General features: G+C 43.8%; 2 protein-coding genes and 1 pseudogene across 2 annotated transcripts; 1 reads left to right on the plus strand and 2 right to left on the minus strand.

The window, feature by feature from the left end:
• Positions 1 to 15,661: 15,661 nt before the first annotated feature.
• Positions 15,662 to 25,071, minus strand: LOC129082403 (zinc finger protein 345-like). Its single transcript, XM_054588114.1, has 3 exons — positions 25,033 to 25,071; positions 24,064 to 24,190; positions 15,662 to 19,425 (listed from the first exon to the last, which is right to left on the minus strand). The coding sequence occupies exons 1-3, from the start codon at positions 25,069 to 25,071 to the stop codon at positions 17,279 to 17,281; spliced, it is 2,313 nt and encodes a 770-aa protein (XP_054444089.1). The 3' UTR covers positions 15,662 to 17,278.
• LOC129082400 (peptidyl-prolyl cis-trans isomerase A-like) lies at positions 21,328 to 21,839 on the plus strand (annotated as a pseudogene).
• An 11,946-nt stretch (positions 25,072 to 37,017) lies between the features above and the next one.
• Positions 37,018 to 49,766, minus strand: LOC129082404 (zinc finger protein 256-like). The gene is made up of 3 exons (XM_054588115.1): positions 49,734 to 49,766; positions 48,757 to 48,883; positions 37,018 to 39,584 (listed from the first exon to the last, which is right to left on the minus strand). The coding sequence occupies exons 1-3, from the start codon at positions 49,764 to 49,766 to the stop codon at positions 37,018 to 37,020; spliced, it is 2,727 nt and encodes a 908-aa protein (XP_054444090.1).
• Positions 49,767 to 60,632: the final 10,866 nt, after the last annotated feature.

Consider the following 60,632-nt stretch of genomic DNA (forward strand, 5'->3'; position numbering starts at 1 on the left):
ATGTCCCATTTGTCTATCTGGAGCAATCAGGACTAAGAATCTCAGTTGTAACCAGAGTGTACTGGGGTCTGTAGTGAGGGCTTCTATTCAGAACTATGTTCCTACCAAAGCTCTCTCGTGCATACATAGGGACAATGGAAAGGAGGATGTGATTGCTGAACATAGTCAGGGCTGCAGGGAATAGATGGTGAGCACCACTGTCTCCTCCAGCCAGTCCTGGACAGAGTGCTGGATCAAGTGGACACTGAGTTTCATGTATAAACAGGTGAACTCTCTACTAAGGAAGTAACAATACTATATATCTCCAGCACCACTTCTGAATATGTCCCTAGTATCACATCCAGCTGACCACAATACTGCAGAATGAACGTCAGTGACATGTACCAAAAACACTTGACAGGTCACACTGAGGCATGACAGTCACCCCAGGGGATAATATCAAGGCCTGTCACCCGAAATGTTAGTGAACGTGCACAAAGACTCAGCCATAAATAACCAGGGACTCCTTAGTGCCTAGCTGTCTGTTAAACTTAAAAAGAAGGTAGACAAAATGCAGCCAAGACTCACTTCCCTGGAGAAAGAAGATACTAGGGTAGCCACATTTCCCATAAAGGTAGTGAACTGGAATTGACAGAGAGTGTTCCCATAAAGACTGTGAGGCAGATCTTAAGCATTCGAAGACACCAGAAAAATGTAGAAATTTCATTATAATGGCAACACTGAAATCAGGAGCAACAGCTGTGTTTCCCATTTTCTTGGTCTTTACCATCATCCTGCCCGGTGATGAGGCCTTAATATGCCACAATAGAGATGCCCCCAGCTCTGGAGCTGCACTAACGACTTTGAATCTGACCTTTTGGACCTGACATCTGTCTACTGTGTGACCTTGGAAAACCCTTTTAACTTGCTAATCTTTGATTTCCCAAGATCAGGAAGGAAAAAATGATTTGGGTCACTAACATTTATTGTCCCACTGATGCGGATGAACTACAAAAATAATCATAATCAAAAAGCAAATCTTGTAATAGTAATACCAATAAGTGTTTACTGAATTCTTTTACCTCTGTTGATCCTCATGAGGGCCACGGTTAGTCCAGTTGTTAATTTCCTACCAGTCAGTGAAGTCAGTTTTGGGGAGTTTCATTGTCACCCAGAGATTCTCATGTGGGGAATCCATACAGACACAGCCTAGGAACCCTGAGGCCACCTCTTCCACGTGGTAGAGTCTGTGTGGACTGCAGTAGATACAGGAGATCTGAGAAGCTCCATTTATTTTTCCCAGGAACTCAGGGCAGGAGGTCACAGGGGTTTTGGCCTGTGAATGGTACATAAAGTTAATAACATAAGGCAACTACTTTTTGAGCAAGTACTCAGGCAAGGGGATCAAGGCTGCTCTTTACCACTATAGTTAGTACAAGGCCCATAGAGTACTGAGGCCCATAAAGAGCACTGATTTCCTACAATCATAATGAGGATCACTAATTTGAGCTTTAAACCCAAGTTGCATGGCCCAAGGTATGGGGTCTCTAATCACTTATCTCTTCTCTTGGGCTTCCAGGAGGCCTCAAGAGATACTTGTTCATTCTCATACCACCAGTTTCACTTTCAAGTCCTCTTTCAGCCCAGCACACTCCAGATGTTAGGCCATAAAAATGGGCGAACACTGAAAAGCAAGCCTTTTTATTATATTGTTTCAACTTACAAAAGTAATACAGTGTGTTAATAATGCAGATTATTCCTTAAAGTATATGACATGTGCCTACCACGTTCTGTACAGCAAAAAACCTGAATAATTAGAAAATATTTTCCACTCTTAAAAACAATTATTTTTTAAAAAACAATTTCCCATAAAGGGAAAATTACTTGTTATTTAAGGAGTGAAAGTGGGTGACATTGCAACACGTATCTTTGCTGTTTTACGTCCTATGCAGGAGCGTAGCAGAAATTAATAAAAGAATAGGTAAATTTTGTGAGCACACAATATACTGAACACGTTATCAGTAGTGCATATACAGTAAAAATTCTTAGGGAAATGTAACTAAAACAAGAGAGAGAGCATGAACATGTAAGAGCTAGAACTCATAAAAATAAGACACTCATGATTTTGTTAAGATGGGGAGAAACATGCCCGATAGACTGAGAGTAAGAATGCATAGTCATAATTAGTTTAGGTGGTGCTTTGTTAGGTACTTCAAAATTTAAACGTTAAATTCTGAGACATGTCCACAGTGTGAACACATAAAATTAAATTCAGAGGTTTCCTTACAAAGTTTTCTTCAGTGTCAATGAACTGGGAAAAAAAATACATTTCCGAAAATATAACCATTTACACACTGAGAAAACTCCAATGATAAAAGAGTACTACTTATGGCTAGAAATTCCCATGTTCACTTCACACGTGAAGGCTTTAACCAGACTGAACTGTGATTAAGGTGACTATGACTCTGAGATTAAACGTTTTTAAAATTAAATGTCCACATAAGGCCTATCTCTTGTGTAAACTCCCTGATGATAAGTAAAAAGAAAGGATAGAAAAAGAATTTCCCACATTCACTGTAATCAAAAGGCTTTTCTCAAGAGCGAAATCTCTGAATAACGGAGCTAAGTGATATAAAAAAAAATTTCTTATATTGCATGTATATATAAAACCTATTGCCTCTGTGACCTCTTAAAATATAACAAAGGGAATGGGTAGATATAAAAGTTTTTCCAAACTTATTTTACTTATAAAAACTTAGTCACTGTGAATTCTCTGATGAAAGGAAAATCATGGCTGGTAAAAGATTTCCCATATAGCTTTCAAAACACATTATTACTACAATGTAAACTCTCACAATAATGGAAATTACTGATATAAGAAAAAGACTTCACACATTCCCTGGAGAAATAAGGCCATTCTTCTGTGTGAACTAGATGATGACACTGAAGGTTAATGCTACAGATAAAACATTTCCCACATTCACTGACTTCATAAGGCCTTTCTTTTCATGTTAATGTGGGTGACTGCTATCGCTAAAGGATGACCTATATTCAGTCCTGGCTAGTATGGCTCAGTGGATTCTGAATGCCGGCCTGCATATCAAAGTGCCGCTGATCTGATTCCCAGTCAGGGCACATGCCTGGGTTGCAGGCCAGGTCCCCAGTGGAGGCACGTGAGAGGCAACCACACATTGATGTTTCTCTCCCTCCCTTTCTCCTTTCTCTCCCCTCTAAGAATAAAGAAATAAAATCTTTTTTTAATTAAAAAAAAAAGGATGTTCTACATTCAGAGCACTCATAAAGCTTATCTCCTTTATGAACTCTGATAATACCAGCAGAGTCTCTGGCAGTAGACTTCCAAACTTCACTGCACTCAAAAAACCTTTATCCAGTGTGAACACTTCAATGAGGACAAAAGGTAGAGCTGCTCATATATTTTTTCACATTAACTGCACTCATATGATTTTTCTCCAGAATGAACTCTGTAGTGTTGAAAAAGGGCAGAGATTTGACTAAAACATTTCTTACATTCACTGCACTCATAAACTCCTTCTCCAGTGTGAACTCGCTGATGACAACAAAAACCATTCCTACTGGAAAAAGATTTCCCACATTTACTGCACTCATACGGCCTTTCTCCCATGTGAACTCTGTGATGTTTATGAAGACAGAGCTACAGTTATAAGATTTTCCATATTCACCACACTCATAAGGCCTTTATCCAGTGTGAACTTCCCAATTACGGAGAATAGAGTGAGTAGAGAAGGATTTCCCACATTCACATTTATAAGGCTTTCTCCAATGTGAATTTTCTGATGTTATGAGAGACAATAGCTCTTGGTAAAGACTTCCCACATGTACCACACTTATAAGGCCCTTCTCCAGTGTGAACTCTCTGATGATGATGGAGATTAAAGTGCCTTTTTGAAAGGTTTCCCACAGTCACATTTATAAGGCCTTTCTCCAGTGTGACCTTTCTGATGATAATAGAGACCAGAGCTACTGGTGAAAGATTTCCCACATTCACCACAATTAAAAGGCCTTTCTCCAGTGTGAACTATCTGATGACGACGCAGGTCACATCTCTGGGTAAAAGATTTCCCACATTCACCACATTCATAAAGTCTTTCTCCAGTGTAAATTTTTTGATAAACATGTAGGGCAGAGCTACTGGTGAAAGGTTTTCCACATTCACCACACTTATACGGCCTTGCCTCCGTGTGAACCCTCCGGTGAGAATTAAAGTTCTCTTTTTGCTTAAACGATTTCCCACATTCAGTGTACTCATAAGGCCTTTCTCCAGTGTGACCTCTCTGATGACGAATAAAGCTATATTTTTGCTTAAATGATTCCCCACATTCAGTGCACCCATAAGGTCTTTTTCCAGTGAGAACTCTCTGGTTATACGGAGCATAAAACTACTGGAAAAAGATTTTTCACATTCACTGCACTTATGAGGCCTTTCCCCAGTGTGAACACGCTGATGTTTATGGAGGTAAGACATCGTGGTAAAAGATTTTCCACACACATTTGTATGGCTTTTCATCAGTATGAACTCCCTGATGAATGCAGAGGGCAGAAATTCTGGTAAAAGACTTCCCACATTCACAACACAAAAAACACTTTCTTCGAATAAGGAATCTCTGGTCCTCAACAATGTGTCATCACAGCCAATGGCATTCTTGCATTCTCTTGAGGTGTAATTTTATGCACATTGAAAAGTCATTTCTGACTTGGAGATTTCATTTTCCCAATGCATGGCATTAGCACCCTGCTGCTCAGGATGCCCGGTGCTGATAACGAAGCATTTTCCAACCTGACTACAGGTATAAGCATTCCACGTCAGATGGTAATCGCAGCTCTCTGCAAGTGAGACCCTGTCCACACTGCTTATGAAACTATTCTGCCTTGTGTCCTGATCCTGGTGCTGGTGACTCTGTGCACTGAAGTGAAATGGTTTTGCACATGCCCCGCACCTCAGCAGTGTTGGGCCCTGTTGGATTCCCTGCTGGTTAGTTAAGAGGAAAATGTCTCTCAAGACACGCCCACAACTCTCACAGGGGTGGCCATTGTGGGAAGGCAGCACTGACTTCAGATTCATAGCCTTTAAGATTCTTACACTGATATTCTGTTCATTGGATGCCTCCACATCTTCTGCTCCACAGCAGCAACCTGAACAACAAACACTACTGAAGTACATACTAACCTAGAGAAAGCAGTTTTTCTCATTACTAATTTCCATCTGTGATATCCAGCACGATATATGCAATGATTTCCATGACAAATGAGAGACTCATAGAAAGCCCCTCAGGACTGTAATGATAAGTAACTCATTAATCGAAGGATATCAGCACACAGTGGGACATGAGGAAGAGAGGCTGGCTACATGAATAGTTCCTCCTATAGGGGCAGCCTGCAAAACTCATCCTGCTGGTGATGTCAGCTTGTGTAGAGAATATGAATGTGCCCCAAACCATGAAAATCAACCATAGCATGGCAGACGTTGAGTTTGGTTTGTATAGCTATATGTGCACACTTCAATGTCCAGCAGGCATGGGTCCAAATTGGTAAGCACATCAAGAAGATACCTCGGAGAAAGGATTGCGGTGTAGATGTTATAGAGGCAGAGATTACCCATGGCTGGAAGTCAAGAGTGCAAAGGAAAATCATTAAAAGTAACAAACTGGCAATTGCCAACACTGGGAAACCATAAGTGTATTTTTAAAGTGTGGCCACTGGCGATGGTGACAAAAACACGATTCAAGAGAACAGGTTCCTCATTCTGTTTTAACCAAAACTTGGAATCAGATTCTCCCCCACTGCCATTCAGCAATGGCAGACCCCCTGTGAGCCCATCCTGTCATGGTTGGATGCCTGTCCCTCTTGGAATATGCGAGGGACTGTTCCGTTCCCTCCCCTTAGAGAAGTTATGTGTAATGCTTAGAATGCAACTCCAAAGAGAAAGCATGATACATGAATAACCAACACTGTTATTGAATACTCAGCACCAAAAAAAAAAAAAATGGAAAAAGTTTTAATGAGTGACCACTGCAAGATGGCAGTTTAAAAATGCAAGTATTAAACCCCTTTCAAGAATAATTAGACAATTATCCATGAAAAACAGCCTCCGTTTAGGAAAGAGGAAGAGGCTTCAGAGACCATAAGAGCTACATAAAAGAATAGCAGGAGACTGACTCAGCAAACACGGTTAGATTCAAAACACAAGGGTAAGAACTTGTAAAGAGATACTGCCAAAAATCAAAAAAGGCAACTGGAAGACCAAAGGCAATACAAACTCCTAATCTAAGAACAACACTCCCATAAGGCCAAAGCAATAGAATTCTCTGAAGAAAGCTTGGCAGCCTGGAGAATATCAAATGATATATTCCAAGCACTAAGAGAAAATATCTGCAAAGAACAATAGTTTATGCCCAAACCTCCTCCTCAGAAATAACAGGAAGAAAAACTTTCCCTGAAACGCAAACTTTGAAGAAATTAATTTCTACACACCCTCTTACTAGAAATGCCAAGAAATGTGTGTGTGTGTGTGTGTGTGTGTGTGTGTGTGTGTGTGTGTATCTTTCAGCTGAAATAAAGGCATACTACAGAGAAACGTAAAACTGTCAAACTGTCTGGTAAGGACAGGATACTTTCAGGTTCACAATACTGACAGAGTTCATTCGCAGAGTATACTTTACTTAACTCTATTGTAAAGGACAAAAATTAAGTGTACTAAGAATTACAGCCCTGGCTTGTGTGGCGCAGTGGACTGAGCGCAGGCCTCTGAGTCAAGGGTTTCCAGTCTGGTTACCAGTCAGGACACATGCTTAAGTTGTGGGCCAGGTCCCCAGTAGGGGGCACAACATAGGCAGTCACACACACATGTTTCTCTCCATTTTTCCCTTCCTCTCCCTCTGTCTAAAGATAGATAGATAAAATCTTTTTAAAAAAAGAATAACAATGGTGAGAATATTTGCAGATAGATGCACAATATAGAAAGATGTGAACTTTGCCATCAATACACGTACAGGGGTAGTGTGTCTGGGTCAAAGCGTATAATTTTTACATGCAATTAACCTTTTTTCTGGTTACAACAAACTATTAAGAGTGTGGATTTGATGTAATCTAATAAAAACAAACCACAAGCACAATCCTGAGTGCAGGCACAAAACAGAAAGGAATCAAAACACACACACACACACACACACACAGAGGAATCAACACACACACACACACACAGGAATCAACACACACACACACACACACACACACACACACACACACACACACACACACACACACCAGCCCCCCCCAACCCCCTCCCAGCCAATAGCAAGATAGAAAAACAAACAAACAAAAAAGGAACTATAAAGAGTCAGAACACATGACAAGGTGACAACAGTAGGTTCTTCAGGAATTCTCCAACCAACGATATGGAGTGGGTGAAGTGATAATAAACACAAGACACAGAAGCATTTGAGATCTTGCGTCCGGGCCATCGTCATCAGTTTTGCTCGAATAAACACTGATAAGAACTCTCGTGATGGGCGACAAAAGCAAAGAGATTAAAAAGTACAAAATGACAGTTACAGAATAGTCACGGGGATGTCAAGTACAGAGTAGGAAACAGAACAATAACATCATAGTAATAATGTATGTGCCAGATGGGTGTGAGGTCTACGGATGGGTGTTAGGAAGTTATACAATGTCTCATCATGAAACTAATATAATAATGTATGTAAATTGAATATAAAAATACAAAAGTTTACTTAAAAAAATGAAGGAATAAATAAATAAATAAATTGAGGCCCGGTTGGGCTTAACGTGTATGTCAAGAAAACCCCAATATAAGTCCCCCAGATACAATATACACTGCCCGAGAGACCCAATGAAACTTTATGGACACAAATACACTGCACATGAAAAGATGTGAAAAATATTCCATGCAGATAACACAGAGAGCAGGAGGACAACAATTGCAATTATTATGTGCCCAACCACAGAGCACCTAAGTACATAAGCAAACAGCATGAGATCCAAAAGTGGAAAGTTAACACAACACTAGTAGACAACTTGAATATTCCCCTTCCAACAACAGGTAGAACTTCCATTTTGAAAACAGTACGGAATTATTGGAGATTGAAAACACTACTTAGAAAACAGAACTAATAAATACACGCACAGTATTTTATCCAGCCCTGGCCAGGTGGCTCAGTGAATTAGAGCATTGTCGCGTGCACCAAAAGGCTATGGGCTTGAGTCCTGATCTGGGCATAAACATAGGCTGTTGGCTCAACAATGGTTTGGGTATGGACGGGAGGAAACCAAAGGATACTTCTTGCTCACACTGATACTTCCCCTTCTCCCTCCCTCCTTACTCTAACAATCTAGAAAGATGTTTTACAGTGAGGACAAAAACTATAGATAGCTGTAGAAACATTCCAGATTATAAAACATGCTTTTTCTCACTACTCAATGTGAAATCTGTTAGCCTTCTGGCAACACTCCTGAGGTCAAATCCTGCCCTAGGAGGGTTCTGTACAGCAGGTACCAGGGCAGCAGGGAGAGAAAAGCGCAGTGCAAGCAAACCAGCTCTGCCAATCCAGGATCTACCCAGAATACTAGGGAAGCAAATAGCTCCCACAATCCACACGGGACAAGAGCAACCCCAGAGGAATGAAGGGTATGGGGGAAATGCAGAGACTAGGCCAGGTCACCGGTGAGGCAGAAGGTCTTTTGTTTTGAAACTGTGAGTTAGTTTATTAACATTTGGGGCAATGAACTGGAAAATTAAAACAAAAACAAAAACAGAAAAAACACCCCTGCAGGCATGATGAGGGGTAAGACTGAGACCAGTTGCTGCGTCCCATCGTTCCCTGGGAACAAGTCTGGTCAGGACCCTGAGAGCTTAGGACAGAAGCAGCAAACTGCAACCCTGAGGAAAGGCAGTACAGGGCAAGCCAAAGAGTGTACAGGGAGAGTCGGTGTCTTACCCAGTGATGACAGAAGAGCATAGTTCTCCAGCATCACATCGAGATACAAGCGTCTCTGAGCCTCCACCAGGAGGTGCCATTCTCTCCTAGAGAAATACACGGCAACATCCTCAAAGGTCACAACCACCTGTCAGAAATAATAAAAATGAATCTGGAACAGTCTGAGACCCAGAGTTCTACTCTTCCCCACGCCCAACACCTTGCAGGCTCCCCCCCCCCCCCCCCCCCCGCCCCCCTCGTTCACAGACAACACCAATGCCTGGAGCCAGAGCTGCCTGCTGTGTTATCACAGTCCCGTTTATCACCCACATTGGAGACTGAAAGGACCCCTCTGTACGGTCTGACATTAAAACTTTGTAACCAAAATTGAGTCATGGCTAGCAGCCACTTCCTAGGCCTCTATATTCCTGAGGAGAGTCCAATTTCACCTTCACCCAGCCCATCTTTGTTAACATACCTTGGGAATGGCAGGGTAATTTCCTTGTGTCTTACCCTTCAGGACACAGACAGCGCAGGAGAGCAGAGACCAAAAAACCCCTCAGTGTTATTATTGTCCTAATTAACTAAATAGTAACGATCTTATCTTCTGTAATGTAAAAGAATTGTGTCTACTCATCTTCACCTTTTCTTTATTATCAGGGGCTTCCCGCTTTATCTTCCCTCACTTCCCTAACCCATCACCAATGGATTTCAAGTCCCAACTTACAAACCTTTCTTTTTTTTTTCCTGATGTAATAAAGAAGTGGTGACATTACCACGTCCCAAAGAATTCTCACACTCCCTTGCGAGTTTGTTTCCTGCAAATTGTCCTCAGTTTGGCTTAAAGAAACATTTTCCAGAGTCCCTACAGTCTGAATGTTACTTTCGTTGACACCACAAACGGGAGCACCTTGGTGTCACCTGTGACCTGCACTCGGGAATGGCATATCCCCAAGGTCTCATTTGGAAGTTGGAAAATTACCAGGGGAAAAGTCTTTAGACACTACAAGGTAATGTCACCGCACCATAGACACCGGGACACCCTTTCCTTCCTTGTCTACTTTCATAATGATGTTCAACGTCAGAACCTGTGGGAAGAAGCAGTCAACCACCTTCAGCTCCAGGTAAGCACGTCTCAGCTGCATCTCCGCCCGGCCCCGGAGTCTGGTGACCTCCGGACAAGCGTCTCCTCAGAGCTGCCGCTCACCGGCCCCGTGACCTTGAACAGGGGCTCCTCTTCTTGTGCCTCTCTGTCCTCAGCACCCCTCTCTTGCCGGTTTTCTGTGTCTCTCTGGCCTCACGACCATCCAGGGCTCCCAAGACCATCAGAAAGAAGGTGCCACCCCTCAGCTCCCAGTCAGGACGCGCGTCCCCCTCAGACCGTTGGGGGCTGACGGAAGGCCCAGGCAGGGCTGCGGGCCTTTCCGGGTCCACGACTCCCGCACGTGTTCAGGAGGAAGCTCAGCCGCTCACCCTCACCCTCCGCGTCACACCGTTTCCACCTCCGAGCGCCGAACCATCCCGGAGGCCGGGACCTGGGCTGCCGAAAGTGCCCGGCGCCCCGCACCCGGGCTTCGGGGCTGGACTGGTTGAGGGAGGAAGGACGGACCCTGAGACGCGCACTCACCTCAGCCGGGCGTCTCCGCGCGGCCGCCGCCATCGGACTCTGTGGGCGGAGCGGGGCGCGAGGAGCGTGTCCCTGGGCCCTGGGGCGCCTGTGCGACCCTGAGGCCGGACTCCCGGCAGCGGACTTGGCCTCACACCTCCTGTGGGGAGCAGCGCGCTGGCGCCGTCACCATTCGATTCTTCGACCCCAGCACCCCGAAGGCGTGAGACGGGAACCGGGAGCAGAGGAATTGCCCGCCAGGAGACGCACGGAAGTCCCGCCCCGCAGTAGGGCCCGAACGGAAATGCCTTTTCTGAGACTTTGTTGCCTCAGCCTCGATATTGGAAGGCTGCCTTCTGGGTAACATAGGTTGTGAACTCCAAGGCCGGGATCCTGTATTTCGCCATCTGACTCCAGGAGTGAATTTGCGGTTTTACACCCCGACAATACCCTGAGAATAGTGAATCCGCCCTGTAGCCGCCCCCCCGGGACATGATTTCTTGGACAAGGAAGTGACTGTTACGCCTGCTAGGCCTTGGATTCAGGCCATGTGGCATGTGCCTCCTTCAGGCAGAATGTGGTTGGAGGACCTTGCTCTAGTCCCTACTGCTCTCTTGCATTAGTAGGACCCACGATGCAAATAAATGCATTCCCCTCCCTACAAGACTTGCAGCAGCTGGTCATCCTGGACTAACACCCCCATCCGGAATCTGGAATCTGTCTCCAAAGGGCCCATTTCTCTCTTTTCTCTCTTCCCAGCGAGCTAACGCAGCCCAGCATAGGCTCCCCTGTTGCTTCTTTGATGCCAAGGCCTCCCGTTTCACTGTCCTCAGCTTTAACATACCCTCATAGTCACCTGGACCTGTGTTGTATTTTTTATTTTAATTTATTGCACAAAGTGCAAGAACTCAAACACTACAGGCTGTGCCTGGGCAGACCTGCTCAGGGGTAGGTCCCTGTGTGGTTACACCACAAGGCGATTCCTGGTGGCTGCTGAGAATTGCAGGCACTGTCATGATTACTGTTAACAGGGATGGGCTGTTCTTTTAAGACCCCTTTCTTAGGCTTCTGTAATATAGTATTTCCTACTTTGTGTTGTGTGCAGAGCCACAAACTGGTTATTTTGTTTGCTGGTCTTTTCCCTACAGCTTTGTGACTCTGCATTTCTGTTCCAAGAATGATCTCTGTCCCTGTCTGGTGTGGCTCAATGGATTGAGCACCATCCTGCGAACCAAAAGGTCACTCCTTCAATTCCCAGTCAGGGCACATGCCTGGTTTGCAGGCCAGGTCCCCAGGAGGGGGTTCCTGAGAGGCAACAACACATTGATGTTTCTCTCCCTCTCTTCCCCTCTAAAAATAAAAGAAATAAAATCCTTAAAAGACAAATACAAAGAAATGGTTTTAAAAAAAGGACAAGCCATCTCTTTAAAGCAGAAACATACTAAGAGCCAGGTTTTTGAAATGCAAAACAGAAAGGGAAAATCTCCTCCCTCTCTCCATTTCATGTGAGGGGAGGAGCCTAACTTCAGGGCTCAGCTAGCTGCTAGTCAAAAACAATCTTCTTATCAAAAGATGTTGTCTTCCCTCCGGATGAAGCCTAGAGTGAACAGGATGAGCTCTGCCTGACAAATGCTGTTGTCAAGTCCTGTTACTTGAGGACTAGTCCAGTCTATTTTGAATACATGCCTGTACTGGATTTTATCTGCTTTGCTATTTCTTACTGGATTGCCTGTGATGCACATCAAACTCTGACTTAATAACTATTTAATAAAAAATCTGTTGCTCTTCCTGCTACCCATGAAGACAGAAATTCTGGACGTGGAGATTTTGTTTGTATTGTGTCAGCAGTCACCATCACATACCTGAAGGCAGAGACCACACCTCGAGCACCCACCTCAGCCACAGGGGATGGGATGTAACAGGACGGCACAGAGAGGCCAGGAAGGCCTCCTTTCTAAGAACACCATTGACACGGATGGGCCCTGTGGGTATTTTCTCTTTCTGGAACCAAGAGGAGGGGGGACCCGTTCTGTCTGAAGATAAACTGAGGTACATTAAACTTTGAAGGTTTTATTTGAGGAAACATCATTTCCAATCACGCAGCCCCCACCCAGACTTGGGGAAAGGGTTTCATTCAGCAGGAAGAAAGCAAAGCAAGAAAATGACTGGATTGGGTAGAGGGGAAGGGGTTGCCTCATTTGAAAAAGCCTACTTGGGTGTCGGTGATCAGCAGTTCTAGGGTTTGCAGTTCTTACCACTGAGGCATTTACAAGAATTTACTCTGAATTAGGTTTCCAGGCTGCCCAGGCTGCCAGACTGCATGGCACTGGACCCGCCTCATCTAATGGCCTCCTTGTTTAATCACATTCCCAAGCCAAAGCAGAAGGTTCCTAGGCGGCTTCAGTGTCTGGATTCCTCACAAGTCTCCCTGACAATGGAGGTCGTGGGACAGCCCTCGTCGTCATTAGCCAGGTTGGCTCACTGCAGACACTCTGAGGGTGTCCACGAGGAGGCGCACACCTGCGGCCCCTTGGCCTGGAGCAGGAAGGAAGCAGCAGGGCCTCCCCTAGGAACATTCTCCAGGTTCCACCTCTGCACCAGTCCACCAAAAACCAGCACCTAGGGACTCATTAGAAACGCGACTTCTCAGCCCCAAACCCAAACCTATCCACTCACTGTGGGGGCAAGGCCCAAGAGTCAGTATTTTGACACCCCACCTTCAAGTGGTATCGATGCAGAAAAGGGGACGTGGTGGGGGCCGCTTTGTGTCGAATCGGGGATTGTAGCCCCGTGCGACCTAGGCCCTGCCTATAAGCCTCCACCGCAAAGCCAGGAACGCTGGGAGGCGCGTGGGTCCACCTTAACACCGAGGGTCCCCTGGGAGATCTGGCCTGAAGAATGCAATATAATTACTGAGGCTTGCTCTGCTTCCCACTGCCCGGATAAGGGAAAAAACAGGTGTTTTACTTCACAGCAAGGGCATACTTCCCAAGCCCCAGAGTCTACCTTAACAAGCATCTGGCGTCGGCGTGTCTCACAGACCCTGATTCAAGACAGGCCTCTGTGTTTCTCCAATCATTATCTATAGCCTTTTGAAAGAGATTGATAAGCTTCGCATGCCTGCCTTATACCCCTGCGTGCGTCTCCTTCTCAAGAAGAGCCACTTCGGAGAGAGGCTCAGGGCATTCTCCGCTGGAGAGGATCGCCACCCCCTCCTCCTGACAGGCAAATCATATCTGGGACAATTTATTTTTCATCCGTGGGGACTAGGGAGACTCTGCGAGACAGAGCCTCCCTCAGGCAAGTCCATCTCTTTCTCTGGTTCATGTGCACAGGGCACCCGAGGTCTTAGGCACATACAGTAAGCAACCAATGAGTGTGTATGCAAGACAGTGGTGGTTGGAGATCTAAGATTCAAACTCAGACCATCGAGAGAGTGTCATCACTGTGGTCCTCTTTCCCTCCCCATAGGCTTTCAATGCCCAGATCATCCTGACTCCATCTGGTTCCCCATTTGTTCCGATCCGCCAATGACAAACCAGGAAAATGAGCAATCACTACAAAGCAAGGCATAATTGTACTACTGAATGTCTCAACTTAAGATACAAATGGAGAATGTTAATGCAGATTAATCTTAAAAGCGTATGCTTTATTTTTCCATTATACTGTGCACAGCATAAAATTTTTGATAAGAGTTAAGATATAGTTTACTGGTATTGAAAACAATCCATTAAGCACAGAAGTCACTCATGTACTTAAAATTGAGTAAAATTCCGACATAGATCTTTGTTGCTCCACTGTCCGAGTTGTTAAGGAGAAGGAAAACGGCACTTGCCGGTGTGGCTCCGTGGACTGAACTCCAGCTCGCAAATTAAAAGGTCAGCTGTTCGATTTCCAGTCAGGGCACATTTCCCGGTTGTGGACCAGGTTCTCCATTTGGGGGCATGCAAGAGGCAACTGATTGATGTTTCTTTCCTCTTACTCCCACCCTTCCTCTCTCTTTAAAATTAAATAAAATCTTTTTATTTAAAAAGGGAAAATGGACAATGTTTGTAAAATAGGCAAAAGATATGAGCAGACATTTTATCAAGCGCACAAACAGCAAAACATACTAAAAATTACTCATCAAGAAAGTTTAGGAAAAGGCGATTAAAACAACGATAGGAGAGCATTACAAACTATTTCACAAAGCTAAACTAAAAATAACAAATTAAGTACTAATGATGATGTGGAGAAATGGAACTCCCATAAGTGATAAGAATGCAGACAAGTACCATCGTTTCACATCACAATTTGTTAGTTTACAAAAGTTAATACTCACCTTCCTGGGACTCTGACACTACACAATAAACTATTGACAAAAGATAATTAAACATATATTCATAGAAAGGGCTGTATACATAAGTTTGTACAGCCTCCATTTACCATAATTAAAAAAAGGGAAATACCACAAATGTCCACAGAAGATGAATGGATAAACCAACTATGGTATGTCCAAAGATAGCAAAATATAAAGGAAACAAAAAATAAGTAAACATTTAATGATTGTATCATATAAATTATAGAAAATAAAAGTTTATCTATATTGAGGGAAAGTTAATCAAGTTATTAGAAGGGCTGTGATGTGCTGGGAGAGATTATAAAAGAACAAGAGGCAAAACTACACAGGCAGTTTAAGTCATTACCATACCTATGATGATGCTTTCAGTTTCATATGTACCTCAAAACATCAAGTACTATGTCAGTTTCCAATGTATTTCAAAACATCAGATACTATGCTTTTAATATGCGCAGTTTATTACATGTATGTTTGTTTTCCTGCCTGTGCAACACAGCCTTGGGTGAGCATCACTACAGGAATTCACAAAACATTTTCTCTGACAACGACTTCAGCTACACAAGATAACACACCTCGCCCTGATGGTGTGGGTCAGTGGATTGAGCGCTGGTCTCAGAATCAAAGAGTCAGAAGCGCCATTCCCAGCCAGGGCACATTCCTGGGTTGCCGCCTCGTCCCAGTTGGGGGCAAGCAAGGGGCAACCTACCTAGGTATCTCTCACACATCGATGTTCCTCTCCCTCTCTTTCTCTTCTCCTTCCCCTCTCTCTAAAAATAAATAAATTACATCATAAAAAAAAAAAGAAAAAGACAGACACACACCTGGAGATCCTGAGATCTGCATGAACACCGATCCTCCACAGCCACCTTTACGGAAACACTTGTGAATTCCCTTTCAGAAGCACATTCCATCGTGTTGGCTAAAGTCTCCAATCCCTACAAATCCAGTGTCACTTCAGTAGCAGTTATGGTTTCCTCTAGTCCCGATGGTCTTAAAACCAGACACCGTCACCCATGGAATCAAAACATCAGAACGCATGGTTCACTGCAGGACCTAGGAGACAGATTCCCTTCCACATCCCCTGAGATTATCCCCTGTGAACAACGGGAAAATTCGTGCTGCTCTGAGAAGCTCTTGAGACTGTCACATCGGACCCCTCCATGGGGTGGTTTCTTTTTTTTTGTTTTGTTTTCTTTTTCACTTATTTTATTTTTTAGGGTGATTTCTCAGTCTCCTAAAACTCATAGCTTCTAGGCTTCACAGGAAGACCTCAAAGCCCTGCAGCCCTTCCTAGAAAGAACGCAAATTTGGTAAAATCCTGTGAGCTGTATTTTGCCATTATACTGTCCTTAGGAAGAACACAAAGTTGGGGATCCTCCTGAAAATGTTCACCTTTCATACTTGTGGAGCCCAAATCTGTTTGGGAGACATACCACACACTAAATAGAACTCAGAAAATAAACGAAAACTGACACAGTAAGGAATTCAACAGTACTGAACAAACCAAAGCCACGTGCAGCAACGAGTTCAGGTTGGCAACTTGCAAGCTGAAAAAATTCCTGGGAGAACATGGCCCTCCAACCAGACTCATGCGATATTCTCTGAGTCAATAAAGGGGTGGATTTCTGCCCGGTGCGACTCCAAAGAGCTCAGGTAACTCCTATTTTCCTCCAACACACGACACAACAGAAGTCAGCACAGTAGGATGGTAATGGGCACAAACTGTGGGCACCCGCCACGTGCTAGAGTGAAAAGACTTTCACAACAGAAAATGGTGAAGACCCCCGGCAGGTTAGAAAGTGCAACATAGATACACATGCTTCCCACGTAACTAAAACTCAGGGCAAATCTCCCAACTGTGGGCAACTGGATACAGGACATCAACTTGAGACACATGGCTTCTCACGGTTTCTCCCAGTGTCAGAATACCAAACAAGAAAAATGCACATTCCTTCGCACATCTCAGCTATGGTCTTGCTCTAGCGTAAATTCTACACAGGAAAATAAAGTAAACTCTTTATGGGTTTTCTACATCCTGTGCACTCATAAGGCCTTTCTCCTGGCTGAACTCTTTGGTGGTGAAAAGGCTGTGAAGCAATGGGTAAAGGATTTTTTACCTTTGCTACACCATAAGGCCTTCATCCTGTGTGAATTATCAGATAACTAACTCCAGATACAGGTAAGACATTTCCTAATTTCGTACACTTACAAAACCATTTTGCAGTAACAAGTCTCGGGTGTTAAGAAAAGTAAAACTTATGGCTAAAGGATTTTCCACACTGTTTAACTCACACACCTTTCTCCAGTGTGAACTGCCCAGTGGTAATGGGACTGGGAACTCTCCATAAAGGTTTTCCAACATTCGCTGGAATCGTAAGGCCTTTATCTTGTGTGAACTCGCTGGTGTACCAGAAGGTGGTGTCTCTGGATAAAAGATTTCCCACATTCATTGCACACATACGGCCTTTCACCTGTGTGAGTTCTTCGATGTTGAATGAGTGTTGAGCTCCTGGGAAAGGATTTCCCACATTCAGTACACTCATAAGGCCTTTCACCTGTGTGAGTTCTTCGGTGTCGAATGAGGGCCGAGCCCCTAGGAAAGGATTTCCCACATTCAGTACACTCATAAGGCCTTTCACCTGTATGAGTTCTTCGATGTCGAAGGAGTGTCGAGCTCTTGGGAAAAGATTTCCCACATTCACTACACTCATAAGGCCTTAACCCAGTGTGAATACTCTGATGATAACGGAGGCTCGACCCAGAAGAAAAAGATTTACCACATTCAGTACACTGATAAGGCTTTTCTCCAGTGTGAACTCTCCAGTGTTGAACGAGGTAAGAATTTGCTCTAAAGGACTTCCCACATTCAGTACATTCATAAGGCCTTTTGCGTCTATGAACTCTCTGATGATCACGGAGGGCATAACTAGAAGTAAAAGATTTCCCACAGTCACGGCACTCATGAGGCCTTTCTCCACTATGAATTCCTTGATGATAATGGAGTTTCCTCCTAGTGGTAAAAGCTATCCTACATACACTGCACTCATAAGGCCTTTCTCCGGTATGAACTCTCAGGTGTATAAGAAAGTAGCATTTCTGGATAAAGGATTTCCCACATTCACTGCATTCATAAGGCTTTTCTCCAGTATGAAGTCTCTGATGATTTTTCAGGTGGAAACCAGATGCAAAAGATTTCCCACATTCACTGCACACATAAGGCCTTTCTCCTGTGTGAACTCTTCGATGTTTAATGAGTGATGAGCTTGCAGGAAAAGATTTCCCACATTCACTGCACTCATATGGCCTTAACCCGGTATGAACACTCCGATGGTAACGGAGGGCGGAGCCAGAGGTAAAAGACTTCCCACATTCTGTACATCGATAAGGTTTTTCTCCAGTGTGAACTCTCTGGTGTTCAGTGAGGTGATAATTTTTTCTGAAGGACTTCCCACATTCAGTACATTCATAAGGTCTTTCACTTGTATGATTTCTCTGATGATCACGGAGGGCATAATGAGAGGTATAAGATTTCCCACATTCACTGCACACATAAGGCCTTTCTCCTGTGTGAACTCCCTCATGATAAAGAAGTTTCTTCCTGGTGGTAAAGGTCTTGCCACATACATTACATTCATAAGGTCTTTCTCCTGTGTGAACTCTCAGATGTATAAGAAAGGAACGTTTTTGGATAAAGGATTTTCCACACTCACTGCACTCATAAGGCCTTTCTCCTGTATGAACTGTCTGGTGTCCAAGAAGGTGATGTCTTTGGATAAAGGATTTACCACATTCACTGCACTGATAAGGCCTTTCTCCAGTGTGAGCTTTCTTATGATAATAAAAACCAGAGCTAGATCTAAAACATTTCCCACATTTACGACACTCATAAGGCCTTTCTCCTGTGTGAACTCTCTGGTGAACAAGTAATGAGGACTGAAACCTGAATGCCTTTCCACATTCAGGGCACAAAAGACACTGTTTTCCAGTGTGGATGTCCTGGTCCCAAGAACGTGTGTGACTGGGGCTGAAGGCTTTCTCACATTCTTTACGGTTGGAGCAAGTTTTTCCATTTTGTATAGTTGCCTGACTCTGGGTGATTTTGGTGAGCTCCTCCCTGGCCTGCGTGGTCTGCTGCTGTAGATGTTCTGAGGGAGACAGGAAGTCCTTCTCAACTCCATCACAAGTCAAGGGCTTCTCTGAAACACGGAATTTATAGCTCTTCACAAGTGAGCCCCCGTCCACACAGCTTCTCAAGGGTTTCTCTCCCAGATGCTGCTTCTGGTGTGCTCGGAGGTTTGCACTGCAATTAAATTGCTTCATACATACCTCACACCTGAACACTCTGTGGCTGTGTGGTGTTCCCTGGTGCTCAGCCAACTGGATTATGTCTCTCAAGACTGGACCACAAGTCTGACAGAAGTGGGTCTGCAGGGAAGACAGAGCTGCCCTGGAGATGCTGGCTGGTGACACTCCCACAGAAACATTCTGTTCAAAGGGGGCTTCGACGTCCTCTGGTCCACAGCAGCCACCTGAATGCAAATAAACTCTGGTGAAGTACATGTTGACTATGGGAACGGAGCAGTGTCATCAAAAAACTGTATCTGTTACATCTAGGAATGAATCTATGGGATGGTTTTCAATGAGGGGAGTTAAAATGTGGTTCGGGAAGTGGCTCTTGAGCATTAGTATACCTCTAAGACAAAAATACCCAAAATGGTAAAGTTCACACCAGGGAAAGGACACAAGAATAAGGTGTAACACAAAGAAGATAAGAATGTTCTAAAATTTGCTCCTTGGAGAAAGGATTCCTGTAGGATCTTTTTTGTCTGTGATGGGAGGCTGTGTAGAAGCACATGTCCAAACCCAGGGAAAAGCAATTGCGGCATGGTAGCTTCCATTCTAGACCAATGTAGGTGCACACCAGTCTCATGGCTTTTGTGGACAATGGTACAGACCAGCAGAAGGACAGATGAGAGAGATGTGTGAGATATGAAGTCCGAGGAGGTAGAGGTTTTCCATGGGCTAGAAGTCAGGGTAAATGTGACAAAGTAGTAAATTGGACTACTCAGCAAGGTAGCAACAGTGAGGAAGGAAAAGTATAGATGGGGTCCAGCACTGGCAATCACAACAAAACACTGCTAAAACAGAACATGTTTCTGGTACGAATGGAATGCATTCCTGACATCACTCCCCACCCAGCTTCAACATGACCAGATACCTGTGAGTTGACCTTGCAGCCTCGGCCATTGAGAATCCTTACAATATTTGCCTACCCTGACCTCAGCTGTCACAGCTGCATGGTAATTACAGAGCCAAAACTGTCACACACCAGCAGTCCAATGACCTTGCAACCAACCCAGTGGTTGCAACCAACCTATACCTTTCTACACTGCAACAAGCTTGTAAAGGCAGGAAGTGGTTGCTGATCCATCAACTGTGGTGACATTAACAAAAAAATCAAGAAAACATTGCATCTCCAAAACAGCATAGTAAGTTTCCAGCAAGAGAAGCCAACAAAATGCAGGACAAAGAATTTGATATAATAGTTTTACAAGAAGCTCAGCTAACTCCAAGACACCACAAAGAGGCAGCTCGGGGAAATCAGAAAAACTACATGGACATATAAAGTGCAGAGACAGAAACTTTTAAAAAACAAGTGAAAAAGGAATTCTGAATGAAGTATACAAAACATGAAAAGAAAAACAATATAGAACTTCAATGGCATCTTAATGAAGCAGGGGAAAGAGCTGTGACCGAGCATCAGGGCACTGTAAATCACCCAGTCAGAGCATAAAAGAGACTGGAAAAAGACTACATAATTTAGGCTATGCCATCAAGGAAAAAATATTTGTGATATTGGAGTGGCACAAGGAGAATTGAGGGAGAAAGCATCTGGAAGCTTATTTAAAGAAATAATGGCTAAATACTTTCCAAATCAGTAGGATGATGTGGACATCCAAGTACATGATGCTCATAGGACACCACACATATTCAATCCAAAAGGATCTTTTATATTATAACGAACTTTTCTGAAATCAAAGACAAAATGAATCTTAAGAGCAGAAAGAGCCCTGCCTGGTGTGCCTCAGTGGATTGAGCGCCAGCCTGCGAACCAAAGGGTCGCCACTTCAATTCCCAGTGTAGGGTACATGCCTGGGTTACAGGCCAGGTCCCCAGCAGGGGCACATGAAATGCAACCACACATGGACATTTCTCTCCCTCTCTCCCTCCTCCTATCTAAAAATAAATAAATAAAATCTTTAAAACAAATTTCTAAAGATTCAAAATACTCTAGGGAGAAAACATGCCAACTAAGAATACTTTATCTGACAAAGCTGTCATTCAGAAATGCACTGGGTTGGCCTAAAAGTCCATAATGTTTTTTCCATAAAATAGAAGACACATTTTTTTGCCCTTGCCGCTTCGGCCACCACCACCTCAGATCTTCCATGTCCAGCCATGGTCAACACCACCTGTTCTTTGACATCACTGCTGACAGCGAGCCCTTGGGCCGCATCTCCTTCAAGCTGTTTGCAAAGTTCCAAAGTCGGCAGAAAACTTTCATGCTCTGAGCACTGGGGAGAAAGGATTTGGTTATAAAAATTTCTGCTTCCACAGAATTATTACAGCGTTTATGTGCCACAGCGGTGACTTCACATCCCATAATGGCACCGGGGGCAAGTCTACCTACGGGATGAAATTTCATGAGAATTTCATCCTCAGGCACACAGGTCCTGGTATCTTTTCCACGGCAAATGCTGGACCCAGCACAAATGGTTCCCAGTTTTTCATCTGCACTGCCAAGACTGAGTGGCTGGATGGCAAGCATGTGGTCTTCAGCCAGGTGAACGGCGGAATGGATGTTGTGACAGCCATGGAGCGCTATGGGTCCACGAATGGCAAGACCAGTAAGATCACCATTACTGGCTGTGGACAATTCTAATAAATTTGACTTGTGTTTTATCTTAAATAAACAAGCAAATAAATAAAAGGCGCATTTTCATTTTCACCAGTAACTTTACTGACTTGGATATTTTGAGTATGTTGTCTATTTCCCACTGCTGGCTTCTAGTGGGTAGAGGTCAGGGATGCTGCTAAATATCTTCTAATGCATAAGACAGCTCCACACGAAAGAGTTATTTGGCCAAAATGTCAATAGTACCAAGAAACTTTGTAAACCGCTTCTGACACATTCAGTCAGTCACAGCACCTTCTCCATATACCACAGAAATATTTTTTCCATTTCAATTGCATTTTTACCTTTCTTGAAATCAAAAAGCATAATATACTTAATATATTGTGTATTTTCTTCCATCTTCAATGCTAAAAGGGCTGCACAAGATTCACCGACTCTGATGTCTTTTTAAAATGCACACTGAGATGACAGCTGTCACCATACAATCTGACAAAATTGTTTTAAATGAAGTTAAAGACAGTAAGTACCACTAGAGCCATCATGTGGAAAAAATGTAACGGACTTTTGGGCCAACCCAACAGAATAAAGACTTTCGTAAATTAAAAACAGCTGAGAGCCCTGGCTGGCGTGGCTCAGTGGATTGAGTGCCGGTCTGCCGACCGAAGGGTCGGCGGTTTGACTCCAGTCAGGGCACATGCCTTGGTTGCTGAGCCAGGTCCCCAGTTGGGGGTGTGCGAGAGGCAACTGATTATTTCTCTCAACACTGATGTTCCTCTCCCTCTCTTTCTCCCTCCTCCTCTCTCTGGAAAGAAAATCTTAAAAAAAAAAAAAAAGCCAAGAGAGTTCATAACTGCTCAAGTTCCCTTACCAGAAATGCTAAAGGGAGTTCTTCAAGCTGGAAGGTAAAAATACTAATCAAGTCCTGGCCAGGTAGCTCAGCTGATTTGAGCATCCTCCCCATAGGCCAAGATTTACAGCTTTGATTCCCAGTCAGGGCACATACAAGAATCGAACGATGAACATGTACATAAAAGATGAGCAAAGAATCTGCTTAAGTGGCAAACAGGTAAGCTTTCATGAAAAACTGCTCTTCCTCACTAATCAGTAGGGGAGTGTAAATCCAATGAGATTTACCTCATACCATGAGATGTTACCTCATACACGTTATGAAGACTATCAGCACAAAGACAAGAGGTTAAGTATTAGCAAACGTGTAGAAAGAAGGGAATGCTTGTACACTGTTGGTGGGAATATAAACTCATAAATGCATTATGAAAAACAATATGGAGTCCTGGCTGTGTGGCTCAGTGGACTGAGCACTGGCCTGCTCACCGAAAGGTCTCTGGTTCAGTTTCAGGGCATGTGCCTAGGTTGCACGCCAGGTCCCCAGAGGCAAAAGATCAAACATGTTTCTCTTTCTTTCTCCCTCCCTCCCGCCTCCTCTATCAAAAAAATAAATAAAATCTTTTTTAAAAAGTATGAAAATAACTTGAAATGGGCAAAAAATAAAAATAAAAACTCTACAGTATGAGCCAGCAAATCTGACTTCTTGGCATGTCTCCAAAGGAAATAAAATCAGAATGTGGAAGAGACATCTATTCTCATGTTCACTTCGCCACTGTTCACAATATACAATATGGAAACAACATAAATGTCTAGCCATGGATATCTGGATAATAAAAGGTGACACACACATACAAATCCCTTTGAAATATTATTCGGCTTTAGAAAAAAGAAAATGAGATCCACCGCTCCACAGATAGACAAAAGAACAACAGATAAAAGAAAATACTGCCCTGTGTGACAACTTAGGTGAACCCAGAGGGCATTATGCAAAATGCAATAAGCCAGTGACACAAGATAGTAACTGTAAGATAGCACTTAGCTGTGGAATCTAAACAAACAAACAAAAAAGTTAGACTCACAGAAACTGAGTAGAATGAGAAGGACAAGGGGAGGAGAAATTGGAAAGTTAATGATTAAAAGGCACAAACATTCCTATAAGATGAATAAATTTTGAGGATATAATGTAAACATAGTGACAACAATAAGTACTGTACTTTACACTTAAAAGTTGCTGGGACAGTGTATCTTAAGTGCTATTACAAAAAAAGGTAATTATATCAGGGTGACAGAAATGTCCGTTAACTTGGTTATGGGAATCATTTAAAAAATACACACATATCGAACAATCACATTTTGCACTTCAACTACCTTGTATACACCATTTTATAGACTCTGAGAGTCCTACCTAGAGAGGAAGTCAGAGCGAAGTTCTCCAGCATCACGTCGAGGTACAGGCGTCTCTGAGCCCCATCAAGGAGCCTCCATTCCTCCCAGGAAAAGTGCACGGCGACGTCCTCAAAGGTCACGCTGGCCTGTCAAGATGCGGACAGAGGAAACCACAGACTCGGTCTTCCTGACAACCTCCCAGTCCGTCACCTCACACATCGTCCCCCTGCTCACCCTCCCCCAGGGCTCCCCGATCAGAGGGGACACCACGCCCTGCTCCCAGCGGGGTCTCCTCACCCCTCGGGGCCGTGAGGACGGTGAGCAGCAGCCCTCGGCACCGGGCAGCGGGACGCGCAGACCTCATCCAAGCCCGGGGACGTCCCTGCAGGGCCCCGTCCCTCCTGCCCAGCAAGTCCCCCGGGGGCGCCCAGGCTCCACCTGCGACACTCGGCAAAGGGGCGCTCCCGCTTCACCGGGTCCCGCCCCACGGCCTCGGGGCCATCGGCCCCACCACCTACCCGTGCGCGCGCCGCCGTGCGCCCGCTTCCCCCGAACACCGGCGGGCCCCACAGTCCCACCCCCACGGCTCCGCGGCCGCCCTGCCCTGCTTCACAGGCGTCTCTCCCCGCTCACCCGGGCGCGCGGCCCCCGGCCCCCGGCGAGAGCGCGCGGACCTCCAACGCCGTCCGGCTCCACGCCGCCCTCGGACGGCTCCCGCCGCGGGGGAGCCCCCGGCGGGGCTCTGCAGTCCCGCCGGCCCGCCCGCACCTTCACTCCATTATCGGGCACCCAGGGCGCCACGCACGTTTCAGAGGCGCGGGAGCCCGGGCCGCTCTGCCCTGTACTCGCTGCCCCTCCGAAGCCACGACCCTCGCGCCTCCGCTCAGCCTCCCTCCCGGCCCGGACGCGGGGGCCGGGGCTGCAGGACGTGACGGGCGCCCCGCCCCCGGGGCTGCGGGGCTCGGGGGCCCGGGGGACGCGCGCTCACCTCAGCCGGGCGCCTCAGCGCGGTCGCCGCCGCCGCCATCGGGCTCCGTGTGTGGAGCCCGGCGGGTGCCGCCGAGGGGGCGCCGGACCGGCGGTTCCAGTCTCGGCCCTGGCGGGGGTCACCCGGGCCGCGTTGCCGAGACGCAAACCGCGTCCGCGCACCGGAGATAAGGGCTTCTTTGCGCTTCCTCGGTTCCCTCAATTCTCGGCGGACTGGCCCCGGGAAGCCGAAACGGGGGCCGCCTGGAGGGGCGGCTTCGGGGTCCCGCCCCAAAAGCAGAAACCTAACGGAAATGCAGACACGCGGGCCTTGCATTGGCTCCCGGGGCGCTCGCTCTTCTGGGTAATGTAGTTCCCTGGCTCTAGCGACCTCGAGGAAAGAGCTCTCCATCCTGGCCACCTGGGACGTTTGCTAAGGGACGGGTCCTGCACAAGTGGTGCTCCTACTCCCTGAGAGGGTCTTTCCTCATTGTTAACTGCAGCAAAAGGCATAATTTATGTTGCATGAAGTCGGCCTGCTGCTAGGCGATAAAAATATTTGAGATGTACCTTGGCTGGCGGAGTGGCTCGGTGGACTAGTGCTGGCCTGTGAACCTAAGGGTTGCTGTTTGAACCCCTGGTCAGGGCACATGCCTGGTTTGTGGGCCAGGTCCCCAGTTGGGGGCGTGTGAGAGGCTTCAATGTCACTGATGTTCTTCTCCCTCTCTTCCCTTCTCCCTAAAAATAAATAAATAAATAAAATATTTTTAAAAAATATTTGCGATGCTCTCAAATATCATGATCTAAACAGGCATATCTTTCTATAGAGTCACTGACACATAATATGGTTCAGGAATAACAGCACACGTTGTTATTGCCTTCAAATGCGTATAGTCTGATATGGGTATATGCAGTTTGTTTTATTATGATTGGCCAAGAACTATAGAAATGACTCCATACAGAGCCGTGGCTGGGAGGAAAGAAAAGAAGTATTCCGAATTAGATGAATAAGCAGGACTTTGGGAAAGGATAAAGCAGGTGCCATTTGCTATCATGGTGCCATGTGCCGAGGAAGACTGTGACCTTATTAAACATAACTGTCATTTTAGTTTTCTGAGTTTATGTCCCCAGGACTGGGAGTTACTGGAAAGCAAGAACAGAATGTGACTAACCACTCCCCACAGCTGCAGGCAAACAATAACACTGGAGCAAAATGCAGCTTACCCAAAACCAATGGAAATGTCCTAAATTGCAACACACTTAGCAACCCAGCAGCAAAACAATAGCCACATTGTATAATCCAATAAAAGCTCAAAGCTCCCTCCCCTCAGTGCTAGTGCATTTCTCCACACCTAGCCCCTTTCCACTATTGGAAAATGAGTAAAACTTTGCTCCCTGCAGTTTCTTCTCTTTGTGCATTCTTTCAGAGCCTGGGTCACCTGCCACCCTAACAGCTTGTATACAAAATAAGGGAGTTCTCTTAAAATATCCTTCCAGGATGATCAGACTGCTAGTTGTTTACCTTTTGGTTGTCATTGAAAATGGAGGTTTTTAAAAATTAAAAATTCTAATTAAGTTGAAAGGATATTGTATGGTTTTGATAATAGAAGAAATAATATATGGAAATAACTTCTGAGGGAAAAAGAAAAAAATGAGTTGTTCTAAGAATGGTTATTTCTGAATAGATAAGATTTTTGAAAGTTGTAAAAGGTTTACAGAAGGTTGTTAAGGTTATAAAAGTTTGTGAAGGTTTTAAGTTAGTAAAGAAAAAAAGAACGATCCCTGGCCATTGGCTAAGTTAGATGGAGTGTCGTCTTGTTCACCTGTGGGGAATCGCCCTGCCTGGTATCTGGGACTGCAGCCTCATGTGAGCAGGGTCTGATCTATAAGTACCAATGGGAAACCCAGGAATGCTGGCTGGCAGGCATGAACAGCAGGAAAGGGGCACAGGCAGCCCCTTGGGGAAATGAGGCCCAAAGAAGAAGAATGCATTAATTCCTTTGAAACCTGTCCTGCAAAGAATAATGTTTTCTAGTTAATCGAGTTAATGTACACCGGATGTTTAGGTTCAAAGCACAAGGATGTTCTGACCATCAAGTGTCAGGCTGTCTAACAGACCCGGATTTAAGGAGACCCCTGTGTTCTTGCAGTTGTAATTTCTGAACAATATCTATTCTCCTTTTATCAACAGTATGTGACACTGATTGATGAGCTACCTATACGTGCATGCTGTGTGCTCCCTTACATGCTGAACTCAATAAAAGCCTAGGAAAAAAGGAGATCAAGGCCCTTCTCCTCTGAGAGATTGGCCAGCCTCTTCTCCCCACGCAGATCTTGTGTTGGTAGACTTATTTCATCTGTGGCTCTAGGGAACTTCACCAGTCGAAACCCCCAAATACACCAAAAGGTTGCAGATTTGATTCCTGGTCATCACACATACCTAGGTTGTGGGTATGCTCCCCAGGCAGAATGCACACAGGAGACAACCAATCAATGTGTCTCTCACACATAGATGTTTCTCTCCCTCTCTTTCTCCCTCCCTTCCCCTCTCTTTGAAAATATGTACATAAAAATCTTAAAAAAAAAAAAAGAAAAAAGCACACCACTTTCAGTGCTGAGATAAAAGGTAAACCTGCCTTTTGGACATGAAGTCACTTGCCCACATGACTGTTCACAGGTGATACCTCGGTGACGGTCTGATGAGCCAGGATCTGATCAACCCTGAAGTTTGAAGGGACCCCTCTCTTCCTTGTTTTGATACAGAGATCGGACCAGATTGCTGGGAAGGAAGAGGGAGGGGCTGTGGAAGGAGGTTGCCTGAGGCAATGGTAAACAGTCTAGGGCAGGATTGGTTGAGAAGCTGAATGCCTCCAGAGTGCATGGAATTATGGGCTAGATTTGAAATAAAGGAAGGGCTCTGGGGCTCTCAGGTGCTAATTCTGGCTCTCTGGCTCTCCCCTTGGCTCTCCCTTCCTTGAGGATGCCTGAATGATCGTGCTGCTGCTGCTGCCTGCATTTCCCAATGGACAATATTATGGATGGGAAGAACTTCAGGTGCAGCCTAGGATAGGGCTGGCCTGGCAGAGCGTGGCAGAGTTGTTCTTCTTGGGGTACTCTAGAGGGGACAAGCTCTGAGGCAGAAGTCTGCCATTCTTCCAAAATTGTATAGCTGTTTTACCTTTTATTGTCTTAGTTTGTAAACCAACTCCATAGAAATAAGATAATTAAAAACTAACAGGAGGAATGATAGTAGAACAAAAGTGTCCTCACATTCATTACACTGATAAGGCCTTCCTCCCGTGTGAACTCTCTGGTGTGTAAGGAGGTGATGCCTTCAGAACAAGGATTTCCCACAGTCACTGCATTGATAAGGTCTTTCTTCTGAATATACTCTGTGATGAGTCTTAAGGTTGGAACCAAATGCAAAAGATTTTCCATATTCACATCATGGATAAGGCCTTTCTCCTATGTGAACTCCCCAATGTTGAATGAGGTGGGGCCCATGGTTATAAGACTTATCACATATTCTGCAGTAATAAGACCTTTTTCCTGTGTGAACTCTCAGGTGATAACGAAGGCTGGGGAAAGAGCTAAAAGATTTCCCACTTTCACTACATTCATAAGATTTTCTTCCACTATGAACTGGTGTTGAGTGAAGTATAACTCATGGCCAAGGATTGCCAACATTCAATGCACTCATAAGGCCTTTTTCCTGTGTGTACTCTGATGTAGAATGAATATTGAACCTATTGTAAATAATTTTCCACACTTACTGCTCTCAAAAGGTCTCTCTCCTCTATGTATTTGGAAATTCAGAATAAGTACTAAATTCTTGACAAAATATTTCCCACACTCACTGCATTCATGAGGCCTTTTTCCCATGTGAATGCTCACATGCAAACTGAGGTAAAATTTTCATCAAAAAGATTTCCCACATTTTGTGCACTCACGATGCCTTTCTCGTGTAAACTGTTCATTGTCAAATAAGAAGGATCTATGGCCAGAGGTTGAACACATTTTGGCAGAAGTTCAATTTCTTTCCAGTCTCCCTTTTCTAGGGATAAATGAGAACAAATATGTGTGGTTGAAGGGCTACCTACATTTGCCATACTTGTACTGCCTTGACCCACAATGAATTCTTTGATGCTGATTGAAGGTTGAATACTGCTTAAAAGACTTGCCAGATTCGCCACACACATATCTTCCATGAGCGTGAGCACTGTGGTGAACAACTAATGAGGACTGATACCTGAATGCTTTCTCACATTCAGGTCACATAAAACACTGTCTTCCAGTGCAAATGTCCTGGTTTGGAGCATGTGTGTGCCTGGTGCTGAAGGCTTTTCTACATTCTCCTGAGGTAAAATGAGTTTCCCTCTTTTGTGCGGAGCCCAAGGCTTGGTGGTTTCATTTGCCTCCTCCCTGGGTGCTGCTGTAGATGTTCCGAGGTGGCTAGTGTGTGGAGCAGGGGAGTCCTTTGTAACATTACGAGGAGGGAATCCGGCCATAAGGGTAATGCTAATCATCCATCAGGAAGGGGAGGGTGGGTGTTGCAAGTGCATGTCTGGCTGGGGTACCTGGTGGGGTTGGGAAGAGGGGATAACCCAGCAGGTGGCCAAGGCTTCTGAGGAATAAATGGACATGAGATGGACATGGAGGCACCGGTGCAACTGAGGCCAAATGACATGGAGTCCTGCTGTCTATTTGCTGCTCTACATGGTGAGAACATGGAGCCCCACTTGTCGGCTCCAGAGACAACAGGCATCAGCCCTCTTTCTTGCTCTTGTGCACTGAGAGAGTGATCAATGCAGCCATGTGTTTAGAGCCAGCACCTGCACTGGTTATTTCTTTGAGGTGGCAAGTTTGGGAGTAGAGTGAACAGAGGGGATGTATGTGTTTGGGGACCATACCAACTTTTGGTTTTAGAAGAGACTCTACTAATAGAATGAACCATCTCCACTTCGACAGCGCATGATCTTTGAGGGCATGGCCAGTAATTTCAGCCAGAAATGGGAGCTCCTCCGTGACGCTCAGAGGTTGGTGTACTGGGATTAGATGCTGGAGAACTCCCGACTTACAGTGTTCATGGGTAAGACCCTCGCATCCCTCCTAGAGTCCTGGGCTCGTCTCTGTCTCTCCTCCCTCCCCAGTCATTTCTGTCATTCCACAGCTGGCCCATGGCTCCAGTAACATCCACTCTCCAGCGTTGGCACTGAGCGACGTGCTCTGCTCCCAGAAAATCTCTCCCACAGCACCCCCATCACCTACTTCAAAGAAAGGACATGGTTAGGGTGTCAGGAATCTTGCGGTCAGCTTGGTCAATCTCACCTGGCTTACAGTCCCTTGGCTTGGACAGTGTGACAGCTCCTTTTTCAGGTTCTGCCCCCTCCCTCTGAGACAGACCAGTAAGCCAGGACAAGTGGGATATGGAAACTGAGACAGGCAGCTGAACAAACGGGCTGAAAAATTTCCAGCTAGCTACAGAAGGTCACCTCTTTTGAGGAAATATCGAGGTCCAGTCAAGCAACCAAACCCAGTGGGCTATGCCAGGACCAGCTGCAACAACAAACGACTCTCTCTCTGCCTGCGTACTTACCCATCAGTAGAAAGAACAACTCTTAAAAAGCACACTTGGAAAACTGATGAACGTTTTGCTGAAATCCTCCCCTGAGATGTGCCTACAATGCCTGACTGCAATAATGAAAACCCACAAGACAGCTAAGGCTCTTGCAGGTCAGTTGCTGGAGCCTCATCCCATAATACAGATTCTATTCCTGGTCCGTGTGCATATGGGAGGCAACCAATAGGTGTTTCCCGATCTTATTGATGTTTCTCTGTCACGGGTCCTTCCATTCTCTAATAAGCAATGAGAAAAAGTCCTTGGGTGGGGATAAAACAAAACCAAACCCTCAAGACAAAGGGCCCAGGGCACACGCTTTCTCTGGGCAGCAAGCCCGCACCATTCCCCTCCCTATAAGACTTGCAGCAGCAGGTCATCCTGGACTAACACCCCCATCCGGAATCTGGAATCTGTCTCCAAAGGGCCCTTTTCTCTCTCTTCCCAGCGAGCTAAGGCAGCCCAGCATAGGCTCCCCTGTTGCTTCTTTGATGCCAAGGCCTCCCGTTTCACTGTCCCCAGCTTTAACATACCCTCATAGTCACCTGGACCTGTGTTGTATTTTTTATTTTATTTTATTTTAGTGTACAAAGTACAAGAACTCAAACACTACAGGCTGTGCCTGGGCAGACCTGCTCAGGGGTAGGTCCCTGTGTGGTTACACCACCAGGCGATTCCTGGTGGCTGCTGAGAATTGCAGGCACTGTCATGATTACTGTTAACACACGGACGGGCTGTTCTTTTAAGACCCCTTTCTTAGGCTTCTGTAATATAGTATTTCCTACTTTGTGTTGTGTGCAGAGCCACAAACTGGTTATTTTGTTTGCTGGTCTTTTCCCTCCAGCTCTGTGACTCTGCATTTCTGTTCCAAGAATGATCTCTGCCCCTGTCTGGTGTGGCTCAGTGGATTGAGCACCATCCTGCGAACCAAAAGGTCACTCCTTCAATTCCCAGTCAGGGCACATGCCTGGTTTGCAGGCCAGGTCCCCAGGAGGGGGTTCCTGAGAGGCAACAACACATTGATGTTTCTCTCCCTCTCTTCCCCTCTAAAAATAAAAGAAATAAAATCCTTAAGAGATAAAAACAAAGAAATGAAATAGTTTAAAAAAAAGGACAAGCCATCTCTTTAAAGCTGAAACATACGAGAGCCAGGTTTTTGAAATGCAAAACAGAAAGGGAAAATCTCCTCCCTCTCTCCATTTCATGTGAGGAGAGGAGCCTAACTTCAGGGCTCAGCTGGCTGCCATGTCAAAAACAATCTTCTTATCAAAAGATGTTGTCTTTCCTCCCGATGAAGCCTAGAGCAGATGAAGCCTAGAGTGAACAGGATGAGCTCTGCCTGACAAATGCTGTTGTCAAGTCCTGTTACTTGAGGACTAGTCCAGTCTATTTTGAATACATGCCTGTACTGGATTTTATCTGCTTTGCTATTTCTTACTGGATTGCCTGTGATGCACATCAAACTCTGACTTAATAAATATTTAATTAAAAAACTGTTGCTCTTCCTGCTACCCATGAAGACAGAAATTCTGGACGTGGAGATTTTGTTTGTATTGTGTCAGCAGTCACCATCACATACCTGAAGGCAGAGACCACACCTCGAGCACCCACCTCAGCCACAGGGGATGGGATGTAACAGGACGGCACAGAGAGGCCAGGAAGGCCTCCTTTCTAAGAACACCATTGACACGGATGGGCCCTGTGGGTATTTTCTCTTTCTGGAACCAAGAGGAGGGGGGACCCGTTCTGTCTGAAGATAAACTGAGGTACATTAAACTTTGAAGGTTTTATTTGAGGAAACATCAATTCCAATCACGCAGCCCCCACCCAGACTTGGGGAAAGGGTTTCATTCAGCAGGAAGAAAGCAAAGCAAGAAAATGACTGGATTGGGTAGAGGGGAAGGGGTTGCCTCATTTGAAAAAGGCTGCTTGGGTGTCCGTGATCAGCAGTTCTAAGGATTGCACATCTTACCACTGAGGCATTTACAAGAATTTACTCTGAATTAGGTTTCCAGGCTGCCCAGACTGCATGGCACTGGACCCACCTCAGTCTAATGGCCTCCTTTGTTTAATCACATTCCCAAGCCAAAGCAGAAGGTTCCTAGGCGGCTTCAGTGTCTGGGTTCCTCACAAGTCTCCCTGACAATGGAGGTCGTGGGACAGCCCTCGTCGTCATTAGCCAGGTTGGCTCACTGCAGACACTCTGAGGGTGTCCACGAGGAGGCGCACACCTGCGGCCCCTTGGCCTGGAGCAGGAAGGAAGCAGCAGGGCCTCCCCTAGGAACATTCTCCAGGTTCCACCTCTGCACCAGTCCACCAAAAACCAGCACCTAGGGACTCATTAGAAACGCGACTTCTCAGCCCCAAACCCAAACCTATCCACTCACTGTGGGGGCAAGGCCCAAGAGTCAGTATTTTGACACCCCACCTTCAAGTGGTATCGATGCAGAAAAGGGGACGTGGTGGGGGCCGCTTTGTGTCGAATCGGGGATTGTAGCCCCATGCGACCTAGGCCCTGCCTGTAAGCCTCCACCGCAAAGCCAGGAACGCTGGGAGGCGCGTGGGTCCACCTTAACACCGAGGGTCCCCTGGGAGATCTGGCCTGAAGAATGCAATATAATTACTGAGGCTTGCTCTGCTTCCCACTGCCCGGATAAGGGAAAAAACAGGTGTTTTACTTCACAGCAAGGGCATACTTCCCAAGCCCCAGAGTCTACCTTAACAAGCATCTGGCGTCGGCGTGTCTCACAGACCCTGATTCAAGACAGGCCTCTGTGTTTCTCCAATTCATTATCTATAGCCTTTGAAAGAGATTGGTAAGTTTCGCATGCCTGCCTTATACCCCTGCGTGCGTCTCCTTCTCAAGAAGAGCCACTTCGGAGAGAGGGGCTCAGGGCATTCTCCGCTGGAGAGGATCGCCACCCCCTCCTCCTGACAGGCAAATCGTATCTGGGACAATTTATTTTTCATCCGTGGGGACTAGGGAGACTCTGCGAGACAGAGCCTCCCTCAGGCAAGTCCATCTCTTTCTCTGGTTCATGTGCACAGGGCACCCGAGGTCTTAGGCACATACAGTAAGCAACCAATGAGTGTGTATGCAAGACAGTGGTAGTTGGAGATCTAAGATTCAAACTCAGACCATCGGGAGAGTCTCATCACTCTGGTCCTCTTTCCCTCCCCATAGGCTTTCAATGCCCAGACCATCCTGACTCCATCTGGTTCCTCACTTGTTCCGATCCGCCAATGACAAACCAGGAAAATGAGCAATCACTACAAAGCAAGGCATACGTGTACTACTGAATGTCTCAACTTAAGATACAAATGGAGAATGTTAATGCAGATTAATCTTAAAAGCGTATGCTTTATTTTTCCATTATATTGTGCACAGCATAAAATTTTTGATAAGAGTTAATATATAGTTTACTGGTATTGAAAACAATCCATTAAGCACAGAAGTCACTCATGTACTTAAAATTGAGTAAAATTCCGACATAGATCTTTGTTGCTCCACTGTCCGAGTTGTTAAGGAGAAGGAAAACGGCACTTGCCGGTGTGGCTCCGTGGACTGAACTCCAGCTCGCAAATTAAAAGGTCAGCTGTTCGATTTCCAGTCAGGGCACATTTCCCGGTTGTGGACCAGGTTCTCCATTTGGGGGCATGCAAGAGGCAACTGATTGATGTTTCTTTCCTCTTACTCCCTCCCTTCCTCTCTCTCTAAAATTAAATAAAATCTTTTTGTTCAGAAAAGGAAAATGGACAATGTTTGTAATATAGGCAAAAGATATGAGCAGACATACATAGAGTAAATACATACGAAAAACTACTCATCAAGAAAGCTTACAAAAAGGCAATTAAAACAATGATAAGATAGCGTTACAAACTATTTTACAAAGCCAAACTAAAAATAACAAAATAAAGTATTAAATGTGATGTGAAGAAATGAAACTCCCATAAGTGATAAGAATGCAGACAAGTACCATCATTTCACATCACAATTTGTTAGTTTTCCAAAAGTTAATACTTACCTTCCTGGGACTCTGACACTACACTATAAAAGAGACAAAAGAGAAATAAAACATATATTCATAGAAAGGGCTGTATACATAGGTTTGTACAACCTCCATTTACCATAATAAAAAAAAGGGAAATGCCCCAAAAGTCCATAAAAGGAGGAATGGATAAGCCTACTGTGGTATGTCCAAAGATAGCAAAAATATAAAGGAAACAAAAAATAAGTAAACATTTAATGACTGTATCATATAAATTACAGAAAATACAAAATTATCTATAAGGAGGGAACGTAAGTCAAGTTGTTTGAAGGGCTGTGAGGTGCAAGGAGAGATTACAAAAGAACAACGGGGAAAAATACACTGGCAGGTGAAGTCATTACCGTAACTGCAATGATGCCTTCAGAATCATATGTACCTCAAAACATCAAATATTACACTTTAAATATGCACAGTTTATTACATGTATGTTTGTTTTCCTGCCTGTGCAACACGGCCTTGGGTGAGCATCACTACAGGAATTCACAAAACATTTTCTCTGACAAGGACTTCAGCCATACAAGATAACACACCTCGCCCTGATGGTGTGGGTCAGTGGATTGAGCGCTGGTCTCAGAATCAAAGAGTCAGAAGCGCCATTCCCAGCCAGGGCACATTCCTGGGTTGCCGCCTGGTCCCAGTTGGGGGCAAGCAAGGGGCAACCTACCTAGGTATCTCTCACACATCGATGTTCCTCTCCCTCTCTTTCTCTTCTCTTTCCCCTCTCTCTAAAAATAAATAAATTACATCATAAAAAAAAAAAAAAAAAGACAGACACACAACTGGAGATCCTGAGAACTGCAATGCACACTGATCCTCCACAGCCACCTTTACGGAAACACTTGTGAATTCCCTTTCAGAAGCACATTCCATCGTGTTGGCTAAAGTCTCCAATCCCTACAAATCCAGCGTCACTTCAGTAGCAGTTATGGTTTCCTCTAGTCCCGATGGTCTTAAAACCAGACACCGTCACCCATGGAATCAAAACATCAGAACGCATGGTTCACTGCAGGACCTAGGAGACAGATTCCCTTCCACATCCCCTGAGATTATCCCCTGTGAACAACGGGAAAATTCGTGCTGCTCTGAGAAGCTCTTGAGACTGTCACATCGGACCCCTCCATGGGGTGGTTTCTTTTTTTTTGTTTTGTTTTCTTTTTCACTTATTTTATCTTTTAGGGTGATTTCTCAGTCTCCTAAAACTCATAGCTTCTAGGCTTCACGGGAAGACCTCAAAGCCCTGCAGCCCTTCCTAGAAAGAACGCAAATTTGGTAAAATCCTGTGAGCTGTATTTTGCCATTATACTGTCCTTAGGAAGAACACAAAGTTGGGGATCCTCCTGAAAATGTTCACCTTTCATACTTGTGGAGCCCAAATCTGTTTGGGAGACATACCACACACTAAATAGAACTCAGAAAATAAACGAAAACTGACACAGTAAGGAATTCAACAGTACTGAACAAACCAAAGCCACGTGCAGCAACGAGTTCAGGTTGGCAACTTGCAAGCTGAAAAAATTCCTGGGAGAACATGGCCCTCCAACCAGACTCATGCGATATTCTCTGAGTCAATAAAGGGGTGGATTTCTGCCCAGTGCGACTCCAAAGAGCTCAGGTAACTCCTATTTTCCTCCAACACACGACACAACAGAAGTCAGCACAGTAGGATGGTAATGGGCACAAACTGTGGGCACCCGCCACGTGCTAGAGTGAAAAGACTTTCACAACAGAAAATGGTGAAGACCCCCGGCAGGTTACAAAGTGCAACATAGATACACATGCTTCCCACGTAACTAAAACTCAGGGCAAATCTCCCAACTGTGGGCAACTGGATACAGGACATCAACTTGAGATACACGGCTTCTCACGGTTTCTCCCAGTGTCAGAATACCAAACAAGAAAAGTGCACATTCCTTCGCACATCTCAGCTATGGTCTTGCTCTAGCGTAAATTCTACACAGGAAAATAAAGTAAACTCTTTATGGGTTTTCTACATCCTGTGCACTCATAAGGCCTTTCTCCTGGCTGAACTCTTTGGTGGTGAAAAGGCTGTGAAGCAATGGGTAAAGGATTTTTTACCTTTGCTACACCATAAGGCCTTCATCCTGTGTGAATTATCAGATAACTAACTCCAGATACAGGTAAGACATTTCCTAATTTCGTACACTTACAAAACCATTTTGCAGTAACAAGTCTCGGGTGTTAAGAAAAGTAAAACTTATGGCTAAAGGATTTTCCACATTGTTTAACTCACACACCTTTCTCCAGTGTGAACTGCCCAGTGGTAATGGGACTGGGAACTCTCCATAAAGGTTTTCCAACATTCGCTGGAATCGTAAGGCCTTTATCTTGTGTGAACTCGCTGGTGTACCAGAAGGTGGTGTCTCTGGATAAAAGATTTCCCACATTCACTGCACACATACGGCCTTTCACCTGTGTGAGTTCTTCGATGTCGAATGAGTGCTGAGCTCTTGGGAAAAGATTTCCCACATTCACTACACTCATAAGGCCTTAACCCAGTGTGAATACTGTGATGATAACGGAGGCCAGAGCCAGAGGAAAAAGATTTCCCACATTCAGTACATTGATAAGGCTTTTCTCCAGTGTGAACTCTCCAGTGTTCAACGAGGTAAGAATTTGCTCTAAAGGACTTCCCACATTCAGTACATTCATAAGGCCTTTGGCTTGTATGAACTCTCTGATGATCACGGAGGGTATAACTAGAGGTAAAAGATTTCCCACATTCTCGGCACTCATGAGGCCCTTGTCCACTGTGAACGCCCTGATGATAACGGAGTTTCCTCCTAGTGGTAAAAGCTATCCCACATACACTGCACTCATAAGGCCGTTCTCCTGTGTGAACTCTCAGGTGTATAAGAAAGTAGCATTTTTGGATAAAGGATTTCCCACATTCACTACACTCATAAGGCTTTTCTCCAGTATGAACTCTCTGATGATTTCTGAGGTTGAAACCAGATGCAAATGTTTTCCCACATTCATTGCATTGATATGGCCTCTCTCCTGTGTGAACTCTATGGTGTGTAAGAAGATGGTGTCTTTGGATAAAGCATTTCCCACACTCACTGCACTCATAAGGCCTTTCTCCTGTGTGAACTCTCTGATGATTACTAAGGTTGGAACCAGCTGAAAAAGATTTTCCACATTCACTACACTGATAAGGCATTTCTCCTGTATGAACTCTCTGGTGTAAAAGAAGGTGATGTCTTTGAATAAAAGATTTCTCACATTCACTGCACTCATAGGGTCTCTCTCCTGTGTGTACCCTCTGATGACTGCTGAGGTTAGAAACAGATAAAAAAGATTTCCCACATTCACTGCACTGATAAGGCCTTTCTCCAGTGTGAACTTTCTTATGATAATGAAAAGCAGAGCTAGAGGTAAAACATTTCCCACATTCACTGCACTGATAAGGCCTTTCACCTGTGTGAACTCTCTGATGTTGGATGAGGTTGGACCTTTGGCTATAAGATTTTTCACATTCACTGCACTTATAAGGCTTTCTTCCAGCGTGAACTCTCAGATGGTAACGAAGGCCGGGACGAGAAGTAAAAGATTTCCCACATTTACTACACTCATAAGACCTGGGACCACTGTGAACACTCTCATGATAACGGAGGCCTGGTCGAGACGTGAAAGACTTCCCACATTCACTACATTCATAAGACCTTCTTCCGCTATGAACTATCCGGTGTTGAGTGAGGTACGACTCATGGCTAAAGGATTTCCAACATTCAGTGCACTCATAAGGCCTTTTTCCTGTGTGTACTCTCTGATGCAGAATAAATATTGAACTACTGGTAAAGGATTTCCCACATTTAATGCACTCAAAAGGCCTTTCTCCTGTATGTACTTTCTGGTGTAAAATAAGTACTGAATTATTGGTAAAACATTTCCCACATTCACTACACTGATAAGGTCTTGCTCCAGTGTGAACTCTCATGTGTACAATGAGGTAAAATTTTCGTCTAAAGGCTTTCCCACATTGCATGCACTCATAACGCCTTTCTCCAGAGTGGATCACCCGTTGTCTAATAAAGATGGACCTATGGCTGAACAATTGCACACATTCATGGCACAAGTCATATGTTTTTTTAGTGTGACTTCTCCAGGGATAAATGAAGACAAATTTTTTGTTAAAGGACTTCCCACATTTGCTGCACTTGTACTGTCTTGACCTACAATGAATTCTTTGATGATGACTAAGGGCTGAGGTTCGCCTAAAAGACATGCTACATTTGCTACACACATGGAGGCTTTCACCAGTGTGAACTCTCTGGTGAACAACTAATGAGAACTGATTCCTAAATGCTTTCCCACACTCAGGGCACACAACACGCTGTCTTCCAGTGCGGATGTCCCGGTCCTGAGCATGTGTGGGTCTAGGGCTGAAGACTTTCTTACATTCTGCCCAGGTCAAAAGAGTTTTTTTCTTTTCTATAGTTGCCTCACTCTGGGTGATTTTGGTGGGCTCCTCCCTGGCCTGTGTGGTCTGCTGCTGTAGATGTTCCGAGGGAGACAGGAAGTCCTTCTCAACTCCATCACAAGTCAAGGGCTTCTCTGAAACACGGAATTTATAGCTCTTCACAAGCGAGCCCCCGTCCACACTGCTTCTCAAGGGTTTCTCTCCCAGGTGCTGCTTCTGGTGTGCTCGGAGGTTTGCACTGCAATTAAATTGCTTCATACATACCTCACACCTGAACACTCTGTGGCTGTGTGGTGTTCCCTGGTGCTCAGCCAACTGGATTATGTCTCTCAAGACTGGACCACAAGTCTGACAGAAGTGGGTCTGCAGGGAAGACAGAGCTGCCCTGGAGATGCTGGCTGGTGACACTCCCACAGAAACATTCTGTTCAAAGGGGGCTTCGACGTCCTCTGGTCCACAGCAGCCACCTGAATGCAAATAAACTCTGGTGAAGTACATGTTGACTATGGGAACGGAGCAGTGTCATCAAAAAACTATATCTGTTACATCTAGGAATGAATCTATGGAATGGTTTTCAATGAGGGGAGTTAAAATGTGGTTCGGGAAGTGGCTCTTGAGCATTACTACACCTCTAAGACAAAAATACCCAAAATGGTAAAGTTCACACCAGGGAAAGGACACAAGAATAAGGTGTAACACAAAGAAGATAAGAATGTTCTAAAATTTGCTCCTTGGAAAAAGGATTCCTAAAGGACCTTTTCTGCCTGTGATGGGAGGCTGTGTAGAGGCACACGTCTAAACCCAGGAAAAACCAACTGCAGCAGAGTAGCTGCCATTCAAGGCCAATGTAAAGATGCACACTAATCTCACAGCATGTGTGGACCCATGGCACAGAGTAACAGAGGAAGAGATGAGAGAAATGTTTGGGATATGAAGTATAAGGAAGTAGAGATCCTCCATGGACTAGAAGTCAGGCTGAATGAGGTAAAGAAGTAGAATTGACTAATTACCAAAGTAGCAACAGTAAGGAAAGTAAATTTGAAATGGAGTTTGGCCCTGACTGATGTAGCTCAGTTGGGCGTCATTTTGCTAAGCAAAATACTGAGGGTTCTACTCTGTCAGGGCACATGCCTGGCATTGGGGGTTTGGTCCTTGCTCGTGTGCATATGAGGCAACCAAGCAGTGTTTTTTACTTGTATTAGTGTTTCTGTGTCTTTCTCCTTGCCTTTCTCCCTCTCCAAAATTAAATAAATAAAATCTTAAGAAAGAAAAGAAAAGAAATGGGGTTCAGCACTGGCAATGACAACAAAACACTGGTTAAATGAAAACAGTCCTGGCCCTGTCCACACATTGATGTTTCTCTCCCTTTCTCCTCCCTCCCTTCCCCTATCTCTAAAAATAAATAAATAAAATCTTTAAAAAAGCCAAACCAGTCCTGGTATGATCAAAGCACAGTGTTGACAACACAGCCTAACCAGCTTCAACATGACCAGTACCTGTGATTTCACCTTGCAGCCTTGGCTATTGAGAAAACCTACAGTATTTCCTATCCTTTACCTCAGCTGACAGAGGCAAAATTGCCACACAACATCAGTTCAATGACCTCACAAGCAACCCAAGGCGAAGACCTTTATACACCAAAAAACCCTGTAATGGAAGGAAGGGGGACTGCTCCATCAAATGCAGCGACATCAAAAGTTTGTAAGAGATACACACACAAAAAAGCCAAGAACCATAGGAGCACAACAGGTTTCCAGCAAGTGAAGCCAACAAAGTGCTGGACAAAGAATTCAAAATAGCCCTGGTTGGGAAGTTCAGTTGGTTAGAGCATTGTCCTGATATGTCAAGGTCCCCAGTCATACATACAAGAGGCAATCAATCCACATGTCTCTCTCATATCAATGTTTTTCTCTCCATCCCTTCCCCTCTCTTTAAGGTCAATAAGAATGGCCTTTGGTGAAAATTAAAATAAAATAAAATATAATAATTACACTTCACCTAGCAAAACTGTCCTTCAAAAATATAGAGAAAATGAAGATTTTCCTAGATGAAAAAAACCCAAGGGAGTTCACTACCACTCAACCTGCCTTACCAAAAATACTAACGGGAGTTCTTCAAGATGAAACAGACACTAATCAGTAACACAGAAATATATGAAAATATAGAGCACATCTGAAAAGGTAAGTATGTAGTTAAATTCAGAATACACTTATACTGTAATATGGTTTTGTGTTAATTATTTAACTCTAGTATTAAGGACAAAAACCATGACTATTAAAAACAACTATACCTGGCTGGTGTGGCTCAGTGGATTGGGTCCCGACCTGCAAACCAAAGGGTTGCTGGTTCAATTCTCAATCAGGGTACCTGCTTGGGTTGTGGGCCAGGTCCCCAGTAGAGAACCCGTGGAAAGCAACCATACACTGATGTTTCTTTCCCTCTCTTTCTCCTTCCTTTCCCCCTCTCTCTAATAAATAAATAAATAACTATAGACACAGTAATTTAATATCAGCTAAACAAAATTAAAAAGTACAGATTGTGATATCAAAAATATAAAATACAGCCCTGACTGGCGTGGTTCTGTTGGTTGGGTGTCATCCTGCAATGCAAAAGGCTGTCAGTTCCTTTCCCAATCAGGACATGTGCCTGGGTTGCAAGTTGGATCAGCCAGGGCACATTTGAGAAGCAACCAACAGATGTTTCTCTCTCACATCAATGTTTCTCCTCTTCTCTTTATCTCTCCCTACTTGTCTCTCTAAAAAGTAAAAAAGCACATTCTCTCTGGAGCACACCCACACTTTTCTTTCTTCTCAGGCGTGCACATTTACTTTATTCTCCTAACCCCTGTGAGTCCCCACAAGACTTGCAAACAGGGGAACAATGGGCAGTGGCAGCTTCTCCCAAGCTTATACCCTGAACCTGTTTCCAAGGCCCCTTTTTCTCTGACATTTCAGTGAGTTAAGACCAGACTCACTGTGCCTTACTTCTTTTCTATGACGTTTCTGAAGAGCCAAAATAGAGCACTGCCTAGGTTGTCTCCTGTTGCTTCTTCTATCCTAAACTTTTTGGTGAGCTAAAAGCAGCCTGGCCTTGGCTCCCTTCTTGCATTGTGACTTTTACTTCTTAGTTAAGTCCATGCAACCCAATGTGGCCCACATCTTTCTTAAAAAAAAAAAAAAAAAAGACAAAAAAAAGAAAACGAAAGGAAGGAAGGAAAGAAAGAAAAGAAAAAGGAAAAAACATAAAACACAGACAGATTAAATACTAAAAGGGTACTTTTTGTATGTGATTGGTGATTATCAGATGAATATAGACTGCTATAACTCTAAGATGTTTTAGGTAAACTTCATGATAATCACAAAGCAAAGCCTACAGTAGATAAACAAAAAATAAAGGTAGAAAAAAATCAAAGCATGTAAGTATGAAAAATCATAAACTCACAAAGAAAGATAGCAAGAAAGGAAAATGGAAACAAAGGAACTACAAAACAGCCAGACAAAAATGAACAAGATGGCAATCATCAAGTACTTACAAAATTCTCCAATCAAATCACATACGGTAGCTTAACAGGTTAAAAAAAAAGTCCTAAATATATCTTGCCTGCAAGAGACTCACTTCAGCTTTAAGGACTGAAATAGAGTGAAAGAGAAGAAACCAAAATAATCATCATCAACATCATTATCATCCATGCAAATGGAAGTCAAAAGAGACTAGGCTTATACTTGTAAGTAGCTATACCAGACAAAATAGACTTTAACTCAAAACCTGTCATAAGAGACAAAGAAAGTCATTATATAATGATAAAGAATTCAATTCTTAAGAAAATATATCAATTATAAATATATATGTACCCAACACCAGTGCAAATAAATATATTAAGCAAGTATCAACAGACTGGACCATAGAAAAGACAGCCAATAAAATAGCAATAGTAGACTTCACTACTCAACTTTCTACTATAGTTAAATCTTCTAGACAGAAAATCAATAGGAAATATTTGACTTAGATAATATTTTATAGCAAATGGACATAATAAAGACATATAGATTATTACATCCAACTATAGCAGAATATGCATCTCAGGTGGACATAAAACATTATGTAGGAGAGATCATACGTTTGGCTACAGTCTTAAATTTAATAAGGCTGAAATCATATCAAGAGTCTTATCTGACCACAAGGCCTTGAATCTATAAACCAATAGTAGGATAAAAGCTGGCTAGTTCACAGATATGTAGACATTAAACAATACATTACTGAACAACTAGTAGGTTAAAGAAAAACAATAAAATAAAATAAAATAATTTGGTTACAAACAACAATGGAAATAAAACTGCCAGGATGCAACAAAAGCAGGTCTAAGAATAAAGTTTATAGCAATAAGGGCCGCCGCCGCCGCAGCAGGCGCGTCACCCAGCGCACCGATTTCCTGCAGGACATGATCCGAGAGGTGTGTGGCTTTGCCCCCTATGAACGGCGCACCATGGAGCTGCTTGAAGTCTCTAAGGACAAGAGGGCCCTGAAATTCATCAAGAGAAGGGTGGGGACACACATCCGTGCCAAGAGGAAGAGAGAGGAGCTGAGCAATGTCCTTGCAGCCATGAGGAAGGCAGCAGCCAAGTATGACAGAACCCCACCCCCTCTGCGTAATAAAACCTGTTCAGGAAAAAAAAAAGGGAAGAAAAAGAAAATTCTCAAAAAACAACTTAACTTTACACCACAAGGAACAAGAAAAAAGAGGACAAACTGAGTTCAAATCTAGTAAAGGAAGGAAATAACAAATATCAGAGCAAAAATTAAATAAAATACAGAATAGAAGAAATTAATAGAGAAGATTAACAAAGAGCTGGTTTTTGAAAAGATACAAAATTGACAAACCCATAGCAAGACTAACATAGAAAAGTGACTCAAATATATGAAGTTTAAAATGAAAGCAGAAACATGACAACCAATATTACAAAAACACAAAGATCATAAGAGACTTCTAAGAACAATTAAATAAAACAAAACAAACTGAAAGAAATAGATAAATTACTAGAAACATACAGCCTACTGCCCTGGACTGGTAGCTCATTTGGTTAGAGCATTGTCTCAATACACCAAGTATGTGGGTTTGATCTCCCATCAGCGCACATACAAAGAGCAACCAATGGATGCACGAATAAGCAGAATGAAAAAAGATGTCTCTCTCTCTCTCTCTCTCCCTTCTAAGTACTAACCGGGTCCGACCCTGCTTAGCTTCCGAGATCAGATGAGATCAGGTGCATTCAGGGTTGTATGGCCATAGACTCTCTCTCTCTCAATCTCTTTTCCCCTTCTTCTCTTTCTCTAGAATCAATCAATAAATTTTTTTTTTAAAACCAACCCACTAAGACCGAATCATGAAGAAATGAAACTCTGAATAGACCAAATATTAAGAAAATAGAATCATTAATCAAAAATCTCCCAGCAAAGAAAACCTCAGCACAAGACAGATTCACTGGTGAATTCTACCAAAAATTGTAGTAAGAATTAATGTCAGCCCTGGCCAGGTAGACCAATTAGTTAGAGCGCCCACCTGATAAAACAAGGTTTCAGGTTCACTTTACAGTCAGAGCAAATACAAGAAGCAACTAATGAATGCATGGATGAGTAGAACAACAAAATCGATTGTCTCTCTGACCGTCTTTCTCTCTCTCTCTCTCTCTCTCTCCAAACCCCTCTCTCTAAAATCAATAGATTTTAAAAAGGGAATTAATATCAATCTTTACTCAACTCTTTCAAAACATTGAAGAGAAAAAAACTTTTCCAAACTATTTACAAGGTCAGCATTACCCTGATATCAATGCAAGATAAAAAGAATACAACAAAAGAAAAGAACAGGTCAATATTTTTGATCAACACAGAAGGAAAAATCCTAAGCAAAATACTATCAAACCAAACAACAACGTATTCAAGGAATCCTAATTTATGGTCAAGTAGGATTTATCTCTGGGATGCCAAGACGGTTTGTTATATGCAAATCAAAAAACATAATACACCATATTAACAGAATGAGGAAGAAAAATCATATGATCAACTCATTAAATGTAGAAAAAGCACCTAACAAAAATGAGTACACTTGTACATTAAAAACTCAACAAAGTATGTATGAAAGGAATATACTTCAACATAATAAGGCCATATACAATAAGCTCACACTAACATCATACTCAAAGGTTAAAAGCAAATATATATATATATATATATATATATATATATATATATGCTTTTCCTTTAAAATCAGGAACAAGACAAATATGCCCACTCTCCTCACCTTTATTCAACATAATACTGCAAGTCCTAGCCAGAGCACTTAAGCAGAAAAAATAAAAGGCATCAAAATCACAAAATAAGTAAAACTGTGTTCGCAAAAGACACAATCTTATTTATACAAAACCCTAATTCAGTAGAGTTGCAAGACAGTAAGTCAACATACAAAAGTCACTTGCATTTCTATATACTAACAATAAAATATTTCAATAAGAAATTAAGGAAGGCGGGGGGGGGGCCTTGGCTGGTGTGGCTCAGTAGATGAACTGGCCTGTAAACAGAAGAGTCATTTGTTTGATTCCCAGTCAGGTCACATGCCTGGGTGCCAGCTAGGTCCCAGGTTGGAGGCATGTAAGAGGCAACAGGTAAATGCTTCTTCCTCTCATTGTTGCTTCTCTCGCTCTTTCTCCCTCCCTTCCCCTCTCTCTAAAAATTAATAAAATATTTTTTCAAGAAAAGAAAGGGGGTAGGGATTAGTTTGGAGATGGCAGAGGGTACAGTGGGATAAAGGTAATGGAAAAAATAAAATTAAATTAAAAATGAAACCCCAAAAGTAAAAATAAAAAATTAAGAAAGTAATTCCATTAACAATAATCATCAAAAACAGTAAATACATACACATAAGTACAACATAGGAGGTGGAAGATCTGGACACTGAACGCTATAAGACATTAATGAAAACAAAAACTGAAGACACAAACAAATGGAAAGATATTCCATGTTCTTGGATTGGAAAAATTATTATTGTTAAAATGTCCATACTACCCAATACAATGTACAGCTCCAGTGCAATTCCTATTAAAATTCCAATGGAATTCTTTTGTGGAAATAGAGAGAAGCCTAAAATTCACAAAGAACCACAAATGGCCTCAAATAGCCAAAGCAATCTTTCTTTTTTAAAGATTTTATTTATTTTCAGAGAGAGGGGAAGAGAGGTAGAAAGACGGAGAGAAAAATCAGAGTGTGGTTGATTCTCCCATGTCCCTGACTGGGTACTTGGCCTGCAACCCAGGCGTGTGCCCTGACAGGTAATCAACTGGTGACTGGTTCGCAGGCTGGTGCTCAATCTACTGAGCCACACTAGCCAGGGCAGCAACCTTGAGCGAGGTCAAAGCTAAAAGTAGACTTCCTAATTTCAAATTATATTATGAAGCTACACTTATCATACATTAAAAAGTATGACACTGACATAAAAGCAGACATACAGGGAAATGGATTAGAATAAAGAACTCATTAAAGAATCCCACGTATAGCCTTGGTTGGTGTGGCTCTGTGGATTGAGTGCCAGCCTGTGAACCCAAAGGTCACTGGTTCAATTCCCAGTCGGGAGACATGCCTGGGTTGTGGGCCCTGTCCCCAGGTGGGGATGTGTGAGAGGCAACTGATTAATCTATCTCCTTCACATTGATGTTTCTCTCGCTCTTTCTCCTTCCCTTTCCCTCTTTCTAAAAATAAATAAGTAAAATCTTTTTTTAAGTTTTTTTTAAAAATTTTATTTATTTACTTCCTAGAGAGCGGGACAGGAAGGGAGAAAGAGAGGGAGAGAAACATCAATGTGTGGTTGCCTCTCACGTGGCCTCAACCAGGGAACCTGGCCTGCAACCCAGGCATGTGCCCTGTCTGGGAATTGAACCAGCAATTCTTTGGTTCACAGGCAGTGCTCAATCCACTGAGCCACACCAGCCAGAGTAGGGGTAATAATATATTTATAATATAAAGTACTCACAAAGCAAAAGAATAATCTGATTAAAATATATACAAAGGTACTGATTAAGTAGCTAACAGGTAAATTTTAATATAAAATTACACGTTCTCAAAAATAAGCAGGAAAATGTAAATACAAATCACAATGAGATATTATACGAGGAGGGCTATCATTAAAAAGACAAGAGATAAGTGTTGGCAAATGTGTAGAAAGAAGGGAACACTAGTACACGATTGGTGGGAAGGTAAATTCATAAAGGTATTATGAAAAACAGCATGGAAATATCTCAAAAAATGCAAAGTATAACTACCTTATGAGCTAGTGATTCCACTGCTTTTTTTTTTTTAACAGATATTACTTATTTATTTATTTTTAGAGAGAGGGGAAAGGAGGGAGAGAGAGAAACACCTCTGGGGACTTGGCTTGCAACCTAGGTATGTGCCCTTACTGGGAATCGAACCAGTGACCCCTTGATTTGCAGGCAGGCGTTCAAATCCACTGAACCACACCAGCCCCATTTCTTGTCATATATCCAAAGGAAATGCATAACAGATATCTGCACTCTCATGTTCCCTGCACCATTATTCACAATACACAAGGCATGAAACAACAGAAGTGTCTGTTCATAGAACACTGGTTTAAAAAAAGGGATGGTATACACACACGCACACATGTGTCCTTGAAATATTATTCAACCTTAGAAAAGGAAATTCTTCAGTCAAAAAAATAAAAGCAATAAAAATTAAAAAACAAAGGAACAAAGAAAAAAAGAGTTAAGTCCTGACATATGCGACAACTTGTATACACTTGGAGAGCATTATGCAAAATGAAATAAGCCAGTCACAGGAAGATAAATATTGTGTGGTATCACTTATATAAAAAACATAAATAAATAAAGAGTTAAACTCACAGAAATAAGAGAATGACAGAGCCAGAGGGAGGACATACTGGGGAGATATTAGTCAAAATGTACAAACTTTTAGTTATAAGATAAATAAGTTCTGAGGATCTAATGAAAAACATGTTGATTACAGTTAATAATACTCCATTGTACACTTAAAAGTTACTGGGAGAGTATATCTTAAGCACTATTACCCACCCCTCAAATGAGTATATTGGGTGAGGGAAGTGTTCACTAACTTGATCATGGTAATTATTTCACAATATATACATAAATCCACCATCAGATTGTACACTTTAAATGCACACCATTTAACACATCAGCGCACTGGAACAAAAACAGACAAAAGATCTAAACAAAACTCTACAAACCAGGCAAAAGGGTCTTGAAAAACAGCCCACGGTAAATACTGACGATGACGATGACGATGACGATGACAATGCTCGCAATTTATGGCACAGGGAGGTCCTAGGAAATGTCAGCTTAAGGAAGGGATCAAAACAAGCACCAGGGATCTGGACACAGTGACGAGAGGAGGGAGGGGCAAGTGCAGTGGAATGACCTGTGCTTCCCGCAATGTGTCCCTGTGAGAAGGGGGCAGTGCAGCAGGTATCGGGGCTGCAGCCCAGAGAAGAGGGCAGGGCAACCACCCGCCCTAGAAACACAGCAGAAGGAAGCAGGGCCTGTGGTCCACAGGGACAGAGCCCAGTCCACATCGCTGATGACACTACCGAAGTCCTACCTAGAGAGGAAGTCAGAGCGAAGTTCTCCAGCATCACGTCGAGGTACAGGCGTCTCTGAGCCCCGTCAAGGAGCCTCCATTCCTCCCAGGAAAAGTGCACGGCGACGTCCTCAAAGGTCACGCTGGCCTGTCAAGATGCGGACAGAGGAAACCACGGACTCGGTCTTCCTGAGAACCTCCCAGTCCGTCACCTCACACGTCTTCCCCCTGCTCACCCTCCCCCAGGGCTCCCCGATCAGAGGGGACACCACGCCCTGCTCCCAGCGGGGTCTCCTCACCCCTCGGGGCCGTGAGGACGGTGAGCAGCAGCCCTCGGCACCGGGCAGCGGGACGCGCAGACCTCATCCAAGCCCGGGGACGTCCCTGCAGGGCCCCGTCCCTCCTGCCCAGCAAGTCCCCCCGGGGGCGCCCAGGCTCCACCTGCGACACTCGGCAAAGGGGCGCTCCCGCTTCACCGGGTCCCGCCCCACGGCCTCGGGGCCATCGGCCCCACCACCTACCCGTGCGCGCGCCGCCGTGCGCCCGCTTCCCCCGAACACCGGCGGGCCCCACAGTCCCACCCCCACGGCTCTGCGGCCGCCCTGCCCTGCTTCACAGGCGTCTCTCCCCGCTCACGCGGGCGCGCGGCCCCCGGCCCCCGGCGAGAGCGCGCGGCCCTCCAACGCCGTCCGGCTCCACGCCGCCCTCGGACGGCTCCCGCCGCGGGGGAGCCCCCGGCGGGGCTCTGCAGTCCCGCCGGCCCGCCCGCACCTTCACTCCATTATCGGGCACCCAGGGCGCCACGCACGTTTCAGAGGCGCGGGAGCCCGGGCCGCTCTGCCCTGTACTCGCTGCCCCTCCGAAGCCACGACCCTCGCGCCTCCGCTCAGCCTCCCTCCCGGCCCGGACGCGGGGGCCGGGGCTGCAGGACGTGACGGGCGCCCCGCCGCCGGGCTGCGGGGCTCGGGGGGGAAAGGGCCCGGGGGGCGCGCGCTCACCTCAGCCGGGCGCCTCAGCGCGGCCGCCGCCATCCGGCTCAGCGAGCGGAGCGGGGCGCGAGCGGCGGTTGCAGAGGGCGGGGGGAGCAGTCCGAGAGGCGGGAGAGGTGAGGGGCCGCGGAGACAGTGCTCCTGGTATCAGCCGTGGCGCGGGTCACCCAGGCGGCATCGCCCAGCCTCACACCAGTGTCTGCAGTGAAGACAACAACGCCCTGCGCCTACTTGTTTCGTCAGCTCTGTCCCCACCGACGCCGGTGAGCTGAGAAAATGCCCGCCACGAGGAACGCGTCGCCAGTCCCGCCCCAAGGGGCTGAGATCTGAAGGAAAAACTTTCATCCTGATGTGTCATTGGCTCAACTCCGCCCTCGGTTTTCTGGGTAAGGTAGTTCTCACGGTTCCATAGGCCGCAAGAAAGGAGTTTCCCATCCTGGTCTACTGGAAGGTTTGCTCTGCAAGGGGTTTAACAAAAGCGATGTTCCTAACTCTTGAGGCAAAATAAAGGATGTCTGGAGCGACAGACATTTATTTTTCCGTGAAGCTCAGCCTGCTCTCAGAAGACAAAAATGTTTGAGATGCTCTCAAATCTCCTGGTCGAAAATGACATATCCTTCTGTAGAGTCATTCACACATAAAATAGTGCAGGCATAGTTGGACACAGTGTCATTGCTCTGCAAATGTCTGCAGTCTGAGGTGAATATTTGCATTTTTTTGTATGATGATTGGCCAAGAACAGGAGAAATGACTCCGTGCAGAGCCATGGCTCAGAAGACAGAAGGTGGATATTTTGAATGAGGTGAAAAAGCAGCAGTTTGTGCAGAGGTGGGGGTGGGGGGCAGTTTCTATGGAAAGTAATATCTCAGGTTGATCTGATCATAAATTTCTATCTGAGCAGGGCATGTGGATAATCCCAGCCTAGGACTAAAACTTTTTTAGTGAAAGGTTTTAGGGCAGCCATCTCCATTGTTGTTCCGCATCTAGGTTAACACACCTTTGAAATACCAGCAATAATAGCCCTCAAGGGAGCATTAACCCTAAAGAGACTACATAATGTTGTTAACTATCCAGTAATCCAGTCCCCACTTTGCTTTCCCAAAACTTCATGTAATTTCTTTATATTTCCTCCTTAATTTCCACTGCATAAAAAAACTGAAAAACTGATCCCGGCTAGCGTGTCTCATCGGATTTAGTACCAGCCTGTGAACTAAGTTCAATTCCCAGTCAGGGCACATGCCTAGTGTGCAAGAGGCAACCACACATTGATGTTTCCTTCTCTTTCTCCGTCTCTTTCTCTCTCCCTTCCGTTCTCTAAAAATAAAAAAATAAATAAAATTTATTTTAAAAGACCTGCAGAACTGTTATTCTCAGGAGCAGTTGAGATCTTGCTCCTAGACATGCCATAATTTTGGCTCAAATATTTTTTTATAAAAATTCTCTACAGCTTTGAACATTTCTTATGTTAACAAGCTCTACCTCTAGTTCCCATAGGAAATCTCTCTCTTTTTTGTAGAGTCAATGATTATGTCCTGCCCACTGAGGAACATTTTTATCCATATAATATTTCTTATTCCATAATCTAAGATACACAGTTGTTCCTCTGTATCCACCAGGGATTGGTTTCAGGAGCCTGAAGACACCAAAATCTGTAGATGCTCAAGTCCCTCATATAAAATGACATAGTATTTGCATATAGTGTACATATATCCTCCTGTATAATTTAAATCATCTCGATTAATTATAATATACAATGCAATATAAATGTTATGTAAATAGTTGTTATATTGTATTTTTAGGGAATAACAACAGGGAAAATGTCTGTTCATGTTCAGGACACACACAAACATGAAACCTTCATAGCCCTAACTACACAGTACATCAGGAACAATGTAACACTTATTTCAGAATATTTTCCACCCAAGGTTAGTTGAATCGAGGATGCGAAAACCATGAATATCAAGGGCTGACAGTACTCAATTTTTTTTAAAGGTTTTATTTACTTATTTTTAGAGAGAGGGGAAGAGAGCGAGAAAGACAGGGAGAGAAGCATTGATGTGGGAGAGATACATAGATCAGTTGCTTCTCACATGACCCCAACTGGGGACCTGGCCCACAACTCAGGCATGTGCTCTGGCTGGTAATCGAATGAGTGACCTTTTGGTTCACAGGTTGGCAACCAATCCACTGAGCCACAACAGCCAGGGATCAATTTTTTTAAAGATTTTATTTCCTTTTTAGAGAAAGGGGAAGGGAGGAGAAAAAGGTAGAGAGAAACATCAATCAGTTGCCTCTCACATGCCCCCAACTGGGGACCTGGCCCATAACCCAAGCATGTGCCCTGACTGGGAATCTAGCCGATGACAGTTGCTCATAGACCGATGCTCAACCCACTAAGCCACAGCAGCCGGGGCTGTACTCAATTTTTTTTTTCCATGAACAGATATCTTTCTTAAAAGGAGAAAAAATTAACTAATGCTATTATGGTATGGGTCAGGTTATACAAGTTTCACAGTCACAGCAAGTGTGCAAAGGGAGTATCTGAACGCTGAGATAAAGGGGGCATCTTAAGCCCATGATCTAATATCCTTGCTTGTGATTATCATTTTACACTGATTGTAAGTACAGTTCTTCATGGGGAATTGGGGTTATATAAGGAAAGCAGTTTTGAAAAGCAAAGTTTCAGCAACTTATTAACATGTTTATATAGTTATATAAACTACATAAGACAGTGGCATAATTAGTTCTGAGGAAATTTCAGAGGACGTTGAAGAAAGTTAACATCTCAGAGATTTTTTTTTAGTTGAGTTTTTTCCCTTGAAAACATTAAGTAATACCACCACAGACACAAAATATAAAAGAAAAAGTATGTGACTATACAGTAAATTACAAGGTGATATAAAGAAGTCCAAAGACTCATCTAAATATGATCTAAGTCACATATGAGTGACATTCAAGGTCCAATTTATCCTGAGACAAACTTCCTCTCCTGCTATGAACCTGTGAAAGTAGAAGTTATGTGCTCCCAAATGACAATGGTGAAACAGGAGTAGGATAGGCATTTCCATTTCAAACAGAAGAAATGAGAAGTAAAGAAGAGATGTGGTATCCAAAGTAAGTTCAAACTTTGATCAAGGCAAACTTCAAGAGATCATGTGGCTCACGGTAAATCTTCTTTAGTCTGAAGCTCTGCCTTTCAGGCCCACTGGGACTGTGGTCTTACCTGTCTCTGCAGCAGCAGTGAACAAGAGTCCTGCCCCCAAGGATTGGCCTGGTGTGAATCCCACACCCAGGGCTCTGCACAGATGCTCTGGTTTGTTCCCTTCACAAGAAATTCAGGTGAGTGTTGATAGTGTGACCCATTGTTGTGGAAGGGAAAAAAGTAAGTGGATTTTATGTCAGTTTTTAAAATAGGGCAACCCAGATTTTCTGACTGTAGTGGTGAGAGAGAGAAATGAAGCATCAGGAATAACTCCAAGATTTCTGGTGTTAGCTGCTGGAAGGATGGAAGCTCTGTCACTGAAACAGGGGTCCACAGTGGGAGTATATTTCACTGGGGTTAGCAGCAGTTATCCTTTTGGCCATGTTTAGTATGTGAGATATTTCAGAGAAAAAACAAGTGCAATTGTTTGGTGGGCATCTTGGCCCATACGCCTGATACTGTGGGAAGGGGTTTTGGATGGACCCATCTACAAAAGGTACTGGACAGTTCATGGAGCAGGGGAGGCCTTAGTAACATTATTGAAGGAAATCTGGACATGATGGTAATGCTAATAGTCAATCAGGAAGGGGAGGGTGGGTGCTGCAAGTGCATGTCTAGCTTGGGCACTTGGTGAAGCTGGGAAGAGAAGATAATCTGGCAGGTAGCCAAGGCTTCTGAGGAATAAATGGACATGAGATAGATATGGAGGCACAGGTGTAATTGAAGCCAAATGACATGGAAGCATGTTGTTTGTTTACCGTTTTACATGGTAAGAGAATATGGGGCCTGACATGTCAGGTCCAGAGATAAGATAACATCTGCCCACTATCCTGTTCTTTTTGTGCCCTGAGTCAGCAATCAATGTGGCCATGAGTTGAGAGCAGGCACCAGGGCCTATTATCTCCTTTGAGGTGGGGAGGTTGGGAGTTGTTGACCAGAGGATGGGTGTGTGTGTGTGTGTGTGTGTGTGTGTGCGCGCGCACATGTGTTTTGGCAGGGTGTATCAACTTATGGCTTTAGGAGATAAGCTACTAATAGAATGAACCATCTCCATTTTGAAAGAGCATGATCTTTGAGGGCATGGCCAGTAACTTCAGCCAGAAATGAGGGCTCCTCCGTGAGGCTCAGAGGTTGGTGTACTGGGATTAGATGCTGGAGAACTCCCGATTTACAGTGTTCACGGGTAAGACCCTCACATCCCTCCTAGAGTCCTGGGCTCATCTCTGTCTTCCCTCCATCTCCAGTCATTTCTGTCATTCCACAGCTGGACCATGGCTCTAGTAACATCCACTCTCCAGCGTTGGCGCTGAGCGATGTGCTCTGCTCCAAGAAAATCTCTCCCACAGCACCCCCATCACCTACTTCAAAGAAAGAAGGACATGGTTAGGGTGTCAGGAATCTTGCGGTCAGCTTGGTCAATCTCACCTGGCTTACATTCCCTTGGCTTGTACAGTGTGACAGCTCATTTTTCAGGTTCTGCCACCTTTCTCCAGGTATTTTCTGGTGGCTGCTTGTGCTAAGAATTGCAGGCATTGTCATGATCACTATGAATGTGAACCATAGACTATTTTTGGAAGAACTTTTGAGGTATTTGTAATATTATGTAGTTTTTCCTATTTTCTGATGTGTGCTGAGCTGCTTGAGCCCCAAAGCAGTCATTTTGTTTGCTGATCTTTTCCCTTCTCTTAAACTTTATGACTGAATTTCTTTTGAGAAAACCTGGGAGCCATCTCGTTAAAATGGAAAAATACGAAGATCCATTTTTTTGAAATGCAAATATCAAGGGAGAAAACTCCATCTCTCTATTCCCATGTGAAAGGAGCAGCCTAAATTCAGTGTTCGGTTGCTCCAATGTCAAAAAAATACTTCCTGATCCTGTCTGGTAGCTCAGTTGTTTAATGCATACACTTGCTATGCCCAGATTGCAGGCTTGATCCCTGGTCAGGGCCCACATACAAGAATCAACCAATAAATGCATAAATAATTCAGCCCTGGTTGGTGTGGCTCAGTGGACTGAGTGCTGGCCTGTGAACCAAAGGATCTCTGGTTTATCCCCAGTCCATAGAGGGCGCGCAAGAGGCAACTACATGATGTTTTTCTATCTCCCATCCTCTCTCTAAAAATTAAATAAATACAAACTTTTTAAAAATGTATAAATATGATACAGTGCCCCTCTGGGTCTCTCTTTATGGCCTTTGCTTTGAAATCTACTTTGTCTGATACAAGTATGGCAACGCCAGCCTTTTTCTCATGTCCATTTGCTTGGAATATTATTTTCCATCCCTTTACTTTCAATCTGTGCAGGTCTTTTGCTCTGAGGTGGGTCTCTTGTAGGCAGCATATGTGTGGGTCATGTTTTCTTATCCATTCAGCTACCCTGTGTCTTTTGATTGGGGCATTTAGTCCATTCACATTGAGAGATATTACTGATAGAAACTTACTCATCTTTTCTCTTTGTACTTGTGTTCCTCTCTGTCTCATTCTTTTCCTTCATCTGCTTAAACCAGTCCCCTTAGCATATCTTGGAGTGCTGGTTTGGTAGAGATGTATTCTTTTAGCCTTATTTTGTCTGGGAAACTCCGTATTTCTCCTTCTATTTTAATGGAGAGCCTAGCTGGGTAGAGCAGCCTTGGCTGTAGGCCCTTGCTTTACATGGCTTGGAATATTTTTTGCCATTCCCTTCTGGCTTGTAGTGTTTCTGTGGAGAAGTCAGCTCCTAGGCATATCGGGGCCCCCTTGTATGTTACTTTCTCCTTCTCCCTTGATGCCCTGAGGATTCTCTCTTTGTCTTTGACATTTGCCATTTTAATGATGATGTGTCTTGGAGTGGACCTCCTTGAGTCATACTTACTTACTTACATACTTATCATACTTAAAGGAAGAATCTATCAAGAAGACATCAACATTGTAAACTTATATGCTCCCAATATAGGAGCCCCCAAGTTTATAAGGAAATTGTTGGATGACTTCAAAAAAGATATAGACAGCAACACACTGATAGTAGGGGATTTCAACACCCCACTGTCAAAAATGGACAGATCTTCCAAACAAAACATTAATAAACATATTGTGGCGCTGAATGACACACTGAATCAAAGAGACTTAACTGACATATATAGAACCTTACATCCCAAAGAAGAAAAATACACATTCTTTTCAAATGCTCATGGCAGTTTTTCAAAGATAGACCACATGATAGGACACAAAGCAAGCCTCAGCAAATTCAGGAAAATTGAAATAATACCAAACTTTTTCTCAGACCACAAGGCCTTGAAACTCGAAATCAACCTCAAAGAGAAACTTCAGAAACTTGCAAACTCATGGAGACTGAACAGTACACTATTAAACAATGAATGGGTCAATAATGAGATAAGAGAAGAAATCAAAAAATTTCTGGAAACAAATGAAAATGAACAGACAACTGTTCAAAACCTATGGGACACAGCAAAGGCGGTCCTGAGAGGGAAGTTCATAGCAATACAGGCTTACCTAAAAAAAGATAGAAACATTTCAAATAAAAGACCTAACACTACAACTTCAAGACCTGGAGAAACAACAACAAATAAATCCCAGAGCAAGTAGAAGGAAGGAAATAGTCAAGATTAGAGCAGAACTGAATGACATAGAGACAAAAAGAACAATTCAGAGGATCAACCAATCCAGAAGCTGGTTCTTTGAAAAGATAAATAAAATTGACAAGCCTTTAAGCAGACTCATCAAGAAAAAAAGGGAGAGGACCCAAATGAATAATATCAGAAATGAAAGAGGAGAAATAACAACTGATACCACAGAAATACAAATGATCATCAGAAACTATTATGAACAATTATATGCCAAGAAATTTGAAAATCTTGATGAAATGGACAAATTTTTAGAAAAGTATAATCTTCCAACACTGAAGGAGGAAGAAACAGAAAGCTTGAACAGACCGATAACAGCTGGGGAAATTGAAGCAGTAATCAAGAAACTCCCAGCACACAAAAGCCCAGGACCAGACGGTTTCCCAGGAGAATTTTACAAAACATTTAAGGAAGAGCTAACCCCTGTCCTTCTCAGACTATTCCAAAAAATCCAAGAGGAGGGAAGATTCCCAGACTCCTTCCATGAGGCCAGCATCACCCTGATCCCAAAACGAGATAAAGACACTACAAAGAAAGAAAACTACAGGCCAATTTCGCTGATGAACATAGATGCTAAAATCCTCAACAAAATATTGGCAAACCGCATCCAGCAATACATTAAAAAGATTATCCACCACGATCAAGTGGGATTCATCCCAGGGATCCAGGGATGGTTCAATATACGCAAATCAGTAAACGTGATACATCACATAAATAAAAGAAAAGACAAAAGCCACATGATCATCTCGATAGATGCAGGAAAAGCATTCGATAAGGTACAGCACCCATTTATGATCAAAACACTCAGCAAAATGGGAATAAATGGGGCATTCCTCAACGTAATAAAGGCCATATATGAAAAACCTACAGCTAATATCATACTCAATGGGCAAAAACTGAGCTTTCCCACTAAGATCGGGAACACGACCAGGATGTCTGCTCTCACCGCTTCTTTTCAACATCGTATTGGAAGTCCTAGCCACAGCGGTCAGACAAGAGAAAGAGATAAAAGGCATCCAAATAGGAAAGGAGGAAGTAAAACTATCATTGTTTGCAGATGACATGATAGTGTACATAGAGAACCCTGTTGACTCTACCAAAAAACTCCTCAACCTAATAAGTGAATTTGGCAAAACAGCAGGATACAAAGTCAACATTCAGAAATCAAAGGTGTTTTTGTACACCAGCAATACAATAGAAGAAGAAGAAATCAGAAAAAAAATACCATTCTATATAGCAAGAAAAAAGATGAAGTACCTAGGGATAAATTTAACCAAAGACACAAAAGACCTGTATGCAGAAAACTATACAACATTGAAAAAAGAAATTAAGGAAGACACAAATAAATGGAAGCATATACCCTGCTCATGGATTGGAAGAATTAATATCCTCAAAATGTCCATACTACCCAAAGCAATTTATAGATTCAACGCAATCCCTATTAAGATACCAATGACATATTTCACAGAAATAGAACAGACATTTCAAAAATTTATATGGAACCATAAACGACCCCGAATAGCCGCAGCAATTTTGAGAAAGAAACACAAAGTAGGAGGGATCACAATACCAGACATCAAACTGTACTACAAAGCCACCATACTCAAAACAATCTGGTACTGGCACAAGAACAGACCCATAGACCAGTGGAACAGAATAGAAAGCCCAGAAATAAGCCCAGGTCTATATGGACATCTAATGTTCAACAAAAGGGGCAGAAGCATAAAATGGAACCATAATAGCCTCTTCAACAAATGGTGTTGGGAGAGCTGGACGGCTACATGCAAAAAATTGAAATTGGATCATCAGCTGACACCATACACAAAAATAAACTCAAGATGGATAAAAGACTTAAATATAAGTCGCAACACCATAAAAGTCCTAAAGGAGAACATTGGCAGGAAACTCTCAGATATCCCACGCAGCAATTTTTTCACTGATATGTCTCCTAAAGCAAGGGACATAAAGGAAAGAATAAACAAGTGGGACCTCATAAAAATAAGAAGCTTCTGCACGGCGAAAGAAAACATCAGCAAAATGAAAAGGGAGCCAACCGTATGGGAAAATATATTTGCTAATGATACATCAGATAGAGGTTTGATCTCCAAGATATATAAAGAACTCACTCGACTCCACTCCAAGAAGACAAATGATCCAATCAAAAAATGGGCAAAGGACCTGGGCAGATGCTTTTCTAAGGAGGAGATACAGAAGGCCCAGAGGCATTTGAAAGGATGCTCAGCATCACTAGCCATCAGAGAAATGCAGATCAAAACCACCATGAGGTACCACCTCACACAGGTCAGAATGGCCATCATAAACAGATCCACAAACAACAGGTGCTGCCGAGGCTGTGGAGAAAAGGGAACCCTAGTACACTGTTGGTGGGAATGCAGACTGGTGCAGCCACTATGGAAAGCAGTGTGGAATTTCCTCAGAAAGCTGAAAATGGAACTGCCTTTTGATCCAGCGATACCCCTGCTGGAACTATACCCTGAGAACACCAAAACGCCAATACAAAAGAACCTATGCACCCCAATGTTCACAGCAGCACAATTTACAATAGCCAAGTGTTGGAAGCAACCTAAATGCCCATCAGTAGATGATTGGATCAAAAAGTAATGGTACATATACACAATGGAATACTACGCAGCAGAAAGAAAAAAAGAACTACTAAACTTCGTGACAGCATGGATGGAACTGGAGAGCATCATGCTAAGCGAAATAAGCCAGGGGGCGAAAGACAAATACCATATGACCTCACCTATAAGCGGAACCTAACCAACAATGCAAAGATGCAAGGAAAATATGACCAGCAACACTGAAAGGAAAAGAAATCAACAGAGACAAGAGGGAAGGGGGGGGGCAGGGAAAGGGAAGGGAAGGGGAAAGTCAAGGAACATATAGCAAGGACTCATGGACAAAACCAAAGGGGAAGAGCTGAGGGAGGGAAGGAAGGAGGGGGCAAGGGAAAGAGGTGGGGGGGAGGCAGAGACAAATGTATTTAAAAAGTAAATAAATTAAAAAAAAAAAAGACTAAGCAGTCAGAGTTGTACAGCTGGTGAGCTGTAGAATCAGGACTTAAGCCAAGCAGACCAGGTCTAAAGAAAAATAAAAAAAAATTTTAAAAAATGTATAAATAATTGAAACAACAAATCAATGTCTCTGTCTGTCTCAATTCAATGAATAAAAATTCAGAAACCATCTTATGCTGTATAGATATATTCTTCTTATGGATGAAGTTCAAAACTAACAGTCACCTCAATTACCAGGTGGAGTTAGAATAAACTCTGCATGACAAATGGCACTGTAACATCTTCTTACTTCAAGACTAATTTACTATTTTCTGTAAGTGCATGTAATAAATTTTATCTGCTTTGGCATTTAGGGGGGTGAGGTTTGTCTGTCTTTGGAATTTCTTACTGGATTGCCTGTGATGTACATCAAACTCTGACTTTATTATTTAATAACAAAACTGTTTCTGTCTCTACTGTCTTTGGAGAGGGGATTTCTAGGCTTAGAAAAGATGGTTTGTATTCCCTTAATAGTCACCATCACACACCTGATGGCAGAGACCAAACTTCAAGCACCCATATCAGTGATAGGGGATGGGGTGTAACAGGATGGCACAGAGAGGTCAGGAAGGCCTCCTTTCTAGGAACACCATTGACAAGGATGGGCCCTGTAGGTATCTTCATTTTTTTTTCCTGGAAGCAAGGGAGGGGGGATCTGTTCTGTTTAAAGATAAACTGAGGTACATTCAAAGGTTTTATTTGAGGAAACATCAATTCCAATCACGTAGCACCCAACCAGACTCAGGGAAAGGTTTTTGTTCAGCAGAAGGAAATTAAGGGTGAAAATGATTGGATTGCATAGGTTAAGGAGTTGCCTCATTTGAAAGTTCTCAGGTTTGAATTTCTTACCATTGAGACATTTACAAGAATTTACTCTGAATAAGATTTTCATTTTGCCCATGCAGTCTGCATGACATTGGACCCACCTGTCTAATAGCGTCGTTGTTTAATCACATTTTCAAGGCAAAGAAGCAGGTTGCTAGGTTTCTGGTACCCTCAAAGGGCTCCCGGG

This window comes from Pteronotus mesoamericanus, unplaced genomic scaffold (genome assembly GCF_021234165.1).
Source record: "Pteronotus mesoamericanus isolate MK-2021 breed Mesoamerican mustached bat unplaced genomic scaffold, CSHL_Meso_final scaffold_128, whole genome shotgun sequence".
Lineage (NCBI taxonomy): Eukaryota > Metazoa > Chordata > Mammalia > Chiroptera > Mormoopidae > Pteronotus > Pteronotus mesoamericanus.

Excerpts from the sequence above, each read along its gene's own strand:
- LOC129082403 (XM_054588114.1), bottom strand. The coding sequence starts at position 25,071 with ATGGCGGCGGCGGCGACCGCGCTGAGGCGCCCGGCTGAG. Across the intron at positions 24,191-25,032 it reads CGCTGAGGCGCCCGGCTGAG|GCCAGCGTGACCTTTGAGGA; the intron begins GTGAGCGCGCGT and ends GCATCTTGACAG. Across the intron at positions 19,426-24,063 it reads CGCTCTGACTTCCTCTCTAG|GTGGCTGCTGTGGACCAGAG; the intron begins GTAGGACTCTCA and ends ATTTGCATTCAG.
- LOC129082404 (XM_054588115.1), bottom strand. The coding sequence starts at position 49,766 with ATGGCGGCGGCCGCGCTGAGGCGCCCGGCTGAG. Across the intron at positions 48,884-49,733 it reads CGCTGAGGCGCCCGGCTGAG|GCCAGCGTGACCTTTGAGGA; the intron begins GTGAGCGCGCGC and ends GCATCTTGACAG. Across the intron at positions 39,585-48,756 it reads CGCTCTGACTTCCTCTCTAG|GTGGCTGCTGTGGACCAGAG; the intron begins GTAGGACTTCGG and ends ATTTGCATTCAG.